Source organism: Polyodon spathula, chromosome 44, assembly GCF_017654505.1.
Source record: "Polyodon spathula isolate WHYD16114869_AA chromosome 44, ASM1765450v1, whole genome shotgun sequence".
Classification (NCBI taxonomy): domain Eukaryota; kingdom Metazoa; phylum Chordata; class Actinopteri; order Acipenseriformes; family Polyodontidae; genus Polyodon; species Polyodon spathula.
In genome coordinates, this window is record NC_054577.1 from 1188967 (window position 1) to 1250821 (window position 61855).

General features: G+C 41.7%; 2 protein-coding genes and 2 pseudogenes across 3 annotated transcripts in view; all 4 read right to left on the reverse strand.

Moving 5' to 3' along the window:
• The window catches only part of LOC121305643 (zinc finger protein 850-like), a 19900-nt gene extending 14548 nt beyond the window's left edge, over positions 1 to 5352 (reverse strand). The window contains exons 1-2 of the mRNA XM_041237338.1: positions 2298 to 5352; positions 518 to 1468 (exon numbers count right to left, since the gene is read on the reverse strand). Coding sequence (XP_041093272.1) covers positions 518 to 1468; positions 2298 to 2778 — 1432 coding nt within the window. The 5' untranslated portion in view covers positions 2779 to 5352. The remainder of the gene's footprint in view (positions 1 to 517; positions 1469 to 2297) is intronic.
• Positions 5353 to 18719: 13367 nt separating this feature from the next.
• LOC121305564 (zinc finger protein 345-like) lies at positions 18720 to 39759 on the reverse strand. 2 transcript variants are annotated; one of them, XM_041237229.1, is made up of 3 exons: positions 39619 to 39759; positions 21436 to 21784; positions 18720 to 20991 (listed from the first exon to the last, which is right to left on the reverse strand). In XM_041237229.1, the coding sequence occupies exons 1-3, from the start codon at positions 39739 to 39741 to the stop codon at positions 19694 to 19696; spliced, it is 1770 nt and encodes a 589-aa protein (XP_041093163.1). In that variant the 5' UTR covers positions 39742 to 39759; the 3' UTR covers positions 18720 to 19693. The 2 variants fall into 2 exon arrangements, with proteins under 2 accessions (XP_041093163.1, XP_041093164.1); XM_041237230.1 differs by lacking the exon at positions 39619 to 39759 and adding an exon at positions 26482 to 26627 and having other exon boundaries at positions 21436 to 21919.
• LOC121305571 lies at positions 37027 to 39601 on the reverse strand (annotated as a pseudogene).
• An 8678-nt stretch (positions 39760 to 48437) lies between the features above and the next one.
• On the reverse strand, positions 48438 to 59754 carry LOC121305644 (annotated as a pseudogene).
• Positions 59755 to 61855: the final 2101 nt, after the last annotated feature.

Consider the following 61855-nt stretch of genomic DNA (forward strand, 5'->3'; position numbering starts at 1 on the left):
TGGATATAAGTGAGCCCAGACAAGAACCGTACAAAATCAAATGTTGTTTATTCAGGCAGTTACACACAGATCTCAGAACACAGAAACCCCGAAGCGCACACACGCCTTCCCTTTTAACTTCAGCTAACACACTGCCTTACATGCTATTCATTGTAACTATTTCATGTGTGCTGTGCACGTGAACACACTCTCCACCTGCAGAGTAATGTATAACACTGTTTTCAGTCTTACATTTTTTAAATTTAATTTATCATATTTTCCCAGTCTTTTACATCATTTTTAATGTCATTTATTGTATTTTCCCACCATTGAGAAAATATTATACAAATATTTATCATATGCAATACATTGGCTCTTGTACAATTTTATTTGAAACTACAGACGTCCGCGTCACCTCTCACTTTCTCAAGTGATACAAAAATTATTATTACACAGGCACTTATGAAGGTTAATGCCCTGTCCGTCCGTCCGTCTGCCGCCCCGGAATGAGTGAAAAGTCCCATTGAACGTGCGCTTTAAGGTTTCTCTCCTGTGTGAATTCGCTGGTGTATTTTCAGGTCTCCCGAATGTCTGAAACTCCTCCCACAGTCCGAGCAGAGATACGGTTTCTCTCCTGTGTGAATTCGCTGGTGTATTTTCAGGTCTCCTGAATGTCTGAAACTCCTCCCACAGTCAGAGCAGAGATACGGTTTCTCTCCTGTGTGAATTCGCTGGTGTATTTTCAGGTATCCCGAATGTCTGAAACTCTTCCCACAGTCAGAGCAGCAATATGGTTTTTCTCCTCTGTGAATTCGCTGGTGTGCTTTCAGATTTCCCGATTCCCTGAAACTCCTTCCACAGTCAGAGCAGCGATACGGTTTCTCTCCTGTGTGAATTTTCTGGTGCGTTTTCAGGTTATCTGAACGGCTGAAACTCTTCCCACAGTCAGAGCAGCGATACGTTTTCTCTCCTGTGTGAATTGCCTGGTGAGATTTCAGGGGTCCTGATTGACTGAAACTCTTCCCACAGTCAGAGCAACAATACGGTTTCTGTCCTGTGTGAATTCGCTGGTGTGTTTTCAGGTTTCCTGATTGACTGAAACTCTTCCCACAGTCAGCGCAGCAGTACGGTTTCTCTCCTGTGTGAGTGCGCTGGTGTTTTTTCAGGTGTTCTAAACGACTGTAACTCTTCCCACAGTCAGAGCAGCAATACGGTTTCTCTCCTGCGTGAATTTTCTGGTGTGTTTTCACGTCTCCTGACCGTCTGAAACTCTTCCCACAGTCAGAGCAGGGATAAGGTTTCTCTCCTGTGTGAATTCGCTTGTGTGCTTTCAGGATACCTGAGTGACTGAAACGCTTCCCACAGTCAGAGCAACAATACAGTTTCTTTCCTTTGTGAATTCGCTGGTGTATTTTAAAATGTCCTAAATCTATTCTAGAGTCAGGATATTCTCCACTACCTGCCCTCGCTTTAGCACCTGGACTGGATCCTGGAAAACATAAGCAGGAAATAAAAGTAAGAGGGGCTGCTTGTAGGCTTAGGGCATGTGGCTAGGTGGAGTGGATTAAAGCATGTGAATTCATCTGCAGAGGCTTGCACTGGGTTACACCAATTTAAAACACAAAGTTAAACTTAAAGCCTGTAAAAGCAAAGTCAGTAAAGACGGATGCTGCTTAAAGTTGTAAGCACCTTTCACACAGCCTACTTTATGGTTTTAATTCAATAACTAGAACTCCCGTTTGATCAAGCGTAAACAAACCATTGACATCAGAGCAGAACTCCAAACCATACGCAGCTGAGCTGCGCTCTGACAAAAAGACGATTGTCTTTAAAGCTTAGTCTAAGTCCACAGAGCTCCTTGCTGTTTTGTTTAATGCATTTTCTGCTCTCTTGCCACCAGGTGGCAGGATTAATGAAGTGCAGCTGATTCAATGTAGTCAGAAAAAACAGAACATTTTTACATTATCGCACTGGGATAGCCTTGCGACAGTAAAAGCTGATTTTGGCTGCCACAGTATCCATGATTTTTTGTGCTGAATTTATAATTATATAAACAGCACTTTTGTTTTTCTCCACCTTGGTAAAATATCCCCTTCCACCCCAACACTAAGAGAACCCCCCCCCCCCACCCCAAAGCAACGGCAACATTAGACCTGTACCTTAAGTTCACCAGCAGTGAGTCCTATCTTGAACTGGTTGAAGGGGTGCAGGAAAAATAAACACCTAGTAATCTAACCTATATGCTCCCTCCCTCTCACCACACTATGAATATCATGCACTCTAGAATGACAATGTCACAGCTACTGGGAGTCACTCACCTGCTAGACTGCATTCTGAATATGACTGTCCCTCGTCCTCTCCACCGCCTTGCATGCTGTTAGGACAGCCTTCCTCTCCAGCACCTTGCTCTCTCACGCAGGTTCTCTCCAGACCCACGCTACCCTCCTGCAGCTGTACAGGCTCCAGCTCAGAGATGTTTGGTTTGAAGTCCTCAGATTCTTCCTTCCCTGGTTCCATGTGGTCAAACTCTACTTTCAGGGGTTCCTGTTTAATACGGACAATTTCTAGCTCCACCTCTTCTTTAATAGGAAGGGGTTCTTCTGTCTGGGGGATCTCCAATTCACTGTGCTCGGCTTTAATCTCAGAGACCTCTGGCTGACTGCTGTCACATTGCACCTCACACAGCTCCTGTTTAACGGGGAGGGAAGCCAGCCCAAAGAAAGCCACACTAAAGGGGACAAGTTCATGTTCAGGGAGCTCCTCTTTAATTGTGACAGATTCCATCTTCACACTGTCCATGGCACCTGTTTAGTAGCTGCCAAAACAGAAGACACAAAGAAAATGTATTTACTTATTTAAATACAGTGCTGTTAAGGCCATTCAAGAGACTGGTAAAATCTGGCCTTAACCCTTTAAGGATCAGGATTGTATTAACACGATCATACTAAGTGGGCTTCTAGGGCAGCGATCGTGTAAATAATAAAAAAAAACCAAAACACTTTGTTTGATGACTTACAGGGCCACTGTACTTAGAAGTACATGCTTGAGCAAATAAAAATAAAAAGGAGACACTGCAAATCTGATGTACTTGACTATTCTCGTGTTTTAACATACACGTTTTTACAACATTTATAAAGAAGATTGGTGTGGAACTATTTTGGATTTCAGCCAGATGACCACTGCAATCTGGTTGAAGGCGGACAGTCAAAATGTCGAAAGTGTTTTAAAAGAAATGAAAAACAGAAAGGAGGAGATGCCAGCAATGTATTCAAACATCTTTCAGATCGCCACCCCAATCTCTTTGCCAAAGTGTACTTTTAAGGGACTGGACGCGGCACGGCAGGGGAAAAAAATTGAGGAAAAGCCTGTGGTTTTGATTTCAGATTTTCTAGAGTGGTATAATGCAACATTAAGCAGGATTGAAATCCGGCTTCATCAAACCGAAGCTCCTGTATCAGCCCATGATATTCGCCGTACCTGTTTCTTTCCACAGCGATCTTAAATATTTTTTCCTTTCTCCAGTAGAGCACGGCGATCGCAATTATCTTTTTTGTTTGCTGTTCATTGTTCCAGGTATTGTGTTGTCAGATGCACAGTATTACTGATTGTTGCCGCTTTTACACCCCCCCTCCAAAAAAGTCTGATATGATGGGATGGCAGTAATCATGTCTATACGAGGATGCTCCATAATATCAATGTATAATGATGCCATTAACTCACACTCTCTTTGCCTGTAACCAGCAAACCACACAAAACTCTCAATTTTTAAAAGCGACATGTTTTTATTTTATTTTAAAACACCACAATTGCCTGATATTTTGGGTAACTGTGGGGGCATTATGATGGTGGGAGAGGTTAAAATTAGGTTTTATAAAAATAAACATTATAACATTTCGCTCCTCATTGCTTGAATTATTTTTTTTTTTTAACTAAAAAAAATAAAAATAAAACAGACCGTCCACTGACTTTCCCTTCCACTCCCCTGCCGCGTTCGGTGTGAAATGTGGTTCGCGGCGATTGCAGAGTGGTGCGCAAGGAGGTGGCATACGCACCACATCCTGTGTGAGCGGTACAGCAAAGATAACACGTACCAGGAAAGCGCTGGCAGCTGATCAAAAGGGAGTTCATTGATGCTTGTTTATTTCATCATTACAGTGCATTTGCTATAAGCTGCAAAAGTATACTTTGAAGACATGTGTCCTTAAAACTCTACCGCATGTCAAAAATGTTAGCAGTGTTTTTACATTCTTTGGGTTTTGTGACAATCAGTATTTTGTGTATGCGATGTGATAGCTTTGAAACTGTTTTGAATTCTATGCATTAGCAGTGGAAAGACCGAGAGGAATACAGATTTCATTACCAGCATATTAGTTTCCTTACAGATAACAGGATCAATGCGACTCTTCTCCTGCAGAGGAAAGCACAGGACATCGAAGCGTCCGAGTCACACTGCAAAAGAGCGCCAATGCAGACGGCTGCAGGTTCAGCATGAACACATTAAAAAGCACTTGTTTACAGCAGTCAGAGTGGTTGTCTTTTGTCTAATTTTCTACTAGCACATAAAAGGAAGTAGCCCGTTTGTTTGTGAATTTTTCATTGTTGAACAGCACACTCTAGCAGTGCTTTAGTATTATCACAATCAGTTCTTTGCCAGAAATATGTTTTTACATCCGCTGAACTGATTATTAAAATTATTTGGAAGTGGTGATTTTTGAACTAACACTGTAAAATTGTAAAACTAGTGCAGTGTTTAAAATTAAGGAATACAACTTTTTTTTTGTATTCCCCAAGTAACACAGTATTGTGTTCGTTGTGTACGTGAATCAATCAGGTTAGTCTGGTTTAGCATTCTACTCTGTGTTTACTGGTCTTACTTTCTAACAGGTCTGAACAGAACCGATTCACGTTGGATGAAACGTTACAAACAAGAGGAGGTCTATTTCGCCCGTCTTGCTCATTTGGTTGTTTCCTGATCGAAGCAAGAACCTCGTCAAGCCATTTCTTGCAGTAACGTGTGAATCAGCTTTCACAACAGTGCTTCATTTTTCCATTCTTTGCTCACATTTTTAAGGCACTTCTAAGATACCCCTTTATGAAACATCTGGCCGAGTTATAAAGCGTTGCATGTTGACTGTTTTTTTTCAATTCTTTAATGTGATTAATAAAATGTACCGGTTATTTTAATTGTATGGTGCTTGCTTGTAACTTACAGTGCAGCAACAGTCTCGGGTCCAAATTGTCAGCCGAGTGTAGATATACTTTACAGCCTCGCTATATGGCCTTTATTGTACGATTAAACACTGCTGGCGAAGCTGGCTCGTACAGCTCTATGCAACCGGCACGGCAAAGCATTTGTTTTTTTTTAAATAAAGGATCCAAGATCTCAATTAACATTTGCAATTGAAACAAAACTGAAACTTTGCTGATGCACTTTTTTTTTGGGGGGGGGGGGGGGCAGCATGCCATAAATTGGGCACTGTACTTGTAATTCCACTTTTATTCACAATCTCATTGCTGTTGTTATTATTATTATTATTATTATTATTATTATTATATTATTATTATTATTAGTGACAAATACTGTAATAATAAAGACAATCAAAGCATAAAACAGTACTAATTTTATTAATAATTTAGCTAATGCATTTATCCAAGTTGACTTCCTTAACTTACTTCAGCAGCTTATATTGTTCGTTTTGGATTGTCCTTTTACTGTAGCGAACAATAGGCTTTGGACCCAAACAGGGTTGTTATAGCGAGGGTGCACTGTATTTTGTATTTGACTTATATGCTTAATATATGACACTTGCACATTTTAATATATAATGCATGCACATTTGTTATTTCATTTTTGTTATTTTTCACCTCCCACAGTGTTCAGCATTTAACAGAGGGTATAAAGAAGTTTGAATCAGAATCCAATATCATCTCTTACAAAAAAGTAATATACTGCAAGTATACTTGTGCCAAAATTGTCTGGTTTTAATATACTATTGATACCATTATACTATTCTATTTTGGCAAAAGTATACTTGCAGTATACAACTTTGTATGTTCTTTTTGTAAATAATGCAACATAGTTCTCAAATATTGGACATTTATTAGATTGTATCTTACTTCTCTTTTGCATACCTGCATTGTCTCTTGCTAGATATGCACCTCCAGAGTCTGACAAATACTTTCAGAAAACCAGGAGCAACTTCTGCTCTGGATCAAAAAGCTGTAATGCTCTGAGGCTGCCCGCCTATGTAGATAACTAAAAAAAAAAAAAAAAAAAAAACTAGTAGAAATTAAATAAAACACAAGTCTGGAAAAAGTGTGAACCCTGAGATACTGTATCTAAATTGAGTACAGTGTACTTAGTACAAATCACAGTCCACAGGTCAATTACGGGCAACTTTACATTTTTTTCACCCAAATTTTGCGGGCCCTGGTCCATAAGAGCCAAAATATCGTGACAATATCGTATATCATGATACTGTGCATGGTATCAGATCAATACTCCCTAAATGAGGTATCGCAGAACACCAATACACACACACACACACAGATATATATAATTGCATTAATAATCTATGGCACACACCTCTAGGGGGCACACAGCTGTCGCATTGTGTTCACTGCAATTGAGATCATCTAACACAGAGGTTCCCAACCTGTGGTCCGCAAACAACTCATTTCTACACAATCCCACGTGCTTCTACTATTACTAATCAACACAAGACAGCTTTAACCACATGGTATATAATTAGAAGGTATGTACGCAGTCGACATTTTCCCGGTATTGTTTACTTGTGGAATTTATTTCAGATAATAAGACATGGAGGTTACACTGCTTTTTATAATCTTCTGATATCCCTGCACAGCTATTAACCCCCACGCCAGACTTGTTCACACACACCCACAATGCATCTCCTCCAATGGAGATGGAGTTTGATGTCAGTCTCTCAAGTACCAACCCTTAAAGGTGCAGCGCAAGGATTAATATCTAAGGGATAATTACATATTCCCCCTGGTTATAATAATGACCATCCTCGGACCTTAAACCTATCTATACCACAAATTGCACTATTATTGATAGTATACTGTGGCAGAGCACAGCTCTGCCCTTTAGAAATTGGCATGGATGGGGTTAAATTCCCCTACCTGCCTGGGTTCATTGTGTTCAGGTGGCTGGGGTTGATTAGATGATTAGTTTAATTAATGATCAATCAAACCCAGCCACCTGAACACAATTAACCCAGGCAGGTAGGGGAATGTAACCCCATCCCTGCCAATTTCTAAAGGGCAGAGCTGTGCTCTGCCACATATACCTAGTGTGACTGTCACACTATTTCCTACAGTGGACAGTTACAGACCGTATGGATTCATTATGTGTCACACAAAAACAACATTTTGCATTTGTACTAGTATAAACACTTCTGTAGAAAAAATGTGTATAGCCACTTGCTATCAAACATTGTGTATTATAACTTATAAGAACATAAGAAAGTTTACAAACGAGAGGAGGCCATTCGGCTCATCTTGCTCATTTGGTTGTTAGTAGCTTATTGATCCCAGAATCTCATCAAGCAGCTTCTTGAAGGATCCCAGGGTGTCAGCTTCAACAACATTACAGGGGAGTTGATTCCAGACCCTCACAATTCTCTGTGTAAAAAAGTGTCTCCTATTTTCTGTTCTGAATGCCCCTTTTTCTAAACTCCATTTGTGACCCCTGGTCCTTGTTTCTTTTTTCAGGCTGAAAAAGTCCCTTGGGTCGACACTGTCAATACCTTTTAGAATTTTGAATGCTTGAATTAGGTCGCCACGTAGTCTTCTTTGTTCAAGACTGAACAGATTCAATTCTTTTAGCCTGTCTGCATATGACATGCCTTTTAAGCCCGGAATAATTCTGGTCGCTCTTCTTTGCACTCTTTCTAGAGCAGCAATATCTTTTTTATAGCGAGGTGACCAGAACTGCACACAATATTCAAGATGAGGTCTTACTAGTGCATTGTACAGTTTTAACATTACTTCCCTTGATTTAAATTCAACACTTTTCACAATGTATCCGAGCATCTTGTTAGCCTTTTTTATAGCTTCCCCACATTATCTAGATGAAGACATTTCTGAGTCAACAAAAACTCCTAGGTCTTTTTCATAGATTCCTTCTTTAATTTCAGTATCTCCCATATGATATTTATAATGTACATTTTTATTTCCTGCGTGCAGTACCTTACACTTTTCTCTATTAAACTTCTACCCATACTGTACAGTAGAAAAAAGTAGCCTACACAATGTAAACTACAACAACTTGTGTTAAATTCTTATTTTAAGCACACACTGCTTAAACACGCAGCACAACTTAAATTGTACACTTAGCCAAATAAAATAATAACAAAAAAAGCGATGTCATAAAAACATAAAATTTCCAGTTACAAATTTCAGTCAGACTTGAATTTGTTACTCAAAAGACAGCACGGTAATGAATTCCTGCTGAAAACACCCACAGCACAAGCAGATTAAGCAAGATCGGTAACAAATGTACCGGTAGACTGTGTCAACTGTGACTGATTCAACCTATGTTTTTTTTTTGTTTTGTTTTGTTTTAAAGCATCACAATAATATTGTACTCACAGTTCATCACTGGATTTACTCCACACACCGCACTTTTGAGACATACTCACTGCAGGTTGATATTGCTCAAAGCGACTCAGAAAAGGAATCAATTGAACGGCTTGCTCACTTCCGCTCGTGAGCATTTCTCATCAGTGATCAGTGAGCGCACAGAGATGGTCACCTAGAGGAAACAAGTGGAGAGTACAGACGGAACTGACAAATTTACTTTGTATGTCACCGATGATGAATTGCTTCGACAATGAAGGTATGTTAATTCAATTTTTATCATTTTTCTAAATTTAGAGCCTTTTATATTTATTAATGGATTATTATTGATTTTCAGATCAGTCCTATACAATGTCAGTATTAAACACAGCCAGATATGAGGCTTGGTCCAAACAGCACACCGAGCTCAATGAGGTACTGGGATCAGGGGACAGTAACTTCACACTGGGCAAGATACTTTCTATTTATCTCTTTATATATTTTATTTTTGGATGATTTAAATTTATATGTGGAGATGTGGATGATTTAAATGTAGCATCTTGGCATATCGTTACATTGTAATTTGTCAGTTGAAGTAAAATACCAGTACAAGAAACCTTTTAAAACTAAACACTTAAAATGTTTAATTATTAAAATTAAACATTCTTAGACAGCTAGACTAATGTTACCGACTTGGGTCTGTTTTCATTATAATAGCCTACACTTATTGTGTTTAGAAAATGTATGCATTATATTTTATTCAACCAGAAACACACCATTTAAAAAGGGACATGTAATTTTTGCTGCGTTTTTAATACACATCACAAAAATTAATACCATGTTAAGGACCAACCTTGCTTTTTAGCTGTAGTCATTTTCAGTACTTACTGTGTGCCATTATAGCTCCTGGTACTGTAAACAGTTATAACATAGATTTAGTGGTTGTAAATGTTTTGTTTTTGTTTGTTTGTTTTTTTTTCCCTAGGGGATGAACAACACTGCTGGACACATGCTGTGACACTGCTGTTGATAAAAACAGGTTTGGATTAATAAGGACCTCAGTACCAGCTACATCAGTCTCACCCAAATCCAATTCAAACAAGGACATCAGTCACCCATACTAATGAAAGAAGAGGACAGTGACCAAAAATGTAATAAATTAATAGAAATAGGTAATAAACAATTGAATATATTAGAATGAAATGAATAGTTTTCTGAGGGAATTTACCCACATTTTGAAGGATAACTATGAAACGGGGGTGAGTTTTGTGGTTTTATTTTATTACAATAATAAATTATAGTGCCCCTCACACCAAGGTGCCTCAAACCCTGTACAATTTTAATGTCCACATTTTGGTAACAAGCATTTTAAAGTTGTAATATATGTGTTGATAGTAATCTGCAATCATACGAAATTAACACCAGTTGTTAATAACATTCATGAAACTGATACATTTATCTTGTGGGTTTTTTATTTTACAAATCATAAGATACATAAAACTGCATTTCTGTCTTTGTTTACTTCTGTTCTTTGACAATACATTTTAATGGCTTAGAAATAAACTACTAGTAGCCTAGCTGTAAACAAAAGCAACGGTGTAGACATTTAATACATATTTATTTTATTAAAATCTAAAAAGGCTGAAGCAGGCAGGTGAGGCACAGAGACAGAGACCAGCAGTATTTATTTACACGACCCGAGAACAATGGTAAAGTAGGAAGAGTATATACGCAGAGCGTATAAAAAGACAAAAATAAACACATTTACAGACAAATGAAATGCGCCCTGAAAAGGGCTGCTGGTAAAATATTTTCTACATCCTCGTCTACAGTTGACATTCCTGATTTTAGGAATTCAACACCAATGAGATCCTCATTTAAATTCAGCTCAGTGTGCTTTCTCACTCTGCTAGGTGCGTAAATATAAATACGTTACCGTCTACATGCACTTACACATATGCACATACCAATTAGTTTCAAAATGCTGTTTTGGGCAGCTCTGAACCACCACACACCTGCAGACTGTCCGGAGAGGTCAGCTCACTGTTATATCAGCCCCGTCCTTCGTACTCACTACGAGATGATCCCCAGTTAGCACACTTTGCAATTGACCCGAATTGCATAACAGTCTGTTACACAAACCCTGCTGCGAAATTTTGCGCCTACATAAACTGGTCTAGCTCCAGATTCACCGGACGCATAACAAGATTCATTCCCCCGCCGCCTTTTACTTCATCTGTTACATTTTCAATTGCATCGGCCTGGTTCACTTTGCAAACAAAGCCTGGGCCTGCAGCGCCTGCGCGTCGCGAACAAATAAACACAAATGTAACTTACTTTTTTGTTGTCCACGCCTAGCAGACTGGTGTGCAACACCGTTTAAACAATAATAATAATAATAATAATCAGAATGGACGAGTGAGGTTTTTTTTTTTGTTTCTTTTTGAAAAACGGCAGAAGTCTTTACGAACGCTTGCGGTCGCCAGTTTACTAACGTCACAGAAGAATAATTGACTGAGCCGGTGTACTGTCGTAACGTAAGGTGTCAAGGTCTCGCAGTTCCCCTGCTGCGGGGGGGGGACGCCCCCCCCCACAATGGAAAGGAGCCCCTCCCCGACCGGGCCTGGACTGCTGTCACGGAATCTGCTGTCTGGGAAGGAGGGGGCTACCGGAGCCTGCAGCTGCTGTCTGGGAAGGAGGGGGCTACCGGGGCCTGCAGCTGCTGTCTGGGAAGGAGGGGGCTACCGGGGCCTGCAGCTGCTGTCTGGGAAGGAGGGGGCTACCGGGGCCTGCAGCTGCTGTCTGGGAAGGAGGGGGCTACCGCGGCCTGCAGCTGCTGTCTGGGAAGGAGGGGGCTACCGGGGCCTGCAGCTGCTGTCTGGGAAGGAGGGGGCTACCGCGGCCTGCAGCTGCTGTCTGGGAAGGAGGGGGCTACCGCGGCCTGCAGCTGCTGTCTGGGAAGGAGGGGGCTACCGCGGCCTGCAGCTGCTGTCTGGGAAGGAGGGGGCTACCGCGGCCTGCAGCTGCTGTCTGGGAAGGAGGGGGCTACCGGGGCCTGCAGCTGCTGTCTGGGAAGGAGGGGGCTACCGCTGCAGCTGCTGTCTGGGAAGGAGGGGGCTACCGGAGCCTGCAGCTGCTGTCTGGGAAGGAGGGGGCTACCGCGGCCTGCAGCTGCTGTCTGGGAAGGAGGGGGCTACCGGGGCCTGCAGCTGCTGTCTGGGAAGGAGGGGGCTACCGGGGCCTGCAGCTGCTGTCTGGGAAGGAGGGGGCTACCGCGGCCTGCAGCTGCTGTCTGGGAAGGAGGGGGCTACCGCGGCCTGCAGCTGCTGTCTGGGAAGGAGGGGGCTACCGGGGCCTGCAGCTGCTGTCTGGGAAGGAGGGGGCTACCGGGGCCTGCAGCTGCTGTCTGGGAAGGAGGGGGCTACCGGGGCCTGCAGCTGCTGTCTGGGAAGGAGGGGGCTACCGGGGCCTGCAGCTGCTGTCTGGGAAGGAGGGGGCTACCGGGGCCTGCAGCTGCTGTCTGGGAAGGAGGGGGCTACCGCGGCCTGCAGCTGCTGTCTGGGAAGGAGGGGGCTACCGCGGCCTGCAGCTGCTGTCTGGGAAGGAGGGGGCTACCGCGGCCTGCAGCTGCTGTCTGGGAAGGAGGGGGCTACCGCGGCCTGCAGCTGCTGTCTGGGAAGGAGGGGGCTACCGCGGCCTGCAGCTGCTGTCTGGGAAGGAGGGGGCTACCGGGGCCTGCAGCTGCTGTCTGGGAAGGAGGGGGCTACCGCGGCCTGCAGCTGCTGTCTGGGAAGGAGGGGGCTACCGGAGCCTGCAGCTGCTGTCTGGGAAGGAGGGGGCTACCGGAGCCTGCAGCTGCTGTCTGGGAAGGAGGGGGCTACCGCGGCCTGCAGCTGCTGTCTGGGAAGGAGGGGGCTACCGCGGCCTGCAGCTGCTGTCTGGGAAGGAGGGGGCTACCGGGGCCTGCAGCTGCTGTCTGGGAAGGAGGGGGCTACCGGGGCCTGCAGCTGCTGTCTGGGAAGGAGGGGGCTACCGGGGCCTGCAGCTGCTGTCTGGGAAGGAGGGGGCTACCGCGGCCTGCAGCTGCTGTCTGGGAAGGAGGGGGCTACCGCGGCCTGCAGCTGCTGTCTGGGAAGGAGGGGGCTACCGGGGCCTGCAGCTGCTGTCTGGGAAGGAGGGGGCTACCGGGGCCTGCAGCTGCTGTCTGGGAAGGAGGGGGCTACCGGGGCCTGCAGCTGCTGTCTGGGAAGGAGGGGGCTACCGGAGCCTGCAGCTGCTGTCTGGGAAGGAGGGGGCTACCGGGGCCTGCAGCTGCTGTCTGGGAAGGAGGGGGCTACCGCGGCCTGCAGCTGCTGTCTGGGAAGGAGGGGGCTACCGCGGCCTGCAGCTGCTGTCTGGGAAGGAGGGGGCTACCGCGGCCTGCAGCTGCTGTCTGGGAAGGAGGGGGCTACCGCGGCCTGCAGCTGCTGTCTGGGAAGGAGGGGGCTACCGGGGCCTGCAGCTGCTGTCTGGGAAGGAGGGGGCTACCGCGGCCTGCAGCTGCTGTCTGGGAAGGAGGGGGCTACCGCGGCCTGCAGCTGCTGTCTGGGAAGGAGGGGGCTACCGCGGCCTGCAGCTGCTGTCTGGGAAGGAGGGGGCTACCGCGGCCTGCAGCTGCTGTCTGGGAAGGAGGGGGCTACCGGAGCCTGCAGCTGCTGTCTGGGAAGGAGGGGGCTACCGGGGCCTGCAGCTGCTGTCTGGGAAGGAGGGGGCTACCGGGGCCTGCAGCTGCTGTCTGGGAAGGAGGGGGCTACCGCGGCCTGCAGCTGCTGTCTGGGAAGGAGGGGGCTACCGGGGCCTGCAGCTGCTGTCTGGGAAGGAGGGGGCTACCGCGGCCTGCAGCTGCTGTCTGGGAAGGAGGGGGCTACCGGAGCCTGCAGCTGCTGTCTGGGAAGGAGGGGGCTACCGCGGCCTGCAGCTGCTGTCTGGGAAGGAGGGGGGCTACCGCGGCCTGCAGCTGCTGTCTGGGAAGGAGGGGGCTACCGCGGCCTGCAGCTGCTGTCTCGTAGCAGAAGTTGACGTTGTCACATATATCTACGTATATATACTCGACTCGGTTGTTTTTCAATGGAGATTTCCGTCTCGCTGCGAGCAAAGCATTGTGGGATATAGACAGCTAGGCAACAAAAATTATATGGAGAGTCAATGCAGGAGCACAAAATGTTGCTGGTTTTCGCCATGTTAGGGCAAATGTGAAATCTACTTCAAAAGTTTGATGAATTTTTTTAACATGGTGAAAACTAGCAACATATTAAATCATACTGGTGGATGGGATGGGAGATGGGGGATGTTGTAATGGTTCATTTAAATCGGGCTCATGTTATAGCTCTTACAAAAAAGTACTGTAGTATCACTGTAAAAAATAGCATAGTACTAAAGTAAAATGAGAATTCTATAGTAATAAAGTACTATAATACTGTACTATTGTACTGTACTACAGTTACTGTTACTGGACTACAACTACATTACTATTGTACTGTACATTACACAGCGTAGTATTGCTTGTCCTAATGGTTTATTACAAATAAAATAAAACACTCTCAAGAAGAGATTTTTCATGAAAAAGTGTGTTAAAAACCCTTATTCTTGAAGTGTTAGTAAACGTTAAACTCCCATCTGAAAGAACACCTACACCTCGTTCCATACAGCAAAGAACATTTTGGAAAGCATCTGAGTGGAGAGCATTCTTACATTTTATTCAATACCACTTTCCCAGTTTCTACACGTGCCATTCATTTTGTTACTGGCAGATAAAACGACAGATAGTACAATTGTGACAGTAAAGCATGCTCTACAAATCACCTTCATTACTGGACCAGTTAGGGAGATCAGTCCTTTTATGTTTGGATTTTTTTCTACTTTAATTTGCTACTTCGTTTCCTATTTTAGTTTTTTTGTTCTTCTGTTACTTTGTTTGGTTTTTAATTACATTGCTCTGTAAGGTTTGTTAGGCCTAACCGTCACGCACCATCCATGACTGTTATCATCTGTTACCTTCATCATGTAAACTTTCTTATGTTCTTAAAACAACGATAGGCGAGTACAAGAGTTTTGAATTGCAGGGAGTGGAGCGGCGTGAGCGAAACGAGAAAGGGAAAAGACAAGGCGAGCAGCAGAGTTTTGTATGAGCTGGAGCGGACAGGCACCAGAGGCAGGGAGGCCAGCCAGCAGGCATTGCAGTAGTAAAGGCGGGCCAGTACCAGGGCCTGAACTAGGAGCTGCGTGGAGTAGTCACTGGGTAAGGGGTGAATTCTGTATTGCTGAGGAGGAAGAGACAGGAGCGTGCCAGAGTGTGCTGAGAGTAAGAGCCCTGTTAACAGTTAATGAAATCCAGATTAATTAACAGGGATGAATTAGAAATCAGGAACTTCTGAACTCAGATGTTATTCCTGTGCTATTCAACCTGAATTCATTGGGAATTTACAGCCTTTATTTGAAAGTATTATTGTATTGAACAATGTAATAATGTAGCCTTGAGCGTCTCTTGTAATTTAGTGTCTGAAACAGTTGATAATATTGTTTGAAAAATGTTTTTTTTTTTCTTTTCGGATTTGGCTTTCTTTAATAAACAGACAAAGATACTGAGGTAGAAGCATTATTTTCAAATAGTGATCTCATTTTGTATAGAAACAGAATCGGCATATGCATGAAACATTTGGTCTTGAATCATGTTTTTGGAAACGTGTTTCCTCGTGTATGCTGGGCTGTACTTGTTTATTTCTCTTCCCTGGCAACGACACTGTTTTCCTGATGAATGTAAATTGTTGATGATAGCAGGGACTGTTGGCATATTTGCGTTGGCTTGGGCCACTCGTGTCGAACTGTGTTTCTATAAAAGAGTGACACTACAGAGCATTCATTTTGAATTCTATCTGACCCATATACCCTACCCCAAAGATCTAGCCAGCAGTCATGTCTTGCTCTGCTAGAGTTGATACCAGAAAAATTCATGGTTCAAAGTTTTTCACTGAACCCTTGTTTTGTTTCGGTTAGCTGTGAAACTGAAGGGCTAGGCTTATACATTTACACATTAGGTGTCTGTCACAATGCAACACCTCAAGTTGTTTGGTTTTACTTTTTAATGGATTATATTTAGAGCACTGTCCAGCCTGTGGTCCATGACTGAACTCCAAGTGGTCCGCAAACAAGTCCCAAACTTTAGTTCCGCAGTTCTTGAAAACCCCATTTCTACAGTCACACGTTGTGCAACTAGTAAGCAACACAACAAACACTGTTCAAACACTTCACTGTTCAAGGGAAAAAACGTAATCTGGCTGTCCCAGAGTATTCACCCTGCATAAAAGTAGCACACTGAAATTGAAGGAATCTTTTAAAAAGACCTAGGAGTTTATGTTGACTCAGAAATGTCTTCATCTAAACAATGTGGGGAAGCTATAAAAAAAAAAAGGCCAACAAGATGCTTGGATATATTGTGAAAAGTGTTGAACTTAAATCAAGGGAAGTAATGTTAAAACTTTACAATGCATTAGGAAGAGGTCATCTAGAATAATGTGTTCAGTTCTGGTCACCTCGCTATAAAAAAGATATTGCTGCTCTAGAAAGAGTGCAAAGAAGAGCAACCAGAATTATACAAGGTTAAAAAGGCATGTCATATGCAGACTGGCTTAAAGAACTGAATCTATTCAGTCTTGAATAAAGAAGACGACGCGGTATTGACAATGTCGACCCAGGGGACTCTTTTGACCTGAAAAAAAAGAAACAAGGACCAGGGGTCACAAATGGAGTTTAGACAAAGGGGCATTCAGAACAGAAAATAGGAGGAACTTTTTTACACAGAGAATTGTGTGGGTCTGGAACCAACTCCCCAGTAATGTTATTGAAGCCGACACCATGGGATCCTTCAAGAAGCTGCTTGATGAGATTCTGGGATCAATAAGCTACTAACAACCAAACGAGCAAGATGGGCCGAATGGCCTCCTCTCGTTTGTAAACTTTCTTATGTTCTTAATATTCCTAACTTGGTTGGAATGATTACATTAAAAAAATACACATTAAAACCAGTTTTGGTACTTTTCATTTTCAACACTATAATATATGCGCTACAGTGTTCAGTGGAGTCCATTCAACAGTGATCACACGTTTGGTAATCAATTACTTATTAATTTACATATTAAGAAAATCCTTTTCAGTCGATCAGCATCTTTACCATTAAATTGATTATGCCAATCAAAATCCTACCCATCAATCAGAAGTACTGTCGTCACAACAGTTTGAGGTCCGGCAACAACACACTCTACGTATCATTTTGCATACAATTTAACATGTAATATACACAAGGTTTTAATGAGAGACAGCACAGCATAAAGATATGCATGATATTGACTTATTACAAGGTATTAATGAGAGACAGCACAGCATAAAGATATGCATGATATTGACTTATTACAAGGTATTAATGAGAGACAGCACAGCATAAAGATATGCATGATATTGACTTATTACAAGGTATTAATGAGAGACAGCACAGCATAAAGATATGCATGATATTGACTTATTACAAGGTATTCTATTAAATGTCTAAAATGTTCAAATTGTCTTGGAATTTGCCCAAACATCAATATTTTTCAACAAAAATTTCAGTACTGTATGCTCCCTCAGGTCATAGAATAGCATGTTTTATACATGGATCTCGAAGCAGAATATGAATTTATTATATATATATATATATATATATATATATATATATATATATATATATATATATATATATATATATATATATATATATATATAAATACTTATATATATTATATAATATGATTATTAATGAATACATAATTGTTCAATTGAAAGTCTATACATTACCAATAAGAATGGTTTTGAAAGTACTTACAATGTTTGTACACGGATATCTTTCAAGACGCTGCCTATTGGACCTTGGAATTGCATTTAAATATATATATATATATATATATATATATATATATATATATATATATATACACACACACACATATATTTTCTTCATCTATCTGTACATCCTACCCCACAACAAAGTGAAAAAAATATTCTAGAAATCTGTAGAAAATTAATTAAAAATAAAAACTGAAATAGCTTGGTTGGACCCCCCTTGTAATAGCAATCCTAAATTAGCTCAGGTGTAACCAATCGCCTTCAAAATCACACACCAAGTTAAGTGGCCTCCACCTGTGTTAAATTGTAGTGATTCACATGATTTCAGGATAAATTCAGCATTTCCTGTAGGTTCTCTTTGCTGGGTAGTGCATTTCAAAGCAAAGACTCAACCATGAGCACCAAGGCGCTTTCAAAAGAACTTTGGGACAAAGTTGTTGAAAGGCACAGATCAGGGGACGGGTACAAAAAAAAATATCAAAGGCCTTGAATATCCCTTGGAGCACGGTCAAGACAATTATTAAGAAGTGGAAGGTGTATTGCACCACCAAGACCCTGCCTAGATCAGGCTGCCCCTCTAAACTGGGTGACCGAGCAAGAAGGAGACTGACCTGAGAGGCTACCAAGAGGCCAATGACAACTTTGGAAGAGATACAGGCTTTTATGGCCAAGTTGGTCAGAGTGTGCATGTGACAACAATATCCCAAGCACTCCATAAATCTGGCCTGTATGGTAGGGTGTCAAGAAGGAAGTCATTACTCAAGAAAGCCCTCCTTGAATCCCATTTGAAGTATGCAAAAAAAAAAAAAAAAATCAGGAGACTCTGTAGCCTTGTGGCAAAGCTTTGTGGTCTGACGAAACTAAAACTGAACTTTTTGGCCTAAATGCGAAGCGTTATGCTTGGCGCAAACCCAACACAGTGCATCACCAAAAGAACGCCATCCCCACGGTGCAGCATGGTGGTGGCAGCATCATGTTATGGGGATGTTTCTCACCGGCAGGGACTGGGGCACTTGGCAGGATAGAAGTAAAAATAAATGGAACAAAGTACAGAGAAGTCCTTGAGGTAAACCTGCTGCCCTCTGCAAGAAACTGGGACGGAAGTTCACCGTTTAGCATGACAACGGCCCCAAGCACACAGCCAACCTGTGTTAAACTGTAGTGATTCACATGATTTCAGGACAAATCCAACAGTTCGGGTAGGTTCCTTCTGCTGACACAACAAAATGTGAAAAAGTTCAAGGGGGTGTAGCCTTTCTAGAGGCACTGTATATAGAAAAAGGACACCAAGACTCCATTGTAAAAACCAAAAAAAACCAAAACGATTAATCATTTTTTTTTATAGGAAAAGAGTCAGATACAGACAAAATAAAAACCTGGACTTGGGGAGCATCCCACAAAAAAATGCTTGGTCCTTAAAGGGTTAAATTCTACAGTCAAGTCTCATTGGAACTCTCATTACACAATTAATAAGGTCCCGGGCTAGCACTGGTACAGCTGTATCTGTATTATAGGTAAATAAACCCATTGCAAAATGTATAGACCCCACCCCCCCCCCCCCCAATAAAAAAAACCATTTATTTCTATTACCAGACTGCATTTTAAACTATATTTTTCTGCTCTGTAATGATAGCTTAATCCATTAATAGTAATTCATTGTAATTTGTCACAGAGTGTAAAACCTGTATGCTTTTCTGTACCTAAGATCCGTACACATGCTTGCTACATTTGTATTAGTTGGGGCAGTTTAAAAGCAAGCTAACATAAAAGCAGGGACAATGCACAGTGCAAAGCTGCAGGTTGCACAATATTCAGTCATAGGACAGTATCATTTTTTCATTCGTTTTACAAACGAGAAGAATTTACAAAGTCAAATGATCCAGCTGATTGCCCAGTAAGTGCAGTCTCACCTCTGGATGCTATATACCACATCAGGGTACTCATTCCAATCAATTTATTTTCGGATTAATCAAGTTTAACTGCTAAACCCTGAAACTAATTTACCGAGTTATCGATTCCTCCTGATTCTTATATCAGGCAAGCTGCGGCACAGCTTCCTTTCTGCATATTCCTGCTCCCAGGCACTGTCTCAAGTGCATCTTTACCATTTAAAATGCCTGCTCTTAAGAGAGATACAGAGATTACTATTATATAGGGACTCTTAATGCAAGATGTTTCCTCCCCCCGGATGAGTGAAAAGTCCCATTGAACAGGCGCGTTAAGGTTTTTGTTCTCTGTGAATTCGCTGGTGCTTTCTCCGGCCTGCTGAATCTCTGAAACTCTTCCCACAGCAAAAGCAGAGATAAGGTTTCTCTCCTGTGTGAATTCGTTGGTGTGTTTTTAGATGTTGTGACTGTCTGAAGCTCTTTCCACAGTCGGAGCACAAATACGGTTTCTCTCCTGTGTGAATTCGCTGGTGTGTTTTGAGCAGTCTTGAATACCTGAAACTCTTCCCACAGTCAGAGCAGCTATACAGTTTCTCTCCTGTGTGAATTCGCTGGTGTACCTTCAGGTATTCTAAATGTCTGAAACTCTTCCCACAGTCAGAGCAGAGATAAGGTTTCTCTCCTGTGTGAATTCGCTGGTGCATTTTCAGGTGTGCTGAACGTCTGAAACTCCTCCCACAGTCAGAACAGCAATACGGACTTTCTCCTGTGTGAATTCTCTGGTGTGTTTTCAGAGTTCCTGATACCCTGAAACTCTTCCCACATTCAGAGCAGCAATAGGGTTTCTCTCCTGTGTGAATACGCTGGTGTCTTTTCAGGTGTTCTGAATGACTGAAACTCTTCCCACATTCTGAGCAGCGATAAGGTTTCTCTCCTGTGTGAATACGCTTGTGTTTTTTCAGGTGTTCTGAACGACTGAAACTCTTCCCACAGTCAGAGCAGTGATACAGTTTCTCTCCTGTGTGAATCTGCTGGTGTTTTATCAGATCTTCTGAATGTCGGAAACTCTTCCCACAGTCAGAGCAGTGATACGGTTTCTTAACTGTGTGAATTTGCTGGTGGCTCTTCAGGGTTCCTTTATGTCTGAAACTCTTCCCACAGTCACCGCAGCAATAAGGCTTCTCTTCCGTGTGAATTCGTTGGTGTTTTTTCAGGTCTCCTGAATCTCTGAAACTCTTCCCACAGTCAGAGCAGTGATACGGTTTCTCTCCTGTGTGAATTCGCTGGTGTATTTTCAGGTTTTCTAAACGTCTGAAACTCTTCCCACAGTCAGAGCAGCGATATGGTTTCTCTCCTGTGTGAATTCGCAAGTGTCTTTTAAGGTGTGCAGAGTGTCTGAAACTCTTCCCACAGTCAGAGCAGTGATACGGTTTCTCTCCTGTGTGAATTCGCTGGTGCGATTCAAGGTGTGATGACTGTTTGAAACTCTTCCCACAGTCAGAGCAGGGATACGGTTTTTCTCCTGTGTGAATTCTCTGGTGGATTTCAAAATGCCCTAACTGGGTGAGACCTTTCTTACAGTCAGGATATTCTCCACTGCCCATCCTCGCTTTAGCTGCTGGACTGAAACCTGGAAAACATGAACAGGAAAGAAAGTATGAGGGACTGCCTGTTATGGCATGTGACTGGGTGGTGGAGTGGATTAAAGCAGGTGAATTTCAGCTGTGGAGGCTTCCACTGGGGGTTACATCAGTTTAGAAAAGCAAACAAACTTAAAACCAAAGCAAAGTCAGTAAAGACTGATGCTGGTGAAACCGAGCCCCGAGATCAAAAACTGACTTCTAATTTCTCCTGTAATGTTTCAGGTCTATTTCCCACCCCACCCCCAAACAATGACAACATTATATCTATATTTCAAGTTCACCAGTAGTGAGTCCTATCTTGAACTGGTTGGAGTGGTTGTGGAAAAACAAAAGCCTAGTAATCTAACCTATATGCTCCCTCCCTCTGAAGCACACTGTGGATATCACGCAATCTACAATGACAAATGTCACAGCTACTGGGAGTCACTCACCTGCTAGACTGCATTCTGAATATGACTGTCCCTCGTCCTTTCCCCCTCCTTGTGTGCTGTTGGGAGAGCCTTCCTCTCCAGCGCCTTGCTCTCTCACGCAGATTCTCTCCAGCACCATGCTACTCTCCCGCAGGTGTACAGGCTCCAGCTCAGGGATGTTTGGTTTAAAGTCCTCGGATTCTTCCTTCACTGGTTCCATGTGGTCAAAGTCTACTTTCGGGGGCTCTTGTTTAATTTCCAGTGCCTCTTCTTGTTTCACAGGAAGCAGTTCTTCTGTTTGGTAGATCTCCACTTCATTGTGCTCAGCTTTAATCTCAGAGTCCTCTGGCTGACTGCTGTCACACTGCACCTCACAGAGGGAAGCCAGCCCGGAGAATTCCACACTGAAGGGGACAGGTTCATGTTCAGGGAACTCCTCTTTAACTGGGATAGATTCCATCTTCACACTGTCCATGGCATCACACGGGACTGTGTTTAGTAGCTGCTAAAAAGGAAAAAAAAAAAAAACATTCCAACTGTTTATTTAAATACAGTGCTAATAAGACCATTCAAGAGGCCGACAAAATCTGGCCTTGATAGCAGGGATGGCTTTATTATGAAGGGACACAGAATTTCCAGTAATAAGCTTAAAACCAAAAGTTCACACAATTTAACTATTCCATCCATTCTTCATTTATGCAAGCTGTTTTAATATATTTGACGTGTGTGTGTGTGTGTGTGTGTGTGTGTGTGTATATATATATATATATATATGATTGATGATAGATGGATAGAGGCAGAATAGTGTTCTGCGATAACTCATTTCAGGAGCTTCGATACAATATGATGCATAGTATGATGCTTAAAAAACTTTGGATCTTAGGTCCATTACATGTTAAAGGCTGCCAAATCCCTTTTTTGCAAGTGCATGAGAGGCTAATACACAGTTAACAAGGCTACAGCGTGTAATGGACCTAAGATCCGAAGGATCGTGACAGTATTGAATATCATACTGTGCATCGTATTGTATTGAGGCTCCCAAAATGAGGTATGGCAGAACTCTAAACCTTTCTCTCATTATATATAAAGCCAGCTTCACTGCTGCACTGTTGTTCACATGGTACGGCAAGAAATGGCTTGATGAGGTTCCTGCTTGGAAAAATTAAACAACCAAATGAGCAAGACGGGCCAAAAAGACCTCCTCTTGTTTGTAACATTTCTTATTTTCTTAGCAACGCACATCCAACATAACCCCTCCATGAGTCTATACTGTTCAAATATTTCAGAAAGTAAAACAAGTAAATGGTATGAATGCTAAACTAGACTAACCTGATTGATTCATGTAATTTTTTTTTGACAAACAGTTAACAATTATGTTTAAAAAATATTTCTGGCAAAGAACTGCTTCTGACAGTACTAAACGCGCTGCTCACGTACGCTATTCAATAGGGAGAAATTCAAAGTTAAGCATTATATTTAATTCAAAAATTTAATTTTTAAATGAAAATGTAAATCTTGTCAATTTCAATGAAATGGTCACCCAAAGCAAGGGGATTTCAGTCTGAAGCCCAAGTCAGTTAAAAGTCTGAAATGTATATAACACGGTGTTAGAACACTGGCCTAAGTATAAAAGTGTCTTTGTTAGATGTTCTCTGAGTTAACTAGCATGTTACCTAATTAACCTTTTGTCACCAATTATTGTAACAGGTGAGGGTCCATGATTACTATAAATATAGGTAGCATAGGCACAAGTTTGTCATTCCTGAATGAAAGGGAGCAGAAAATGGCAAAATACGCTCAGTTAAGCAAAGAAAAAAGACAGTCTGTAATTACTTTAAGAAATGAAGGTCAATCTTTAAGACAAATCGCAAGAACTTTGCAAGTGTCTGTAACTGCTGTGGCCAAGACCATCAAACAATTTGAAAAAACTGGCACTCATGAAGACCGAACAAGGTCAGGTAGGCCAAGGATGACCTCAGAATCAGAGAACAAGTTCATTCGAGTCACAAGTCTGCGAAACCGGCGATTAACTGCCCCTGAAATACAAGCTCAGCTAAATGCTACTAGAAGTACAAATGTTTCAACATCAACTGTTCAGAGGAGATTGCGTGAAGCTGGCCTAACTGGAAGAATTGCTGCAAAGAAACCATTGTTAAGAGTGCAGAATAAGAGGAAGAGACTTGCCTGGGCCAAAAAACACAGAAACTGGACATTTGAGGAGTGGAAGTCGGTCTTATGGACCGACGAGTCAAAATTTGAAATATTTGGGTCCAATCGCAGAGTATTTGTAAGATGCAGAGAGGGTGAGCACATGAGTTCTGCATGTGTGGTTCCCACTGTCAAGCATGGAGGAGGCAGTGTCATGGTCTGGGGTTGCTTTGCTGGTGATCTTTACCTGCTATCAAGGCAAAAGGTGGCTATTTTGAGGAATCCAAGATTTAGAGACGATTTTCAATTTTCTTGAACATTGCTTTGATACTCCTAGTGTTTTGTTTATTGTATATTGTAACATGTGTTTTCATTTTCAAGTATTTACAGAAACGTTTATGACGTAAAACATTGTCAGTTATGAAAAAAACCTAGTTTCCAGCAAGTGTACTCAAACTTTTGTCTGGTACTGTGTGTGTGTGTGTGTGTGTGTGTGTATATATATATATATATATATATATATCTATATATATATAGATATATAGATAGATAGATAGATAGATAGATAGATAGATAGATAGATAGATAGATAGATATTCAAAACAAGGAGATAGTCACAATACCTCTTTCAAAAAGTAATTAGCTTTACTTTCAGTTGGATCGGTAGCCTCTCACATTATCCCCAGCAGCAGTGTTGGAAGAATCCGACGTAGCTCTTTATATGAGCGAGCGTGACAAAAGCAGCCAAACTTCAAACATTTTTTAAACCGGTTCGGTTCTTTTGCATTATTTTTTTCCCCACTCCAGTTCAGCTCTGATTTTGAGAAAATAAAGCGGTTTGAACCGGTTCATGGTTCCGGTTCAGTTTGACTCCCTGGTTAAAACAGTCCTGCAATAAATCTTTGTGAACAGGGACATGATTTGCAGTGTATAATGAGTGACAGTCTAACCTGGGTCCAAACCAGGCTCATGTCTCCTGTTGAATTTGGGGTTCCTCTCTGCAAGTTTCGAGAAAAAGTTTCTCTCTGATGGCATCCCCTTTCCAAACTTTTGACTGGTACTAATATACATATATATATACGCTCACACATGAACGAAGGCTTGTGACAGAAACCGAATGATTCTTCGTGGTAAATCTCCTGTAAAGGGCTCTGGGCTGGTTGGCCTGACAATTCATTCCCAGGGTTTAAAGAAAATTGGATCTCTAGAAAGGGGGCAGAACCCCTGTATACTAACTCATCGACCCGGAAGGGTAATGATGTGGCAGCCGTGGATTGGAGGAGCGGCTGCAATCGTTTACCAAGGGCTCATGAGTGACGGTATTAATAGGGGACAGAGCGACGTGATCTGCTCCTTCATTCATGGTTAAGGAAATGACCCGGAAGGACCTGTGTGGTTATATCGTATGTCTTTATACCGTAGTCTTGTCTCCAATTGTTATTGGTAGATGGCTAACACGTTCTGGAGCTGTTGCCAGAGGCCAGCACAAACCTGGACATCACCTCACCTCTACCACAATATAAACTGTGTATGTATGTGTAATAATATATATATATATATTATACACACACATATACCAGCTTAAAATGGGTGCATTTGTGTTACTCTACCCACATACAAGGTATTCCATTGGTATGTATAAAATCACGTATGTGGCGATTATTTTTTTTAAAAACAAGCCCTGACAGCTCATAAGTACTGCACTTTTTAACTATCAGACAGAGCATTTACAGAATACTTACAAACCGCTATCAAAACCATGCTGCACGGATTAGTTTATTAACAATGTACGATTACATTATACCAAAACACGCTTTTATTTACAACGAAGGGAAAACATAATGCATGTTTTTGCTGACTTCATAAGCATTAGGGTGACACAGTATAAGTTCCCTTCATTGTAAATAAAAACGTGATTTGGTACCATTTAATTAACGCTAGTAATAAATTAATCATGGTTATCGCAGCAGTTCATGTATTGTGTAAATATTTCATGTCGTTATAAAGTACAATGATTATGAGGCTGTCAGGTCTTCAAAGATATCGGCACGTTGGCATTCAAACCAATGGAATAAAAAAACCCACAGTGCCGTATCTAGATATCCTGTTTACAACACACAATAATGCGCTCAGTGTCTGACACAAAGGGGTCCTACGAATTACCTCAAAGCACTAAAGTTACCACAAACGATCCTTAAACATAACCAGTGCATTTCACTCTTAGAAAATCACGCATGCTACATGCATACAACACAAATACATCATGTGAGGCTTTACACTATTATCAATGCTTAGTTCCATGATCTGTGTTGTATTAAAAGAAAATACACATTAATGAAGTAACGCGTAGTTCTCCTGGTTTATATAAACATGTTAAACACTTATGTTCTTGTTAAGTACTGCACTGAAACGCACTAAAGTACACCGGCTCAAATGATACAAATGCATTATTTCTTATGCTATCTGAAGACTGTGGCGATTGAAGACTGAAGACTTTGTGGCGATTAGTAGGAACGACACAGATTGTTGTAGCTTTTGCAAACAAGGTACAAGAGGGTGGTAAATACAGTACCAGTACACACACACACACACAAATAACACAATACGGTTTTTTTAGTTGTTTGTTTCTGTACACAAAAAGGCTTAAATCTCTGCACCGTGTTTACGTTTCTTTCTACACCAGCTGAAAGGCTTCTGTTGACATCCAAACACAACTGTTTTCATTTTTGTACACTGCAATTACACATCTTTTGAAACAATCTCACACCCACACGCCCCGTTTGCTCGTTTTCGACTCATTTCAGTTTATTTGTTGCATTTCACATTGCATCGGCCTTGCTCATTTTAACAAAGCCTGGGTCTGCAACACCCGCGTTTCGCGAACAGCAAAACTTTATTAAAAAAATAAATGCAACTTACTTTTTTTTTATCGTCCACGACTAGCAGTGACGTGGAACACTATTTCAATAATAATAATACAAATAATAAGAATTCCAAATGGATGAGTCGTGTTTTTTTTTTAAGTTTTGATGGTTGAAAAGCGTCCCTGCATTTCACATGTGAGCAGGCTGTTTGTGCGTGCCCGTGCGTGCCCGTGCGTGTGCGTACGTGCGCGCACTCACACTGACCCCTCCCCTACAAAGACTCTTCATCAATCAATCAATCAAAACGATTCATCAATTCATTCATCAAGGCGGGCACAGTGCCGTTTCTAGACATAAGCGGCCGCTTAGCCCCGCCTAGCAAAATAAACAAATAAATACATATATTTTCTTTTAAATGGATTTTCATAAATGATCACAGTGATCAGTTTTCAAAGAATTTACAGATTCTGATTGTGAGCGAGTCATGCCCAGGGTCATCATGGAACCATGCATCCTTCATGCATGCGCTAGGCACCTGCCCCCTGCGGCTGCATTGCTTCTGGTTCGTCTGCTAACGTTCTGTGGGGGGCGGCCTGTGCGCTAGGCAGCACCAGGACCTCTGCGACCGGTTTCCCCCGTCTGAAGTACTGTACTGCTTCCTATCGGCGATTTATATTGACAAAAGAACATTAGAATTGAGTGAGAAACCGTGTGCTAAACTCGATCAGTGCATGAGTCAGTGTCAGCACCAGTCCCGGTGTCAGCACCAGTTACCAGTCCCAGCAGTGTAAGGCAACTTAAGTAGCAGTGAATCAAATGCAAGTCAATAAAGGTATAAACCCATCTACTTATTACTATTGATGTTATATTCTTGTCCTTTTAAAATCACATATGTCTGACAGTGTGAATATGGTCATTTTAGGTTGCTGTGGTTTTGCTGGGAGACAATCAGTTTTAATCTTTCAAATAATATGGGTCATCAAATTTTAACATTAACATCATCACCCAAGGGACTTAATATTGCTTTGCAGTTTGCATGAACAGAATATTGCTTTGCAGTTTGCATGAACAGTCTCCAGGCTTTATAAGATGATAACTTTTACCTTTGTAACATGAACAGGATCTGCAAGAGGTTTGGTGTTTTTTTCTGAAAAGAGACTGCAGATAGCAGACTGTTTGGTTCAAATTACATGTACTGCTAACCATTGATAGAAATGTTGCGTCTACAAGCTTCTTGCCCAACATTGACTGCAAGCTAGCGAGATAACAATGCTGTGGACTAGAAGGGAACAGGCTCTAAAGACTTCAGAGAGATCGAAAGGGATAATGCCACTAGGATCAAAGGGGGTCGCAAGAAGAGGTTGTCACACTAGACTACACACACACACACACACTAAATTAACAGAATAAAGTGTTGTACCTTGACCATTGGTTAAGTGTCAGAGAAAGGGGAGGTGGACCATCTATACAGAAGGTTATTTAGTGTCATGCAAACATTGTAATGATGAGTATTCTGTTTTTCCTGTACCTGGGACCAGACTCCCTGCATATTTCAATAAACCTGGCAACTGATTGAAGAAAAGGACTCTGTGCATTTTCTTGAATCTACTTACTCACCATCTATTTTTTGTAAGTTACTTCATATATATATATATATATATATATATATATATATATATATATATATGCCTATAGAAAGTCTACACCCCCTTTCAAAATTTTCACCTTTTGTTGCCTTACAGCCTGGAATTAAAATGCATTAAAATAGTTTTTTTTTTCATTTATCTACACATCCTACCCCACAACTTCCACGTTAAATAAATATTCTAAAAATTTGTAGAAATAATAGCTTGGTTGGATAAGTGTCCACCCCCCCCCCCCCCCCTCCCCCCTCCTTGTAATAGCAATCCTAAATTAGCTCAGGTGTAACCAATCGCCTTCAAAATCACACACCAAGTTAAGTGGCCTCCAAATGTGTTAAATTGTAGTGATTCACAAGATTTCAGGATAAATTCAACATTTCCTGTAGGTTACCTCTGCTGGGTAGTGCATTTCAAAGCAAAGACTCAACCATGAGCACCAAGGTGCTTTCAAAAGAACTCCAGGACAAAGTTGTTGAAAGGCACAGATCAGGGGATGGGTATCAAAAAAATGCCTTGAATATCCCTTGGAGCACGGTCAAGGCAATTATTAAGATGTGGAAGGTGTATGGCACCACCAAGACCCTGCCTAGATCAGGCCGTCCCTCCAAACTGGATGACCGAGCAAGAAGGAGGCTGATCAGTGAGGCTACCAAGAGGCCAATGGCAACTTTACAAGAGCTACAGGCTGTTATGGCCAAGACTGGTCAAAGTGTGCATATGACAACAATATCCCAAGCACTCCACAAATCTGGCCTGTATGGTAGGGTGACAAGAAGGAAGCCATTACTCAAGAAAGCCCTCCTTGAATCCCATTAGGAGTATGCAAAAAAACAAACACTGTAGCTGGGATTCTGTCGCCATGTGGCAAAACGTTTTGTGGTCTGACGAAACAAATATGGACATTTCTGGCCTAAATGCAAAGAGTTATGTTTGGCTCAAACCCAACACAGCACATCACCCAAAGAACAACATCCCTACTCTGAAACATGGTGGTGGCATCATCATGTTATAGGTATGTTTCTCATCTATCCTGACTGGGGCACTTGTCAGGATAGAAGCAAACCATGAATGGAGTGCAGAGAAGTCCTTGAGGTTAACCTGCTGCCCTCTGCAAAAATGCAGAAACTGGGATGGAAGTTCACTGTTCAACATAACAACGACCCAAAGCACACAGCCAAAGCTACACTGGAGTGGCTAAGGAACAAAAATTAAATGTCCTTGAGTGGCCCAGTCAGAGCCCCGACCTAAATCCAATCGACAATGTGTGGCATGACTTGAAGATTGCTGTCCATCAACACTCCCCAAGGAACTTGACAGAGCTTGAACAGTTTTGTAAAGAGGAATGGTCAAATATTGTCAAATCTAGGTGTGCAAAGTTGGTGGAGACCTATCCCAACAGAATCCCAGCTGTAATTGCTGCCAAAGGTGCTTCCACCAAGTATTAACTTAGAGGGTGGAGACGTATTCAATTATGATCTTTCAGTTTTGTGTTTTTAATACATATTTTTTTTCTCAATAAAAACCTTTTTCCCCTTAACAGTGTGGAGTATGGTGTGTAGATAAGTGGAAAAAAAAATCCTCATTTAAATGTATGAAACTCTGAGGCACTGACACAACAAAATGTGAAAAAAGTTCAAGGGGGTGTAGACTTTCTATAGGCACTGTATATATATATATATATATATATATATATATATATATATATATATAATATATATATTAGTGGTAGTAGAGGTAGTAGAGGTTAGTGTACCTCCACGTGGTTGTTGATGGACCAACAACTTCCAAAAAGAAGAAGGTTTAGGCGATACTCCTTAGACGTATGAGGAACCCGGGCAGGGGGAGGGTGGACGTCCAGTATCTCAATTCATTCTGTTAAGCAAAAACGTTTTTTTGGAAAGAATGTACGACGACTTCAATGGACTGAATTGCTGAGTTAACCTGACTTAAAAACAAACCTGACAAGTGGTTTTCTCTACCTTTTGTTGGACTCTTTGAAGATTAGGGAGTTGGATCAACAACAACACGGCAAAATATAATCAATACAAGGTAGTGTGCCTGCCTATATATTATATATTATACTCATATATATATATACACACACACACACACACACACACACACACACACATATATATATATATATATATATATATATATATATATACACATATATACACATACACACACACACACATATATATATATATATATATCATTGTCATAGTACTAGTGTAACCCATCTATTCAAGCCTGTACTACTTCTACAGGCTTGCACTGAAAATTGCCTGCATATACTGCAGGTGACAGTAATATTAAAGACCTCCCTGTTTTATGACGCTTGCTGTCAATTAAAGTCTCTCTAATGCCCCACTCGATAGTTGTGCACGTGATACTGGGAGTGTGTGATAGGAGTCGCCTTTGACTGATCGGGGCGTGCAGGGTGCGTGCTGTCTGGGAGTAAAAAGGAGAGAGAAGACGTGGAAGAGATCGGAGGAACATAAGAACATAAGAAAGGTTACAAATGAGAGGAGGCCATTCTGCCCATCTTGCTCGTTTGGTTGTTAGTAGCTTATTGATCCCAGGATCTCATCAAGCAGCTCCTTGAAGGATCCCAGGGTGTCAGCTTTAATAACATTACTGGGGAGTTGGTTCCAGCTTCCCACGATTCTCTGTGTAAACAAGTGCCTCCTATTGTCTGTTCTGAATGCCCTTTTATCTAATCTCCACTTGTGACCCCTGGTCCTGGGTTTTTTTTTTTCAGGTCGAAAAAGTCCTTTGCTTGAATCAAATCGCATTCAAAACTGAATACATTCCATTCTTTTAGGCTGTCTGCATATGACATGCCTTTTAAACCTGGAATAATTCTGGTCGCTCTTCTTTGCACTCTTTCTAGAGCAACAGTATCCTTTTTGCATCAAGGTGACCAAAACTGAACACAATATTCTAGATGAGGTCTTACTAATGCATTGTACAGTTGTAACATTATGTCCCTTGATTTAAATTCAACACTTTTCACTATATATCTCGTTGGCCTTTTTTATAGCTTCCCCACATTGTCTAGATGAAGACATTTCTGAGTCAACATGAACGCCTAGGTCTTTTTAATAGACTCCTTCTTCAATTTCAGTATATCCCATATGGTATTTTTATGCAATTGCCTGCGTGCAGTACCTTACACTTTTCTCTGTTAAATGTTGTTTGCCATGTGTCTGCCCAGTTCTGAATGCTGTCTAGATCATTTTGGATGAACTTTGCTGCTGCATCAATGTTTGCCACTCCTGTTTTTGTGCCATCTGCAAATTTAACAAGTTTGTTTACTATACCAGAATCTAAGTCAGTAATGTAGATTAGGAATAGCAGAGGACCTAATACTGATCCCTGTGGTACACCGCTGGTTACCACACTCCATTCTGAGGTTTCTCCTGTAAAAAGTACTTTCTGTTTTCAACATGTTAAACTGCCTAATCCATGTACATGCATTTCCTTGAATCCTGACTGCTTTCAGTTTGAGAATGAATCTTTTATGCGGGACTTTATCAAAAGCTTTCTGGAAATCTAAGTAAACCATGTCATATGCTTTGCAATTATCTATTATTGATGTTGCATATAGTGTTACCATATATGTAATTTTCCATTTTGGATCTTATTATAGTTTCCATAAGTTTACATATAATAGAAGTCAGGCTTATTGGTCTGTAGTCACCTGGTTCAGTTTTGTTTCCCTTTTTGTGGATCGGTATTACGTTTGCAATTTTCCAGTCTGTCGGTACCACCCCTGTGTCAAGAGACTGCTGCATGATCTTGGTTAGCGGTTTGTAAATTACTTCTTTCATTTCTTTGAGTACTACTGGGAGGATCTAGTCCCTTTAACACCTGCCTCTGTGTTGCCTGTATCCTCCTTTGCAAAAACTTGTGAAAAGTAATCATTTAATATTTTTGCTATTTTTTTTTCTTTGTTTATGATTTTGCCATTTGTATCTCTTAGACATTTAACCTCCTCTTTCAATGTTCTCTTGCTGTTATAATAAAGCATTTTGGAATTGGTTTTAGCTCCCTTAGCAATGTTCATTTCTATTTCTCTCTTGGCCTTTCTAACTTCCTTTTTGACTTGCGTTTGCAGTTCCGTGTACTCTTTTGTGTACTTTGTTTTTGGTCCCTTTTAAATGTGCTGTAAAGTGACTTTTTTCGCTGAATATTTTTTTTAGATTTAGATTGGTCTACTTTTCAGATGTAACTGTTTTGCGCTTCTAGTACTACATTTTTAAAAAACAGCCATCCTTTAGTGTGTTGAATGGAGAGCGTGTTGAATGCACAGTATTCATTACAAATGCTGGTCCATTTGAAAACAGTTTGAAAACAAACAGAATTGCACTGTTCCTGTGGTTACCAACCTGTGGTTCTTGCAAAAACCCATTTCTATGCTTTAACCATGTGATGTATAATTATAAGATATGTATGTAGTTTGCATTTACTCCCTTTACCTGTTTTCTTTTATTACTGGTGTGTTTATAAATTCATTATAGTTCAACTCCCTCTGATGCAATTCCAAGCATGGCCTTCAAAGCCACCGTTAACTGAAACACATTTCTAATGTGAAACAAATACTAACTCAATAACTTGCACATTATGAAGACACATGTGTCTTGTCAGAATTACAGTCTACTGCATTGAATATTCCTAACTCGGTTGGAAGGACTAAATTTAAAAAAAAAAAAACCCTAAAAAACATTAAAACAACAGTTTTAGTACTTTCATATTCAACAGTATAAAATATGTGCTACAGTGGGATAGAGGACTATATCTATTTCCTTACGTTTTTGGAGAGGTTGGATGCATATAGTTACAGAAGTTCATGTGAAACAGAGAGAGACTATATTTGCAGCGTGACTTGTGAACTATATCATAGCGTGAATGATCGATTTCAGCTCCATGTTTTTATATGGGTTTGTTCAGACAGGTTTCATATCTCACAAGACTATATGCCAAAAATTCTATTAACAACACCTCTGAAAATGTGTACAGCCTATTCTTGACGCCATCATATTTAACCAAAATACTATAAAACCCATCGACTGTGTGCCATCAACCCAATTAAATTTCACTACAGCTCATCAGAAGGGGTATCATCCTGTACATTTTTAATTTTTCAAATTGCACCCCGCCCACCTCATCTTCCGGTGTTTTTTTTTTTTTATTTATATGTACATCGAGCAAAGTTGGTGAATAAAAAATTGCATTAGAAATGGATAGATTAATTTGCTACACAAGGCAACTGTTGCAGGGACCAGCACTGGCAGTTACATTTGCTGCAGCCCCAGTGCATTACACCGTGTAACACATTTTTTATTTTTTTTTGTTCCTGGGTAGTAAGTGTTATTTCCTAATTGCTTATGCCTCAAAAGTATACAACATGGCTATTAATCCCCACAAACTTTGCTTTTGTGACCAGGACAGTAATATTTCAAAATATCACTATTTCCAATGGGAAAACAGGCAAATGTGTGTCTTTTCATTCACATAAAGTCAGAAAAAAACAACACATGAATCCAAATTAACATGTATTTATACTAAATACAAAAATGACTACAAAAGATTTAGAAGTGAGTAGTTTTTCGAGATTTACAATTATACTGTAAGTACAGTATAATCGTAAATCTCGAAAAACTACTCACTTCTAAATGAACTTTGCCATCAACAATTTTCAATGGCAAAATGACAGTATTCCTTGCTGACAAGGTAGCAAAGATTCAAGCCCAGGAATCTCATTCAGTCAGGTACATTATATAAATACTTTACTTTCTACAAGCACTTGTACATGCACACATAACTAGTTTCAAAATGCATGACAAATCATCCATTAAAGAAATCCAAACTCCAAGGTGGTCCCTACATTGAAAAAGGTTGGGAACCACTGCACTAGTCCACAGTCACTTCTTGACCCTATTTTGAAAGAGATGGCAGTCTGAGGACAGGCGTTCAGACTTCTCCAGTACATCACAGATTTCGTGAAAAAGATTACATTCAAGCTTGGCCAAATCCTATAATTTATACAATGACCTGTATTCATAAAACTTACCGTCTCCTTTATCGTGCCAGCGATAGCGTTTAACATGACAGTACTTCATTGGGTGATGCATAAACGGCGTTTACCGTCAAAAAACAACCACTCCTCGTGACGTTAGAATAATATGCCCTTAGAGACCAATTCTCATTAGCATATTATTTGTCTGATTAATAAATCTCTATTGTGCAGTTAATTGACTCTTAACTTCGTCATAATTAACATGTGCCTCAGATCAGGTGGAGAATGAAATGCATGTTAACAGTAACATTTACTGGCATAATTTCTGCATTTTAGAACACGTATTTAAGCCAATATTACAAATAAAGTAGTCTATGTTTAATTATCCAGTAATTAAGTATTTTGTTATCTGTAACACATACATTAAATTGCATTCTTAACTTGTCTGAGCAGGATAGGTTACTTACACATTTGTAGCCTATTGTTGCTTTAAGAAAATGCTAGGCTTCGGTGTGCTTGTGTGGACTGTACATCCAGAAGAGGGAGATATCTTTATCAGAAGAGTGAGTAGACCACGCAGTTTTGAGTTGCGACTTTCTCCCTATTTCTGTGATCTTGTGAGTCGTAGCAGGTACGATTTTACAGGAGCACAATCATTCACCTTTTGGAGAACAAACATGTACTGAAGAGTCTGCTAGAAACATGGCAGACCTGGATTAACTCATGAGGAGGATTCTGATGCTGTATTAACTCAATGCATGAGTAAGAGTCTGATGTTAGTGAGTTTTGCAGGGCTAATAAATCTCTTACAGCTGTGGCCAAAGGTTTTGCATTACCCAATACAATGAAGTAATTTTGCTTCATAAAGTCGCATGAAACTTGCTGAATAATGTTACATTAACGTATTGAATTACACACCGCTTTGTAGTTTTCTATTAACGAAAAACTGACAAATTAAAAAATGTGACATTTAGAAAATCTAGCATGAAATACTGTATTACTTATGGCTTCTGGTACAGACTATTTTGTAGTTGCTTTGATTAGATGATGTTAAATTAAATATTAAAATTATGTTTTAACAGATTTTTAATTTTTTTTTTTATTGTCTCAATGCTAAAATTCTAGGTGATGCAAAACTTTTGGTCATAGCTGTATTGAAAAATACATTTGTGTCTTACACTTAGTTTAAAAAGTTGTACTTAATAGATAAGTAATATATAGCGTTTTCTAATCCCGTTTCGCTATGAACCCAAGTAGTATTGTGTGACAGGCAGTATTTTTAGATCTAACTATTTATTGATTTAGTTTAAAAGTAACCTTTTTGTATGGTAAGGTGCACTGTATGAGAAACAGCTTTGAGATGTTATTGTATTTGAATGAATTGTGCAGGGATTTGCAATCTGATGGAATACAGTAACAGATAAGAGCCTAGGTGATTTTTCTGCCATTCAACAATGAATTGTATTTGAATGTAATTGTGCAGTGCTGTCACACAAAAGTTTTAAACAGGACATTATGAGTAAAATAACTGGATTTTGCTGAGGCTCCAGTGCCTTCTATACCCTCTTGTGCGCTGCAAAGGACACACGTGCTAACATTACAGGATCCTTTTTCTCTCAACCAAAAGTAAAATCTTATTAACTGTAACACCACATTACATTTCTGGTGTTTACAGTTCTTTCAGGAAGGCACGTGCATATAAGCTATATAAAGGTCATCATTATTGTAATCAAAAAGCGTACACTGCACCTCTCACTCGTGTCCAGCACATTGTCTTGGAAATATATATATACACTAATAATTACTTAATTTAAAAAAATAAAGTACATATTGTGTTGAAAGAAAAAAGGGACAATTGGATGGGTTCTTAAGCACTTTATAATATCTATAGAAAAAAAGGACACCATTGTAAAAATAAGATTTTTTTTTTTTTTTTTTTTTTCTAAAAAAATCACTTGGTCCTGAAAGGGTTAATTGTACAGTCAAGCCTCATTAGAACTCTGATTACACAGTTTAACAAGGTCCCAGTCTAGCACTGGACACATAAATCCCTTGCAAAATCTATAGACACCCCCCCTCCCCACACACAAATGTTTATTTCAATTACCATACTCCATTTCAGCCTACCGTAAAACTTAAAATAATCGCCGGTCTCTAAGACACACCGGGGCTGCTGGGAAATACGGTAAATAGACAGCGGGTATGTTTTAAACGCTGGGTTATGAATAATATAATGCGCGTCATACTGAGTGTTTCAGCCAATGCACACACATGCTGTACTGCAAGCAGATCAATTTGTTTTTAGCAATGAAGAGACCCTGAGCCTCAGGATGAATGATAGAAAACGGAATTGAATTTATTTTAAGGGACACGTAATGCACAAAGTTTCATTTAAAACCAGCTGTTTAAAAGCTTTTTTGAGCGTGCTGAAAGTAAGCCAAATACAAATTTGAAAATACAAATTTTTCGATATTTACAGGGTTACATTTTTTTCGTATGCCTGCAGTTTTGCAATGAGGATTCGTTGCTGGTCAATTTTTCATCGATTGTCCATGCTTACCAGTGTAGACGTTTTGAGAGTGAAGAATGAATATAATATGTGTTAATAAAGATGATATGTATGATTTTATTAATTTTATTTTTATTGTGCTGCAAGCCTACCTTAATACACGCTTGTTTACCAATATTTACAGGGCTGTCTAGTGGATTATTATTATTATTATTATTATTAATAATAACAGTGGTAAATGCAATTGAGCTTTGCAATACAGATTCGTTCTCCTGCTTGTTCCTTTTTCCAGAATTTTGCATATCCTTGTTTACCAATATATAAAAAAATGATCTCTCTCTCTCTCTCTTTGTTTATACTTGGGGGGTGTACAATACAAACTGTTATTACCCACTGACACAACCTTAAATGATGTTGCTGGAATGTTGTAATTTACTTGTGTCGTTTCTATACGGTTGTGTGCAGGCAGCTTTTTCAAGATTGCATCTGAAGTATTAGCAGATGTTAGTGACCTTACACAATAAATGCAGAGTCTCAAATAGTCGCTGGTCTCCAATAGGCGCCGGGGCTATTGGCAAATATAGTTTACGGCATATTTTTCTGCTCTGTAATGATAGCTTAATCCATTAATAGTAATTCATTGTAATTTGTCACAGAGTGTAAAACCTGTATGCTTTTCTGTACCTAAGATCCGTACACATGCTTGCTACATTTGTATTAGTTGGGACAGTTAAAAAGCTAAATTAAAAGCAGGGACAATGCACAGTGCAAAGCTGCAGGTTGCACAATATTCAGTCATAGGACAGTATCATTTTTTCATTCGTTTTACAAACGAGAAGAATTTACAAAGTCAAATGATCCAGCTGATTGCCCAGTAAGTGCAGTCTCACCTCTGGATGCTATACACCGAGTCAGGATACTCATTCCAATCAATTTATTTACCTTCAGTTTAATCAAGTTTAAATGCTAAACCCTGAAATTTACCACACTGAGTTATCGATTCCTCCTGACTCGTATAGCAGGTAAGCTGCAGAATAGCCTCCTTTCTGCACATTCCTGCTCCCAGGCACTGACTGCATTGACAGCCTGGTTAAACTAGAGACATGTTCACATCACCGCCCACTTTCTCAAGTGCATCTTTACCATGAGTGAAAAGTCCCATTGAACAGGCGCTTTAGGGTTTTTGTCCTCTTTGAATTCGCTGGTGCTTTCTCCGGCCTGCTGAATCTCTGAAACTCTTCCCCCAGTCAGAGCAGAGATACGTTTTTTCTCCTGTGTGAGTGCACTGGTGTTTTCTCAGGTGTTGTGCCTGTCTGAAACTCTTTCCACAGTCAGAGCAGAAATATGGTTTCTCTCCTGTGTGAATTAGCCAATGTGTTTTCAGCTGTTTTGAATGCGTGAAACACTTCCCACAATCAGAGCAGCGATACGGTTTCTCTCCTGTGTGAATTTGCTGGTGTTTTTTCAGGTCTCCTGAATGTCTGAAATTCTTCCCACAGTCAGAGCAGCGATACGGTTTCTCTCCTGTGTGAATTCGCTGGTGTTTTTTCAGGTCTCCTGAATCTCTGAAATACTTCTCACAGTCACTGCAGAAATATGGTTTCTCTCCTGTGTGAATACGCTGGTGTCTTTTCAGGTATTCTGACAATCTGAAACGGTTCCCACAGTCAGAGCAGAGATACGGTTTCTCTCCTGTGTGAATTCGCTGGTGTACTTTCAGGGTATCCGATTCCCTGAAACACATTCCACATTCAGAGCAGCGATACGGTTTCTCACCTTTGTGAATAAGCTGGTGTCTTTTCAAGTGTGCGGAATGTCTGAAACTCTTCCCACACTCTCAGAGCAGCAATACGGTTTCACTCCTGTGTGAATTCGCTGGTGTTTTTTCAAGTGTTCTGAACGTCTGAAACTCTTCCCACAGTCAGAGCAGGGATACGGTTTCTCTCCTGTGTGAATTCGCTGGTGTGCTTTCAGGATATCAGATTCCCTGAAACACATTCCACAGTCAGAGCAGAGATATGGTTTCACTCCTGTGTGAATTCGCTGGTGTTTTTTCAAGTGTGCTGACACTCTAAAACTCTTCCCACAGTCAGAGCAGGGATACGGTTTTTCTCCTGTGTGAATTTGCTGCTGGATTTCAAAATGCCCTAACTGGGTGAGACCTTTCTTACAGTCAGGATATTCTCCACTGCCCATCCTCGCTTTAGCTGCTGGACTGAAACCTGGAAAACATGAACAGGAAAGAAAGTATGAGGGACTGCCTGTTATGGCATGTGACTGGGTGGTGGAGTGGATTAAAGCAGGTGAATTTCAGCTGTGGAGGCTTCCACTGGGGGTTACATCAGTTTAGAAAAGCAAACAAACTTAAAACCAAAGCAAAGTCAGTAAAGACTGATGCTGGTGAAACCGAGCCCCGAGATCAAAAACTGACTTCTAATTTCTCCAGTAATGTTTCAGGTCTATTTCCCACCCCACCCCCAAACAATGACAACATTATATCTATATTTCAAGTTCACCAGTAGTGAGTCCTATCTTGAACTGGTTGGAGTGGTTGTGGAAAAACAAAAGCCTAGTAATCTAACCTATATGCTCCCTCCCTCTGAAGCACACTGTGGATATCACGCAATCTACAATGACAAATGTCACAGCTACTGGGAGTCACTCACCTGCTAGACTGCATTCTGAATATGACCGGCCATCTTCCTTTCCCCCTCCTTGCATGCTGTTGGGAGAGCCTTCCTCTCCAGCGCCTTGCTCTCTCACGCAGATTCTCTCCAGCACCACGCTACACTCCCGCAGGCGTACAGGCTCCAGCTCAGGGATGTTTGCTTTCAAGTCCTCGGATTCTTGCTTCCCTGGTTCCATGTGGTCAAACTCTACTGTCAGACACTCTTGTTTAATTTCCAGGCCCTCTTCTTGTTTAACAGGAAGGGGTTCTTCTGTCTGGGGGATCTCCAATTCATTGTGCTCAGCTTTAATCTCAGAGTCCTCTGGCTGACTGCTGTCACACTGCACCTCACAGAGCTCCTGTTTAACGGGGAGGGAAGCCAGCCCAAAGAATTCTGCACTAAAGGGAACAAGTTCAAGTTCAAAGAGCTCCTCTTTAATTGGGACAGATTCCATCTCCACACTGTCCATGACATCACACAGGGACTCTGTTTAGTAAAAAAAAAGAAAAAAACATTCCAACCATTTATTTATTTAAATACAGAGTTAATAAGGCCATTCAAGGGAACGACCAAATCTGGCCTTGATAGCAGGGGTGGCTTTACTATTGAAGGGATGCAGAATTTCTTGTGATAAGCTTATAACACCAAAAGTTTGCACAATTTAACCATTCCATATATATATTCATTTTAGATTTCATTTATGCAAGCTATATCTAATATGTTTGTTTTTGTTTTTTAAGTTAAACACACACACACATATATATGTGTGTGTGTGTTCTGTGATACAAGCTTATTTGCTTATATAAGCAAATAAACTTCAAATCCCTTTTTTGCAAAGTGCATAAGAGGCTAATAAACAGTTAATAATGCTACAGCATGGTGGAATGCTTGCTAACTATATATGGTATACGAATGGTAGTGTGCTGCCCAATAAAATGTGTTTTCCTGGTGCAGACAGACAATGACGGACACACAGCGCTATCAGGCGAGTGACTTATTTACAATATTTACACAGTTCTTTAGTTCACCTTGTCTTGTACGGGCAACTAAATAAACTCACTTTATGTCCCTCTGTAGACTAATTCAGGATCACAAGTGAGTATTGATTGGAGCCCCCTCTGGTGGAGCCGGTCAGGAACACAGGTGAGTAGTGGCCAATAGCTCCCTCTGGTGGAGCCGGTCAGAAACACAGGTGAGTAGTGGCCAATAGCTCCCTCTGGTGGAGCCGGTCAGGAACACAGGTGAGTAGCGGCCAATAGATCCCTCTGGTGGAGCAAGACAGGAACACAGGTGAGTAGCGGCCAATAGCTCCCTCTGGTGGAGCAGGACCAGACCGCATGGAAGTCTGTTTGCTTGCTTGTCGCCAGAGTGTCCCACTGGAACAACAGGGTTGTAAGTTTCCGCAGAAGGGCATGCCGCGTCTGAGTCGGTAAAGTGACGCAGGATCTCTCCCGACACGAGCGCTCTGGGCAGCACCCTGTGCAGCAGATACCTGACAGTCTGGGTGCAACGCTGCAGGGTCTGTAGGTGGAAGGTATGCACCAACTCTTGTCATCCCTCGGCTAGAGGGAGGCACAGAACTCCAACAGAGACCCAATGCTTTCCGACCAGGAAGTCAGCCAGTTTCCCCTGGACCCCGGCGACTAACTCAGGGGGCTGAAGGAAAGTAATTTCAGTAGACCCGACCACGACCTCAGTCTCGCAACAACCCTGTCTTCCAACTCCACCCAGCTGGCTGGGGCCGAGGTCTCCGCGGCACTCAGATGGACTCCCAGATATTTTAAGTTGTTCACGCTCCACTGGAATTCCTGGAGCAAGACAGGAAGGGAGTCCACCCGCCAGGGACCAACTAGTAACCCAGAGCATTTGTTTCAGTTGATCCTGGCAGATTAAACACTCTGGCTGCTCCGCATCCTCTCCAGATCGGAATTCACCAGGAGCACGTAATGCCGACAGGTCCACCCCTCATGTCCGGCATGCCGAGCACCATCCCCGTGAGCCTCCTGTGAAGGAGGCAGAGAAAGGGCTCGATGCACAGCGCGTACAGTTGACCGGACAGAGGGCATCCTTGACGTACTCCTCTCCTGAACGCGAAGGGTGTGGTTGGGGACCAGTTAACCTTTAAAAAAGGCACTCAGCAAAGGCATACAGCATCCGGAATAGGCCGATGAAGCACGGCACGAATCCGAATGCTTGCTGTGTTCTGAAGAGATACTTGTGATCCACCCAGTCAAACACCTATTCCTGATCCAGAGACAGGAAGGTGACCGACCTACCGGCCCTCCTGCAGTAGTGCCACAGTTCCTGAACCAGCAAGATGTTGTCAAATATCATCTGGTTCTGGACAGTGAAAGACTGGCTGGGGCGGATCACATCTGCCAGCATGGACTTGAGCTTCAGGGAGGCGGCCTTGGCCATGATTTTGTAGTCCATGCACAGCAGCAAGACCGGACGCCATTTTTTAAGGCAGCAGAAATCCCCCTTCTTGGGCAGCAAAGTAATCACTGCCCTTTGCACAGAAAAGGGGCATCTCACCGATCTCGTAGGCTTCCACCAGGACCAGCGCAAAGGCAGGCCTCAGCAAGTCCCAGAACTTCTTGTAGAACTCCACGGTCAGCCCGCCGATTTGTTGTAAGGCATCACATGGAGGGTATCTGAGCATGGCCAGGGTCAGCTGGCCCTCAAACTTGTCCCTGATGCCCTCGCCGAACGTGGGAAGCCCATCCCACAGAACCGACAGTGTTGACTGGATCCGGAGAGAAGAAAGCAGAGTAGAAAGCTCTGGCCCTCTCATTCACACGCTCTGGATCCGTCAGAAGAGAGCTGTCATCTACCAGGATGCAGGTGATGTTTGCTTGCTCTTCTCCTCGTACGCGCTCTGCTCGAGTTGGTCCCCGCGAGCTAGCTGGCTCTCCAGATCGAGCAGCTGCCTTTCCATCCACTTGATCCATGAGACAAACATGCCACCAATAGTGAGACCCCTCTCAGTAGCTGTGTTCGCGGTGGCCTCCGGTTTCAGGATGAACACAGCTTTCCCATACATTTTGGAGGCCGTCACGATGGCAGATGGCTCCACCACCTTCGCCATGGCCTTGACAAAGGCTTCTATTGAGAGGGAGTCTCTCAGGAGGCACCTGACCCTTTGCTGTGGCAAACCTTAATTCAGGTGCACAAAATGACCTTAACGAGCCACACAATTAGTTGAATGGCCTCTGCCTCTGTGAAATATTGGTGGTTCTCATGATTTCAGAATAAAAATACCTGAGGAAACTTGTGAGGAATGCCACTGTGATGCCATCGACAACTGTGAAAGAGCTACAGCGTTCAATGGTTGAGATGGGAGAAAATGTCGACAGTATCCAGAACACTTCACAAAAGCATCCTGTATGGCAGGGTTGCAAGAAGGAAGCCATTACTAAAAATAAGCCATCTCAAAGCCTGCATGGAGTTTGCAACAAAGCACCCGAGTGATCCTACAAAAATATGGCAAAAGTGGTCAGATGAGACCAAATTGAACTTTTTGGTCTAAATGCCAGGCGTTACATTTGGCTCAGACCCAAACCAGCACATCTCCCAGTCAACACCATCCCTACAGTCAAGCATGGTGGTGGCAGCATTGTGCTATGGGGATGCTTCTCCTCAGCAGGGATTGGAAAGCTTGTTACGATTGAAGGAAAAAAGGATGAAGCAAAGTACAGGCAAATACGGGAGGAAAACCTGTTTCAGTCTGTAAAGACTGGTGCGAAAATTCACCTTTCAGCAGGACAATGATCCAAAGCACAAGGCCAAAGCTACACTGGGGTGGCTTAAGAATAAGAAAGTGAATGTCCTTGATTAGCCTAGTCAAAGCCCTGACTTGAATCCTATTGACAATCTGTGGAAAGACTTGAAAACTGCTGTCCATAAGAAACTTGAGAGAGCTTGAGCAAATCTGCCAAGAAGAAAGGGCACAAATTGCACCAAGCTGGTGTGCAAAGTTGGTAGAGACTTACCCAAATAGACTCATGGCTGTAATTGCTGCCAAAGGTGCCTCTACCAAATATTGAGCTGACGAGTCTGAATACCTCTGCAAATCAAGTTTTGAATAAAATATTAAGTTAAAAAAAATGTATGCATAGCCTGATAATCAGTAAAAATTAAACATTTTTAGGAACCCCTGCAAACAAAACAAAGAAAAGATTAATAGGGGCCAGACACACACATTTATAACACATACAATGTACTACAACATAATGAGCAGGCTGCATTCAAAGATCATATGAGTTAATCCCAGGGACGTGAGGGCCCTATGCTAACTCATATTCTAGGGGTCCTATCCATATTATGGTGAATGGTGTTAGTGGCATATTGGTTAATCCAGCCCAGAGAGTGCGAGCGGAGTGGGGAGCAGAGTGGGGAGCAGAGTGGGGAAGCTGCTGGAGCTGAGCCCGGAGCGGACATTTCCAGCCTGCTCTTTCACAGGACTAAGAAGAGCTGAGCACGGTTTGGTTTGTCTTAAAGACCACGTTCAGCAATGGAGTTTGCACAAAAACAAAGAAAAAGGTGACAAATGCAGATGCACTTTTATATTTTGCAGACCTGAGAATTGCATTTTAAAAAAATTTTAATATTCAATGTGACTGGCGTTGCATATAATTCATTATGGTCATGGGTTTTGTAGAAACTAATATTATAGTCCCATTCCATCTATATATACAGGATTCTATCTATCTATCTATCTATCTATCTATATATATAAACTGCAGTGCCATATAAAAACAAACATCAGTGTGTCCACCTGTCAACAGCTATTACACAGCCTATACTGTTCTTATACAGTTCTATGATTATGCCTCAATACTTTATATTTTCTGCACTCTTACACTACAGGGTGGTCTGTTAGCTCCGTTGAGGCCGACTTGTGTCGTGGGTTGCTTTGCGCTCCTGGCATATTCAGCTACAAGCAAGCCCAGTATAAAGCTAATTTGACATGAATCATATGCAGTTTGAAATCTGTGAGTGCACCCTACACAGCACCATAGGAACCCATTAAAAACCTATTCATTGCAAGATTAACTTTTACTTTATTTTCAATGTACACGTTTTGTTTCAATACTAATCAATAATAATGAGACAGCATCTTCAAACTTTATTGGATAAAGTCTCTGAGCACTTTGTCCGTTTTTTTCTTTGCTGATCATAGCTGGGTATTTTTAAATTTTTTACCCAAGCTATGTGATTATAATAAGGACGACTAAATAGTATTCCTTTCTGAATGTACACTCTTGTAAGTTCTGAGTTCATACAGGGACAGCACAATTTTGTTAGAATTCACAAACCACAACACAATGTGCTTTTCTTACACAAAACTGTATTTAGCCCCGACTGCACTTTTTAACTATCAGATGAAATATTTACAGAATACTTACAAACCGCTATCAGAACCATGCTGCACGGATTAGTTTATTAACAATGTACGATTACATTATACCAAATCACGCTTTTATTTACAACGAAGGGAAATAATTATGCATGTTTTTACTGACTTTATAAGCATTTCGGTGACTGTATAAGTTCCCTTACGTTCTAGCCAAAACTGTAGATAGGTATTTAGTTCTGCCATAGACTTGTTTTCCCTAGATTAGTACAAATATTTAATCAAACCAAACCAAACAAAAAATGTCACTCAAAACTAGAAGGCATATTTTACATTTTCCCCAATAAACAAAAACAACAAAAAAAAGCATGTTTTAAAACAGCGCGGTGTCTACACATCCTGTTTACAGCCTCGTTAATGGGCGCGCAGTGTAGGGAGTGATTGCAGTCTGTGTCGACAAAGGGGTCCAATACTAATTACACACCGACACCACACAATATTGCAACCCTTGTTACTATTAGAAATGTTCTTCTTGCAAAGTACTGCAACGCAATAAGTACATCGTATATATATATATATATATATATATATATATATATATATATATATATATATATATGTGTGTGTGTGTGTGTGTGTATTGTTGTTTGCGCTATTTAAGGACTTTGTGGTATTTGTGGCGATTAGTAGGAACGACATAGATTGTTGCAGCTTTTGCACCCGAGGTACAAGAGGGTGGTAAATGCAGTACCAGTAGACACACACACACACAATAAAATAACACTATGTACACTGAAGGTTTGAATGATTCAAAAGTTTCCGACAGAAACCATTTTCTCTGCACGGTGTTTACTTTCTACACAGCTGAAAGGCTTTTGTGTAGATAAAAATCTTTTCATTTGTGTACACTAGTTGTAGCTCTTTTCAAACACACACACACACACACACACACAACATATATATATATATATATATATATATATATATATATATATATATATATAGATAGATATAGATATAAACAACGTTGCGTCATTTTGGATTTATTTACCAGCGCCTTTCAGTTTATTTGTTACATTTTAAATTGAATCGACCTTGTTGGTTTTGTACACAAAGCCTGGCTCTGCAACACGCGCGCGTCGCAAACAACTAAACTTTATTTAAAGAAAAAAAATGTAACTTACTTTTTTTTTTATCGTCCACGACTAGCAGTGACGTGCAAGACCATTAAAATAATAATAATTCAAATGGATGAGTCGATTTTCTAACTTCTGAGGTTTGATAAACGTCACTGTGTCTTTAAAACGCCTGGTAAGGATGCTGCAAGCTGGAGCAATGCCTGAATTATTGTTTCTCCTGTCCGAGCCGGTACGTGTACGTGTGCGTGTGCGTGTGCGTGTGCGTGCACACTGACCCCACCCCTGCAAAGACGCCCATTAGAGCGCCATTGCTAAACACTCACGATACTGAAACAGGGTTTACAGGGTCTCTCGCAGTCCATCTCGGTTCAATAACACAAACCAATACAAGATTCTTCATCCCCATAAACGTGTGCAACCACCTTTCCAATCTGTGGCTGCCACGCTGTTTCCCTTCCGGGACAATGCTTTATTGCGCTACCATCCCATTCCCATAGTTAAAATCAACAATCACCCTGTCTCATTCCCATAGTTAAAATCAACAATCACCCTGTCTCATTCCCATAGTTAAAATCAACAATCACCCTGTCTCATTCCCATAGTTAAAATCAACAATCACCCTGTCTCATTCCCATAGTTAAAATCAACAATCACACTGTCTCATTCCCATAGTTAAAATCAACAATCATACTGTCTCATTCCCATAGTTAAAATCAATCACACCGTCTCATTCCCATAGTTAAAATCAACAATCACCCTGTCTCATTCCCATAGTTAAAATCAACAATCACACTGTCTCATTCCCATAGTTAAAATCAACAATCACACTGTCTCATTCCCATAGTTAAAATCAACAATCACACTGTCTCATTCCCATAGTTAAAATCAACAATCACACTGTCTCATTCCCATAGTTAAAATCAACAATCACACCGTCTCATTCCCATAGTTAAAATCAACAATCACACTGTCTCATTCCCATAGTTAAAATCAACAATCACACCGTCTCATTCCCATAGTTAAAATCAACAATCACACTGTCTCATTCCCATAGTTAAAATCAACAATCACACCGTCTCATTCCCATAGTTAAAATCAACAATCACACCGTCTCATTCCCATAGTTAAAATCAACAATCACACCGTCTCATTGCCATAGTTAAAATCAACAATCACACCGTCTCATTCCCATAGTTAAAATCAACAATCACACTCGTCTCATTCCCATAGTTAAAATCAACAATCACACAATTCCCATAGTTAAAATCAACAATCACACTGTCTCATTCCCATAGTTAAAATCAACAATCACACAAACAATCACACCTGTCTCATTCCCATAGTTAAAATCAACAATCACACTGTCTCATTCCCATAGTTAAAATCAACAATCACACTGTCTCATTGCCATAGTTAAAATCAACAATCACACATCTCATTGCCATCAACAATTGTCTCCATAGTTAAAATCAACAATCACACCGTCTCATTCCCATAGTTAAAATCAACAATCACACATCTCATTGCCATAGTTAAAATCAACAATCACACTGTCTCATTCCCATAGTTCAAAATTAAAATCAATCACACCGTCTCATTGCCATAGTTAAAATCAACAATCACACCATCTCATTCCCATAGTTAAAATCAACAATCACACCGTCTCATTCCCATAGTTAAAATCAACAATCACACCGTCTCATTGCCATAGTTAAAATCAACAATCACACCATCTCATTCCCATAGTTAAAATCAACAATCACACCGTCTCATTCCCATAGTTAAAATCAACAATCACAATTGCCATAGTTAAAATCAACAATCACACCGTCTCATTCCCATAGTTAAAATCAACAATCACACCGTCTCATTCCCATAGTTAAAATCAACAATCACACCGTCTCATTCCCATAGTTAAAATCAATCACACATCTCATTCCCATAGTTAAAATCAACAATCACACCGTCTCATTCCCATAGTTAAAATCAACAATCACACCGTCTCATTGCCATAGTTAAAATCAACAATCACACTGTCTCATTCCCATAGTTAAAATCAACAATCACACTGTCTCATTCCCATAGTTAAAATCAACAATCACACCATCTTATTCCCATAGTTAAAATTAACACAGTCTCATTGCCATAGTTACCTGTTAAATTCAGACCATCTCATTGCCATAATCAACTATCACATTTTCAAATTCAATGTTTTATTTCAAACAAACACAAACATGTTTTGGACCTTCATCATCATAGGCTACATATCTCTCTTCTTACAAACACAAACAGAAAAAAACCCCAGTGTTTTCACCCCATTTATTTTGGAAAATGTTAAGTTATTTATGTTTTTAACACGGGAACCGCATACATTTCTGACTAGTTATAACCGCCACAGCGGTTCATTTGGCGTCTATTTTAAAACAGCTTCGATATGAAAACGAAAAACAATCGTATTCAACTTAATATTTTTATTTATGAACATTATATATAACATTTGCACACCAAAAACACAGCATATACATTGAAAATTAAACTTTTTTTTACTTTTTTCAAAAAGACCACATATACATAAACATGAAAAACTATAATAAAATAAACAAACAATAAACTACTGTGTAAACAGGAGTAGAACTAAAACTAAAATATAACATGATAACTTATGCGACGTGAATGTGCTTTGAGGGAAACAGAGTTCAAAGGTACATCTATTACAGCTGTCTAATTAGTACAATCCACACAGAAGAACACACACTTTTCAACTCTACCAGCGCATGTACCACAGACTGCCTTTTCACAACGGGCACAGACATCCAAAGTTTTGTTTCTGTTGCATTTAGCAACCTGGCATTGTCTTTTCTTGAAAATGAAGTCCCTCTCCGGGAGATTGTGTTCCTGGTGCACTCCTTGTACTAAACAAAAGCCAGGTTCAAAACATTATAACAAAACAGCTACAGGCCACCTGCGACAACCACCTTCGACAGAATACTGCCGTGGCATTTGATCAAGTACATCCACACCATAAAACGCTGCGCTGTAAAATGCTAAATGAATGCCAGAGACTGTTGCATCAATCCTGATGGTCATTGATCTGTGCAGAAAAGCTGCTCTGGTGTTTTAAGGAGTATGTGCTTATAACATTTTTTACGATTCTGCAGCTGAAACACAGTATGGTTATTTAATTCAAATATTTTGTAACACTTAAGAACGGACAATTCACAAACGCAGAGAAATTTTAATTGCTAAAATGGTTTAGTGTTCTAGTGTTAAGAGCCGAAGACAGTTGCTACACAATTGTAAAATGTTAATGACAACAGAAAAACTGTTAGTAAATAGTAAAAAAAAAAATGTTTTCTAATATATGTAATTACAGAGTACAGGTTACTAGAGTAATTCACAACAACAAACTAATATTCCTCCTTTCTGGCATCTGTGCAGCCTGCATGTGATACATCCAGGTGTGACATCGCAACAGACCACCTGACAATTTTCCCCCTTCAGTGTGAACAGAGGTCAGCAGCAACACAAGGCAATGGAGGTGGCTGCATATGAACGCCCCTTTACTCTTTCAATCTTCTTTGTGAATCCGCTGGTGTGATTTCAGTGTCTTTAACTGGCTAAAATTCTTCCCACACTTATTGCAGTGATAGGGTGTTTCCCCTGTGTGAATTCGCTGATGATTTTTGAGGGCACTCGAGTGCCTGAAAGTCTTTCCACATTGCAAGCAGGGATAAGGTCTCTCGCCTGTGTGAATCCTTTGGTGAGATTTAAGCGATGCTGCCTCATGGAAACTTGCCCCACAATCACTACAGTAGTACGGTTTCTCTCCTGTGTGAACCCTCTGGTGGGCTCGAAGTGTTGCCGCTTCACGAAATTTCTTTCCACATTCGGTACATTGGTAAGGTTTCTCCCCTGTGTGAATTCGCTGGTGATATTTAAAAGTATCTGATCGACGGAAACTCTTCCCACATTCAGTGCAATGGTACGGCTTCTCTGCTGTGTGAGTCTTTTGGTGAGTTTTTAGCGCAGATGCTCGGCTAAAACTCTTCCCACATTCAGTACAACGGCAGGGCTTGTCACCTGTGTGAATTCGTTGATGGGATTTAAGAACTCCTAACTGCTTGAAACCTTTCCCACATTCACTACAGCGATAGGGTGTTTCTCCTGTTGAATTAGATGGCGAGATTTAAGAGTTCCCGGCTGTTTAAAACTCATCCCACACTCAGTACAACAATAGGGTCTCTCGCCTGTGTGAATTCGCTGGTGTGATTTAAGTGTTTCTGATCGACTGAAATTCTTCCCACATTCAATACAGTGATAGAGAGCCTTGCCTGTGTGAATTCGCTGAGCTCTGCATGAAAAATAAAACTAAAATAACCAGTCTTTGCATATTAATATGACATTGAGAATTTAACAGATTACAAACAAATGTAATTTGAAACATCTGTAAGAGGATATGATTGTACAGTCTGACAGGCAGATAGGACAGACATAATCCAGAATGGGAAACTACTTACCAGAACAGGGGAGCACCTTTACTTGCATGACATAAAACTATCAATAAAACTCATTTTAAAAAAGGACATGGAACAATGTTGGTCAAGTTTTATTATACCCGTTTTAAATATATAAACCACATGACAGAAGTTGATATTTATTTATTGCTCCAAATAATTATCAGGTTTTACTTACATGCTGTCCTGGAACACATTCCTTCGTTTTTTTTGCTAGTAAAGTATTTTGTTGAGGCATCATCTTTCGTGTACATTCTTTGTTCAAAAAGGGTATCCTTCTCAGACCACTCCAGTTTACTGAGCAAAGACTCAACTTAGGGACCTTCTCTCTAATGTAGCCTGGCTCCAGTTCAGCGGCCTCCGCTCTAATGCAGACATGCTCCAGTTCACCGGCCTCCTCTCTAATGCAGACATGCTCCAGTTCAGCGGCCTCCTCTCTAATGCAGACATGCTCCAGTTCAGCGGCCTCCTCTCTAATGCAGACATGCTCCAGTTCAGCGGCCTCCTCTCTAATGCAGACATGCTCCAGTTCAGCGGCCTCCTCTCTAATGCAGACATGCTCCAGTTCAGCGGCCTCCTCTCTAATGCAGACATGCTCCAGTTCAGCGGCCTCCTCTCTAATGCAGACATGCTCCAGTTCAGCGGCCTCCTCTCTAATGCAGACATGCTCCAGTTCAGCGGCCTCCTCTCTAATGCAGACATGCTCCAGTTCAGCGGCCTCCTCTCTAATGCAGACATGCTCCAGTTCAGTGGCCTCCTCTCTAATGCAGACATGCTCCAGTTCAGTGGCCTCCTCTCTAATGTAGCCTGGCTCCAGTTCAGTGGCCTCCGCTCTAGCAGACATGCTCCAGTTCAGGGGCATGCAGACTCCAGTTCAGTGGCCTCCTCTCTAATGCAATGCTCCAGTTCAGCAATGCAGACATGCAGCGGCCTCCTCTCTAAAGCAGACATGCTCCAGTTCAGCGGCCTCCTCTCTAATGCAGACATGCTCCAGTTCAGTGGCCTCCTCTCTAAGACATGCTCCAGTTCAGCGGCCCCCTCTCTATTGCAGACATGCTCCAGTTCAGTGGCCTCCGCTCTAATGCAGACATGCTCCAGTTCAGCGGCCTCCTCTCTAATGCAGACATGCTCCAGTTCAGTGGCCTCCTCTCTAATGCAGACATGCTCCAGTTCAGCGGCCTCCTCTCTAATGCAGACATGCTCCAGTTCAGCGGCCTCCTCTCTAATGCAGACATGCTCCAGTTCAGCGGCCTCCTCTCTAATGCAGACACGCTCCAGTTCAGCGGCCTCCTCTCTAAAGCAGACATGCTCCAGTTCAGCGGCCTCCCCTCTAATGCAGACATGCTCCAGTTCACCGGCCTCCTCTCTAATGCAGACATGCTCCAGTTCAGCGGCCTCCTCTCTAATGCAGACATGCTCCAGTTCCAGTTCACCGGCCTCCTCTCTAATGCAGACATGCTCCAGTTCAGCGGCCTCCTCTCTAATGCAGACATGCTCCAGTTCAGCGGCCTCCTCTCTAATGCAGACATGCTCCAGTTCAGCGGCCTCCTCTCTAATGCAGACATGCTCCAGTTCAGCGGCCTCCTCTCTAATGCAGACATGCTCCAGTTCAGCGGCCTCCTCTCTAATGCAGCCATGCTCCAGTTCAGCGGCCTCCTCTCTAATGCAGACATGCTCCAGTTCAGCGGCCTCCTCTCTAATGCAGACATGCTCCAGTTCAGCGGCCTCCTCTCTAATGCAGACATGCTCCAGTTCAGCGGCCTCCTCTCTAATGCAGACATGCTCCAGTTCAGCGGCCCCCTCTCTAATGCAGAGTTCAGTGGCCTCCTAATGTAGCTCCAGTTCAGCGGCCTCCGCTCTAGCGTTCACCGGCCTCCTCTCTAATGCAGACATGCTCCAGTTCAGCGGCCTCCTCTCTAATGCAGACATGCTCCAGTTCAGCGGCCTCCTCTCTAATGCAGACACGCTCCAGTTCAGCGGCCTCCTCTCTAATGCAGACATGCTCCAGTTCAGCGGCCTCCTCTCTAATGCAGACATGCTCCAGTTCAGCGGCCTCCTCTCTAATGCAGACATGCACCAGATTGGGAGAAGACGCCATCTTCAAACCTTCCTTGAAATTAGAGTCAATATCTCTTCAGTGTCTGCATAGTAAAGAACAGTAAAGAATACAGTGAACCCACATTTTTCCATCAATGTTTATCACTGCAAGTTTCACAAAGAAGGCTTCCACCTTAAATGTGTAAATGCCTATTTTTAGGTTACTAGTAATAAACATTAGAAAATCCATAAACTATAAAACATCAAACATTTTATCACTGATGTATTTTTGTATTACGTAGCATCACTTATTGACTGAATGGCATTCTGGTTCATTACCAAAAAACCTACCTTTGATCACAAAGACTGGCTGTAGATGTACTTTTCTTTCTATACTTGCGTGCCAGCACTGGTGTAAAAGTGCTTATTATGAACTACAGAGTCCACAATGCACCTGCCACACGAATAAGGCTGGCATATGGCCTGGCTTGTTGATCACGATGCAGTGTGAACATTTTACAATACATGATGCTCCCTACGTGGAGCAGAAGACGGTATAGGAAATGTTTGAAATGACAGAACTAACCTCTGACACGAACTAGCCCATTTTTTTGTAAACCTAAAAGCAGTTATTGCCGAAATAATATTTAAGTTTATTTTAATTTTTAAATTGGCTTGTGTAACTTACCTGTATATCTGCAGAACGTGTTTTAAGAAAAACTTAACAGACAGATGGTGTGTGCTTAAGATTGAGCTTCGTATTAATTAGCCATGAGGTTTCTGAATGCTCTGTGATCACCCACATGGGAAAATAACTTTATGCATGTCCTTTATTTTTCAATAAACATAAAAAGTACTGTGTACTGATTAGTACTGTAGTAGTGTTTAATATCCAATTGAAAGGCTTTTTTTTTTTTTTTTTAAACAGTGCTGTATTTTCTGATCTGTTATGGGTCGGGAGTAAATTTAACCGCGTCAAAGTATTTTACTGCAGGTCATTCACACAAAACAATGTGAACATGGCAGCCTTGACCAGACTACAGCAGTGGTTAGAAATATTGCCTAGTATTGCATTTTCAATTGTTTATTTAACCCATTTCACAACTTATTCAAAGAGCTAAACAACACAATAGAAGTAAACTTGAAACACTATTAAACAATAAAGACTGCAGAATAATGGCAGCCTTATTCGGTCAGAGGTCAATTCCTCAAATGGTTTGCGATATAAAGCCTTGACAGGGCTCCAGATTGAGTCAAATAGGCACCCTAGTTAGCTTCCCTAGTTAGATATTAAGCTGATATCTCTTCAGCCAAAAAAAGCTGGCACAGCAATTCAAGATGTTACCATAATGAAAAACAGTAAATGTATTGTGAGTTTTGTACTAAAGCAGGGTCAGCTATTGCAAGGAAAAGGGAGTTTTTTTCTTAAATTGACCATGTGAAGAACGTGAAGGTAGAAAGCATAGAAATACTTGGGACTGTAATTAGGAAGTATACCTACACTGACAACAGTAGCCAGAGCAATGTGCTACTGAATCAACTGCTAAAAAATATCTAGGGAATTATATGAAATTGAATGCAGCTGGCTTGATTACAGTAGAAAACCTGCCATCCATTGTAAAGGAATGGAGGTTCTCAGGGACAGGGGTACCTGCGTCCTTCACGCATGCCTGGTTTGTCGGGACTCTCAGGTCTGCAGTTGTCTGCGTCCCTGGGTCACGTGTCTTTCATAAGAACATAAGAACATAAGAAAGTTTACAAACGAAAACACTGATAGGCACTGTGTACCCGAAACGGGGGTGGGTCTAATTATAATATTTATTTATTTAAAACCACGCAGGTAATGCAGTTGTGTGAAGTGCAAGCTCCAGAATGCTGGCTGGCTCAAACTCTGCGTTGTACACTAGCTCCCGCTGTGGAGAACTGGAAAACACGGACATGGGCATATCTTGGATCGGACTGAACACTACAGTGAGTGGCACCCCTGTAAGGCTGCTTGCTGAAATCCCTTTCGGGCTTTCTTGCTAACTGCTTACCAAACTTACAAAGTACTGTTTGAAAGACTTTAGCGGCTGCTGACAGAATGAAATGGCAGAAGAGTTCAGTGCCCCCTAAAGAACTGGACCAGCACAAGACCAGAGAGAACCAGAGAACTTATTTTTTTTCTGCCCATTTGTTGCGTCTTGAAAATAAAAGGTTTTCACATTTTGGCTTAAATAACAACATTTGCAAACGCTTATCGTGCTTTACCAAGACAAAAGTGCACTTCACGAATACACCACAACAAATAATAATAATAATAAAACACTGATCTACCCTATATCTTTATTTAACGTCCTTCAAAGCATGTATGCTGTATTTAAACAGAGCTGAAACGCATTGATACTCTTTTGTAATGTTTAATACGGACGTTTCGTTTCTTACGCGTAGTCGCACCTACAGAAAGTCCTCGACTCTCGTTTCAGATTTACTGTGGGAATTATTATTTAAAAAAAAACGATTAAAAGAAGTAATACAGCGACTAGCTGTGTTGTATTTACTAGTATTGTTGCTTCTGTAAACCGCTGCTTGCTAAACTCGGGCAGCCTTGTCTCCGGCTTCCTGATTAACGCATCCTTCCTTGACAACCAGGAGCCTGAAAAAATATTTCTTAAAGAGACAGAAAAATGTTCTTAAACGTAATTCTCTTAATTATTTTTTCCTGTAATTACGAGCAACATAACAAATTAAACATTTAGAAAAAAAAAAAAAAAAAAAAAAAAGGGCTATCAGTATTTTGTTTGTTTTGGGTCTGGAAAGCTGCATATTGCAGATGATGACCATCCCTGTCTATCTCAGCAACTGGAAAACACGATTTACTGATTTATAATTCCTTAAAACGACAGAGTGCACTGGTGCGGTTAACACGCAAGAACAGGTCATAGTAGTCAGCAAACTACCAGCTGTGCTACAATATGAAAATAAGCATCGCTCCACTAATAACTATATTTTAATAGTCATGCATGCTTTATTATAATGCATATAAACAGTAGGCTATTTAAAACAACAAAAACCGAACTAGGTAACTACAGACCAATAAGCCTGACTTCTATTATATGGAAACGTATGGAAACTATAATAAGATCCAAAAAGGAAAATTACCTATATGGTAACAGTATCCTGGGAGACAATCCTCAAAGCGTGGTTTTAGGAAAGGGAGATCGTGTCTAAATAACTTGCTTGATTTTTTTGAGGATGCAACATCGACAATAGATAACTGCAAAATCATATGACATGGTTTATTTAGATTTCCAGAAAGCTTTTTGACAAAGTCCCGCATAAAAGATTAATTCTCAAACTGAACGCAGTTGGGATTCAAGGAAACGCATGTACATGGATTAGGGAGTGGTTAACATGTAGAAAAACAGAAAGTACTGATTAGAGGAAAAACCTCAGAATGGAATGTGGTAACCAGCGGTGTACCACAGGGATCAGTATTAGGTCCTCTGCTATTCCTAATCTACATTAATGATTTAGATTCTGGTATAGTAAGCAAACTTGTTAAATTTGCAGATGACACAAAAATAGGAGGAGTGGCAAACACTGTTGCAGCAGCAAAGGTCATTCAAAATGATCTAGACAAGATTCAGAACTGGGCAGACACATGGCAAATGACATTTAATAGAGAAAAGTGTAAGGTACTGCACGCAGGAAATAAAAATGTACATTATAAATATCATATGGGAGATATTGAAATTGGAGAAGGAATCTATGAAAAAGACCTAGGAGTTTTTGTTGACTCAGAAATGTCTTCATCTAGGCAATGTGGGGAAGCTATAAAAAAGGCTAACAAGATGCTCGGATACATTGTGAAAAGTGTTGAATTTAAATCAAGGAAGTAATGTTAAAACTGTACAATGCATTAGTAAGACCTCATCTTGAATATTGTGTTCAGTTCTGGTCACCTCGCTATAAAAAAGATATTGCTGCTCTAGAAAGAGTGCAAAGAAGAGCGACCAGAATTATTCCGGGCTTAAAAGGCATGTCATATGCAGACAGGCTAAAAGAATTGAATACTTGGCTATTTCAAATTGTGTTCAGTCTTGAACAAAGAAGACTACGTGGCGACCTAATTCAAGCATTCAAAATTCTAAAAGGTATTGACAGTGTCGACCCAAGTGACTTTTTCAGACCTGAAAAAAGAAACAAGGACCAGGGGTCACAAATGGAGATTAGACAAAGGGGCATTCAGAACAGAAAATAGGAGGCACTTTTTTACACAGAGAATTGTGAGGGTCTGGAACCAACTCCACAGTAATGTTGTTGAAGCTGACACCCTGGATCCTTCAAGAAGCTGCTTGATGAGATTTTGGATCAATAAGCTACTAACAACAAAAAGAGCAAGATAGATCGAATAGCCTTCGCTCGTTTGTAAACTTTTATAACAGATTGTTTTGGTGACCCCACAAACCACGGGGTTCAGTCCCGAAATAATAATAACAAACACACACTTTAAAACACCTACACGATCACCAGTCCAACGGTGAGTGCTCTGGGTGCAAGTGGTGTTGTGAATGTGAAAGAGTGCTTTACGGTGGTACAGTGCAGTGGTACAGTGCCGTCCGGGTTTAATGCTGGCTTGACACCAACAGTTCTGGAACTTTACCTGTCTACAATAACAAACAAGACACAGTTCAATAGACAGACAGTACAACACTAAATACTCATGGTTTCTCTTTATGACTCGTGGTCTGTCCGTTACCACGACAGAGGAACAGATCACTGGGGCCACTTCCCTTAAATACCCTCTGTCACGCCCTCTTTCAATCTCGTCTTCTCCGGAAAGGGCTCCAGTCAGTGACTGACACATTGCCTACCGTATTAAGGCTCTGACTTCTGTTATTGTGGCCCCGCCCCCTGCCTGGATGGCTGGCTTCCGACTGACCCTGGAATGAACTGCCGAACCATCCATTAGCCTAGGAAGGCCCTGCCGAGCACGCGGCCAAAGAACAGCGCCCTCACAGGGAGGGAGGGAGATTGTTGATTAGGGTTCATTCGCTCTCTGTTACAACATTTATTTATTTAAACATTTTATTTTGTCAAGAAAAATATGGAATGTTTTGGCGTCACTGACTAAGCAATATTAACTGAGTGAGGAGCCAACCCCCCAAAAAATACACAAGTTTCAAGTGAACAAGTGAGAAAACAGGCCCACACCAGCCTGAGAACTCATCACCAGATAGTGTCAGGAACAGATCCCTTCAGTCACCATTTACTCATTTCAATTTATTGAAATCTGAAAAGTTTGTGTATTGCCGACTTACATGATAGATTCAATAATGTATAAGATACAATAAATATGATATTCCAAGTAAACACTTTTGGCTTTCTGCAGTTTATACTTTTTTTTTGTTTATATAGAAATAGTATGCTCTCTCCAGGATTACCTGTGTTGACCCCAGTGGACAATATTCCAAAAAATGCATGCCTCCTTTCTACTCAGTGACTTCCTGTGTTATCTGCAATGTCAATAGGGTCCTGGATCTTGGGAGAGGGATCTGGGTGGATCACATGAAGAGGAGACTTGTGCAATACAGCAAGTACAAGATTTAGCATCGTGTGCATAGAACACCTTATCTCATAAAACAGACCCACGGCTCTCAAGACCTGCTCCGAATGTAAAAAGCACATTGGAGCTCCTTGCCGTTGCTTCTGGACATGCCCATTGATAACTTCCTTTTGGGCAGGGATCTGACGGGAATTGGAGATCACGTCTGATTGCGGGTTGGACAAGGATCACAGGCTCTTTATTCTGGGCAGTGTCCCAGTTGAAGTCCTGCCCAACTGAAATTGATTAGAAAGCTGTTTGTTGCCAGAAAATGCATTTTGATAAACTGGATTTGAGACAACCCACCGACTGTCAATCAGTGGTATGGGGAGATTTTTAAAGCTGTCCCCCTGGATGATTGAGTGCTGTATTGATGTAGGATAAGGAGTCTTTCTGAACATATGGTGCCCATTTTTAGATCAATTCCCAAGTAACCTGGGAGATATTGTGGGGAGTGAACAAGGTTCTGTGGGGTGGAATATATAGCTAGTGTCTTATTGGATAAACAAAACTCAGTCCAGATACATGGGTGTATAACACAGGTGGCAGAGCTAGGATTTACTGGGCCTCGGGGCATTGGTGCAACCCCCCCCCCCCCCCCCCCCCCCACCCCCCCCCCCCCCCCCCCCCCCCCCCCCCCCCCCCCCCCCCCCCCCCACCACCCCCCCCCCCCCCCCCCCCCCCCCCGCCCCCCCCCCAAAAAAAAAAAATACCTTTGTATTGTACAAGTGTAGCGAGTAGGGCAAACGTTTTGAGATGTTTGTAGTACTACTCCCCGTAGTCTTAGGGCCTAGTTGTTTTGTCATATGAATAAAGTTGTGCTTTTTGTGTCATTTATAGGAATTGACTTAAGATGACTTTGAACAAGACAGTAATCAATCAAGTAACAGTGTATCCAAGCATTTTAATAAATCGATGATGTAACAAGATGAATACATTTGATTAATAAACCAATTTAGCTGAAATTGAAACATGTTTAATAGCTTCAAATTAGTCACAAAAACGTATTAATCACAGGGATCAGTGCTTTTCTACGGGGAGAATAGTGTGAATTGATAACTGGATTTAGAAGTCAGAGTGTGTCGTATAAGGCAGGGTCCCTCTCTGCAAGTTTGTAGAGGAGTTCCTCGCTTGCGGAAGCCCCCTTTTTCCTCACCATGTCGATCAGGCACCTGGCCCTGTCCTTGGCGCCGGTCTTCCCCTTCACTCTCTCCACCTCGCCATCGTTCAACACCTTCACGTGCAGCATGTCATCCAGCAGGTCCCCGATCACTGCGGCGGCCAAAAAAAGTCGGGGTTACTAAGCTCGGAGCAGGAGCGGCACCTACCTTCAGCCTCTCATCTGAGACGCAACAAGCCATCGTTAATCACGCTGAGAATACAGCAATGCAGAGCCTTCAACCTGAGACCCAACAAGCCATCACTAATCACACTGAGAATACAGCAACGCAGAGCCTTCAACCTGAGACGCAACAAGCCATCATTAATCACACTGAGAATACAGGCAATGCAGAGCCTTCAACCTGAGACCCAACAAGCCATCATTAATCACACTGAGAATACAGCAACGCAGAGCCTTCAACCTGAGACACAACAAGCCATCATTAATCACACTGAGCATACAGCAACGCAGAGCCTTCAACCTGTGACGCAACAAGCCATCATTAATCACACTGGGAATACAGCAACGCAGAGCCTTCAACCTGTGACGCAACAAGCCATCATTAATCACACTGAGAATACAGCAACGCAGAGCCATCAACCTGAGACGCAACAAGCCATCACTAATCACACTGAGAATACAGCAACGCAGAGCCTTCAACCTCTCACCTGAGACACAACAAGCCATCATTAATCACACTGAGCATACAGCAACGCAGAGCCTTCAACCTGGGACGCAACAAGCCATCATTAATCACACTGAGAATACAGCAACGCAGAGCCTTCAACCTGAGACGCAACAAGCCATCATTAATCACACTGAGAATACAGGCAACGCAGAGCCTTCAACCTGGGACGCAACAAGCCATCATTAATCACACTGAGAATACAGGCAACGCAGAGCCTTCAACCTGGGACGCAACAAGCCATCATTAACCACACTGAGAATACAGGCAACGCAGAGCCATCAACCTGAGACGCAACAAGCCATCATTAATCACACGGAGAATACAGGCAACGCAGAGCCTTCAACCTGGGACGCAACAAGCCATCATTAATCACACTGAGAATACAGGCAACGCAGAGCCTTCAACCCGGGACGCAACAAGCCATCATTAATCACACCGAGAATACAGGCAACGCAGAGCCTTCAACCTGAGACGCGACAAGCCATCATTAATCACACGGAGAATACAGGCAACGCAGAGCCTTCAACCTGGGACGCGACAAGCCATCACTAATCACACTGAGAATACAGGCAACGCAGAGCCTTCAACCTGAGACGCAACAAGCCAGCATTAATCACACTGAGAATACAGCAACGCAGAGCCGTCAACCTGAGACGCAACAAGCCATCACTAATCACACTGAGAATACAGCAACGCAGAGCCATCAACCTGAGACGCAACAAGCCATCAGTAATCACACTGAGAATACAGCAACGCAGAGCCATCAACCTGAGACGCAACAAGCCATCACTAATCACACTGAGAATACAGCAACGCAGAGCCATCAACCTGAGACGCAACAAGCCATCACTAATCACACTGAGAATACAGCAACGCAGAGCCATCAACCTGAGACGCAACAAGCCATCACTAATCACACTGAGAATACAGCAACGCAGAGCCATCAACCTGAGACGCAACAAGCCATCATTAATCACACCGAGAATACAGCAACGCAGAGCCTTCAACCTGAGACGCAACAAGCCATCATTAATCACACGGAGAATACAGCAACGCAGAGCCTTCAACCTGAGACGCGACAAGCCATCACTAATCACACTGAGAATACAGGCAACGCAGCGCCTTCAACCTGAGACGCGACAAGCCATCATTAATCACACTGAGAATACAGGCAACGCAGAGCCCTCAACCTGAGACGCGACAAGCCATCATTAATCACACTGAGAATACAGGCAACGCAGAGCCATCAACCTGAGACGCGACAAGCCATCATTAATCACACTGAGAATACAGGCAACGCAGAGCCTTCAACCTGAGACGCGACAAGCCACCATTAATCACACTGAGAATACAGCAACGCAGAGCCTTCAACCTGGGACGCAACAAGCCATCATTAATCACACTGAGAATACAGGCAACGCAGAGCCTTCAACCTGAGACGCAACAAGCCATCATTAATCACACTGGGAATACAGCAACGCAGAGCCTTCAACCTGTGACGCAACAAGCCATCATTAATCACACTGAGAATACAGCAACGCAGAGCCATCAACCTGAGACGCAACAAGCCATCACTAATCACACTGAGAATACAGCAACGCAGAGCCATCAACCTGAGACGCAACAAGCCATCACTAATCACACTGAGAATACAGCAACGCAGAGCCTTCAACCTGAGACGCAACAAGCCATCATTAATCACACGGAGAATACAGCAACGCAGAGCCTTCAACCTGAGACGCAACAAGCCACCATTAATCACACTGAGAATACAGCAACGCAGAGCCTCCAACCTGGGACGCAACAGAGGTTAGAATTAAGATGTGAAATCTTATTGTCGTTGCGTCTCGAGTGACTCTGGTTGTAGGTAGTAAATCACACTGAGAATACAGCAACGCAGAGCCATCAACCTGAGACGCAACAAGCCATCACTAATCACACTGAGAATACAGCAACGCAGAGCCATCAACCTGAGACGCAACAAGCCATCACTAATCACACTGAGAATACAGCAACGCAGAGCCATCAACCTGAGACGCAACAAGCCATCACTAATCACACTGAGAATACAGCAACGCAGAGCCTTCAACCTGCGACGCA

Bases quoted from the DNA above. Each gene is read 5' to 3' on its own strand.
- LOC121305564 (XM_041237229.1), bottom strand. From the start codon at position 39,741: ATGGACAGTGTGGAGATGGAATCTGTCCCAATTAAAGAGGAGCTCTTT. The intron at 21,785-39,618 runs GTGCAGTGTGAC...TCCCTCTGTGAG, and splicing joins TTAAACAGGAGCTCTGTGAG to GTGCAGTGTGACAGCAGTCA. The intron at 20,992-21,435 runs GTGAGTGACTCC...CATGTTTTCCAG, and splicing joins TTCAGAATGCAGTCTAGCAG to GTTTCAGTCCAGCAGCTAAA.